Consider the following 72,089-nt stretch of genomic DNA (forward strand, 5'->3'; position numbering starts at 1 on the left):
GTTTTGATTTTCTAACTTGATGAGAACAAACCATAATCTCATTAATTCAAATGGATTTGACTTCACGATTTTCCAAACTGGCGGCGCTCTGTCTTGGGATGAATGCTATTTAAGTTTGTTTTCACCGACTTACAAAATCAAAATTAAATTTCACTGGTAGTAAAATATGTATTTTATTGATGGACATTAGGATTTTACATGACATTGCTTATGACATAACGACTTCTTCCACGGAAGCGAGGTCGAAGTGACATTAATATTGCAAGTAATATCATAATACACCAGCGTGAACGTTCCCGGCGAAGGTGAAGGCTATACTGGTTAACTGTCTGAAAGTGTAATAGTAAACACGTATGACTCACATCGCGCATACGACATGTGCTGTCAGTTTAAACTTGGATCGTCCGGATCAGCGCACCTAGCGGATTAGTGAAGGGAAGATAAATTCAAAAAGATCGTCCGATAAAGGAGTTATCCCCCTTTGTTTATGTTCAACAGATGTCGCTGTGCGTCTGTTCACTTGGCCTCCTAAGTCTCTTCTTTATTAATTAGGTATGTAAGACGTTTTCTGTAACCATTTTTAATTTATCTCGAGATTATTTATTCTTAACAATGGCTATTACTTCTGTTCTTACACATTTTGGTTACAATAGAGTTTCTTCTAAAGCAAACATATACTGTCTGTGACATTTTGGTTGATTCACATAATCAGCGAATGACTCATTCCGTCTCCGACTGTCTGCTGTGATAAAGACTGCAACGGCCCTTTTCGTGTATTATTTCACTGAGCATTTGCAGAAACTGAACGTTTAGGGTCTTTGTTTTTATAACTCATAAAATGCAAGATCGAAAGTGAATTTTAGAAGTACGAAATCTTTATTTCTTAACTGGAATCAGGGGGATTCGGGAAGTGCCGCTTCAGTTTGGGGTTAGATTAACTTAGAATCTCACTCACAATCGTGCGATTCCTTCCGTGTTGATGTTGTTCTGTTGATTTGTTGTTATATTCAGACTATTAAGTGTGGCCTTAATTCTGTAGTTCCCCTATCTCTACATTATTTGGTTTGATACCAAGGGAGTTTTAATTTCTTTAGTCATAAAATGTCACCACACCACCCCCAACCCCCACCCCAACCCCCAAAATCCACTCACACACCTTTTAGAGCCACAAGGCCCATGAAGCTCAATGTTTAAAGGGGCACTGATGCGGAGCAAATAATGTTTCTAGCCAGCGGTCTAATTACGAAACCAAGCTGCAAATTGGGCAGCACCCACTCCCTCAACAGTGAGGGACAAAGGGGCTGGGCTCCTGTCCACATTAGCAGAATCTGTTCACCCTAAACAGTCAGGAGGCCAGATGCCCATCATATTCCATTAGTTGAAAATATCCATGGTATTCCTTGTCTGATTGTACAAAATATCCCAGCAGCATATTTTTTTTGTATGCCTGGATGGTATAGTGACTGAGACAATTTGATCCTATTTCCATGTTTTTTACCTTGATATGTCATGTGAAAATATGATGTTTAGAGGCACATAGCAAGCCATTTGTTTCATATAAATCCGAAAGATTACAAAGCTTTAAATACAGATAGTTTTGAGGGTTGGTCCAGCTGTCAATCCCAAAAATCATATGTAAATTTTCGTAGCTATGGTAGCTACCCTGGTTTATTATCTGTGATAATATAAACACACAGTTGGTTTATTTGAATTTGTAAACTAAAAACAATGGCTTTGCCACTGGTAGAGAAATCTGAAAAATTTCTTACGTAAGAAAAAACTGATTACATATATTTACCCAAGCACACAGCAAATGCCTGTATCCTCAGGTATAATTTGTGTATAATTAGTGGTAACACCACTCAGATTACTCAACAAAGGTTCCCATTTGGCATTTCTCCTGTCTGGAGTAAATACTCAACATTATAAATTAAGATCTGTAGTTGCAAATGTATTGTACGTTATGTAATATGTGCATGCAAGTGATGCAAGAGGGTTTGTCAGCTGAGTTACAAAAACCAACATTGATGAAAGGATTAACCGATAACACACTGATTGATTAATTACTTTTATCTTTGACGACGGATTTGTCAGAAGGCAGTGTGTGTAGATGTACTAATCTATACGGTTTGTTCCCACTTTGCCGGACAGCTAATGTGATGATAACGGATTAAAAGTAACAGTCCGTTACCTTGCCGACTAAAGTCTGTTTTCAATGAGTAGTTCTCACCTGTAGTTTCATTTGGGGGACATCAGAGTTTGACAGCTGAATTCGAACTCATTATTACAAAGCATCAATTTGAATTTGTTTCGAGTGAACTCGATTTCAGTGATTTTGAGAAAGGTGCTCAGAATGCAGCAAAGGAAGTGTTCCAGTGTGAGCTTAAGGACTGTATGTTTCACTACAGACAGGCCCTTGTGAAACATGCAAGAAACTGTGGACTGCAATGAGCTTACAAGAATGATGACAACGTACGTACATTTGTCAGGCGTGCATTAGCACTTCCTTTGGTTAGGGTGTGTGATGTGGAGAACTTTTGGTTTCGTGCACTAGAGAGTGTTGATCTGAATGACCAGGGTGTGCAACGGTTTGCCGATTACGTCACCGAGCAGTGGGTTGAGGGTGGCAAGCTGCTGCTCTGGAACCACTTTGATACAGATGGGCCCAGAATGACTAATCATGTAGAAGGCTGGCACTCTCATTTAAATACCCTGTCAGCTTGTCATCCAAACTTGTTCAAGTTTGTGGATCTTCTTAAACAACAGCAGTCAAGAGTGGAAATAACAATTTCTCAGCTGCAGAAAGGCGGGTCGAGGAAGAAGCTGTATCAAGCCCTGGATGATCGCCTTGCAGTACTGAATATGCGTCTAGTGAATGGGACCTGCACCCCAGAGGCATATGGGGATCTTGTCTCAGACCTGGTTGGTGTCCCTGTTTTGGAATGATTATGTATATTTCTGTATATTTGTATATTTTTTTATGTTTCTGCTTGGTGTCCCTGTGTTTGAATGATTATGTATATGTCTGTATATTTTATTTATGAAAGCAAATCAATTTTTGAAATTGTACCAAATTTATATATACCAAACTGAATTGCTGTCGCTGAAATAAAAAAAAAATCAAAATGTAGTGTGTTAAATCGTTTATTAGATCAAAACAGACTATAAGTTAATCCCCTATTGTTATAGGGATTATCGCGCATCAGTGATTTTTTATTCTGAACAAAAATGTCCGGCAAAGTGGGAACCCCCTATCTATACTGACTACACTCTGTCGTAAAGTGCGAGTTTAAAAATAGCATCCTCCCTTCAAAGAATTAACCACCATTGTGTTGATTGATTGATTACTCATTATTGGTTAACTAAATTACTTAGAATGGTGGAAGTCATACAGTTAGCTGCCAGGTGTGCTATCTTGGGATACCAATGAGAGGTTTATCAGGTTTTCACCAATGTGAAAGAAGTGAAACGATGTTTTACTTTTTCGCAAATTAGACTGTTGTAAGACACGACACAGAGCAGGATTATTTACCAGCTGCAGATGAATGGAATACAATTTCTTTTATGTGGATATTGATGGATACATTCCTGAACAAGGTAGTAGCCTGACATTGTTGCTATAAAAGTAGTCTGTTTTACATTCATTATTTGCATTTTGTTTCAATTTATTTGTTGTAGCAGAATCTATTTGACAGAAAACACGTACTAGATCACGTATTTGTGTGAAATAGGATCCACATTGGAAATCTATACAACGTTTAAATGTTGCTGTCATGTTAGAAATTTACTATAAGTATAAGCAGACAGTGTGTGTTCTTTTAATTTTCAAAATCATAAAAATATGACAATAAACTAATTACGATTATGAGAGAAAATATGAAGACGTACATTGGCTTCGTTATTTTTCCGTTTTTTACCATTTCTACCAGTGGCAGATGATTAACCTTCAAAGTGTTTCATTTGTTTTCATAATACATTTGTAATGAAGTAAAAATGACTTCACCTTAGTTGATCTGTCTATAATTAAACTATCAATTGCGCATACGGACTGCGTAGCAGAGGTCACGAACCAGGCACGAATTCTGGGATAGCATCCGGGTACTCACAGGAGAAAAACAATAACAAAAGGAACAACCAGTTCACGGAAATTGCTCCGCATCAGTGCCTTTTAAGTTGCTACTGTTTTGTAACTGTTTCCATTGTTTCCATTGTGATGAGTCACAAGGTTCAGTAAGTTATTAAATATTTATTTGAGTTTAATGTCTCACCTATAGTTCATGTGATTCAACAGACCAATTCAGTCTGTTCCTCAAAACTTGTGCATGCATCTACTTCAGTTGATCAGAATGCTGAGCACTATTTGTGGATTTGTCAGACTTACTTCTGAGGTCAAATGATACTCTGAAGTATGATGTGCATATAAGTCTACCATTCTCACTTGTCATATCCATTCTTTATTGTTAGAATTTGATGTATACCTTAACATGACCCATATGGTCAAGGTTTAAGGCAGACCAAGGAGCACAAATAGGCCTCAAGTCAGTTAAATAATAAATGTCAGCACCATTTTTCAACAAACCCAGGGGCATAGCTACTGTTATAAAAAATGCCAATGCTTACACATGATGTTTGCTAAAAAACAAATTTTCTTCTTATTCTCACAAAAAACCCCAACTACAATCATGTTATCAGGACAATTTAAAAAGTGGAAATTATTCTATGAATCATGTTGACTACAATATCCTTTGATGACATGACAGTACCAGTACAGTCTTTCTTTCAGTCATGATTGTTTTGCCATTCACGTGTATGTGAATGTTTCTTTGCAGTCATGATTACCGTGAATCATGACTCCAAGAGCAGGTATTTACAGTCGGCCTTCTTTGTTCCTTTTTCATTTGTTTATCATTTCAATTAGCAAAACACCCAACAACTACTCAATGTCTGGTACAGTGTCAGAGTGCTAAATTTTCGTTAAGCAATATCAAAACATATTTGCATATTAGCAAGTCATATGTAAAAGTCAAATGATTATTCTGTGTGGATGAATGGTAGACTACTTCCAGTTCTCCATATGATTTCCAAATATTGATAAATAACAACATTTTGAAGCTACTGAAATCATGAAAAGGTGAACAATGTGGCTTATGAGACTTTCAAGTCTCACAAGAAATGAATGGTGGGTAGGTCTTCAATGTTGCCTAAATTTAAAGCTTTGCAATCTATCGGGGTATCACGGAAGAATTGGCTTGCTATGTGCCTGAAACCCATTTCTGCTCAAAGTTGCACTCAAACATATTCATGACAGTAACCACAGAAACAAGAGTAACGTGAAGATAGGAATACTTATTATTTATGTGCCTTTAGATTGTTGAACTTGAGCCAGAGGCGTGAATGGATAATCTGACAAAATCTTAATCCAAAATTAAATTTTAAGTAGTTTTGAATATTAACATATGACACATTAATTTGTTTCTTGAAACTACCCAAAGTAATCACTTCTCTGTGATTAGTAGGCAAAGAATTCCACAATTCTTGGCAATGACTTGGCATAATTTGTACTTTTACAATCGATAATTTGAAGTTTCAGACAGTAGTTTACCTAAGGAGGGTTGAGATTACTCAAACATGTGAATATGTTATTGCAAAAATATTAGTTTTTGAACATAGCGGTTGGAAATTCTGTCTCATAAATTATTTATGACTTCTACTGCAAACAGCAATGCAAAATAGTTCAGAGTTCATCAAGATTAAGTGTTTTCAAGTGTTAGTGCTTGTAGTTGTCCAATATGTACAATTGTCCCATATGTGACAACAATAATATAAATTAGGAAAAAAAGTAAATTCTTTGTTTATTGTTTGTGGGGTTTTACGTGAGGGACAACATGTAAAGCCTCTAAGACAGTTTGCCATTGGTGCAACCTTTTTAGCGATGCAACTTAAACTGTTTCCCTGTGTCCAAACACCATTACTTCACTGTTTTAGTTCTCTTATGGACGAGGCGAGAAAGGGATGTTGGGGGTGCAAGGATCAACTTCTTGTACAGAAAATGATTTTGGAAGTTTCCTGCTCAATAGGGAGGAAGGTTACCATCCCGGGCCTCCTCAGCACAGGTCCCCAACACCTCTTACTCATCTCCTCTACATGGATGACATCGAGCTCCTTGCCAAAGGAGATACCAATTTGAAAGAACAGGTTCTCCTTGTCGAGTCCTTTTCTAATGATATTGGCATGACTTTTGGACTCGACAAATGTAATACTCTTCATTTGAAACGTGGCAAGGTAACAAATGATGGATCGGTCCAGTTACAAGGGGGAGGAGTTATTGAGCATCTTGTGGAAGATCAGGCCTACACCTATCTTGGAAAGCAAGTTCGAGACAAGCACCAGAATGCCCAGATTCAAGATAAACTTCGGGCCGAGTATAAATCTCGTTTAAAGAAAATCTGGAGTTCCGAGCTAAATGCTCGAAACAAGGTCAAAGCCACCAATACCTTTGCTGTGCCAGTCCTTTCCTATTCCTTTGGAGTAGTCGATTGGACAAAACAAGACATCCAGGGCTTGACCGCCTGACCAGGTGGATCATGTCTGAGCACACCACCCTCGTTCCTCTCTTAATCGTTTATACATGCCAATCAATTCTGGAGGTCGGGGTTTGATTAATGTGGAGGCTCTTCATGACAGAATTCTATTGTGCACTTTTGCACATATTTGTTTATTGGACGATCTTCTGGTGATGCATGTCAAGACTCACGATGAAAGCAAGGAATTCCACAGCTACTTTAAGCGTACCAAGGTTGTTGGACAGAATTTGAAATTTGAAGTAGATTTTGTTGATGGCGATGTACTGCTGGACGGTACAGTGATGGGAGTAAACCAGGTGAAGTCTTTCACCAACTCAGCCCAGAGTCGGTCCTTTGTGGAGAAGCTGTCGGAGAAGCCACTGCACCGAGTGTACATGCAGTGTGTGGAACAGAACAGCAATCCAACCGACTCCTTCACCTGGATGAAGTCGGCTGGTCTCAAATGTGAAACTGAGGGCTTCCTTTTTGCTGCTCAGGACCAGTCACTTCCCACTCGCAATTGCCAGAATATTATTCTTAAAGAAAATATCAATATGAAATGTCGTCTTTGCAATCAATTTACAGAGACTATCCAACACCTTGTCAGTGGACATGATGGCAGGGCTCGCTGCTTTTATTATCGTCTCCGCCATGCCTGTGGCTTTGACTCCGAGGTCCATCCATGGTATGACCCTGAACATGTCCAGGGCATCCGGGAAAATGATGCTTTTAAAATTCTCTGTAATAGGCCAATATACAGCCTGAGACGAATTCTAGCCAACAAACCTGATCTTGTCCTTTTTGATAAAGCCAATGAAATTATTTATATCATAGAATTTTCTGTCCCTTTTGACAGCAATGTGATTGGCAAGATTCAGGAAAAGCATGATAAATATTCGGACCTCGCCTTTGAAATGTCTCAATTGCATCCCAAGTACACTGTCGTCAGGTTCTCGGTGCTCTTGGTTTGGTACCTCCTGATCTCTTTGACGCAGATCAGGAGAGTGCCCAGGTTCTCCACGGGGAGCACAGCCCTTCTGACAATCTGGATAATGCAGAAGGCTGCAGTGTTGGGGAGCCTCCATATTCTCCGGAAAGTTCTTGGTGGGTTCGACTAGGCAGTGTTTCCTGGGAGAAGTCCCATTCGCTGTCTGGGCTGCGTGTAGAAGGGGCGAGGGCCCTGAGCTGATGATGAGCTTGACCAGCCTGACTGTGCCAGGATCACCCAAACCCTTTCTGCTGCATTTCAATTTTAAATCTGTGAAACATAATAATTAATTTATAAAGCGCCTAGTTTCCAGGCATAGCCTGCTCAACGGCGCTGAGAATAGCTGCATAATAAAGTTGTTGGAGGAAGATATTGAGGGTTAGTAACTGAAAAGGTCTTGAGGAGTCGTTTGAATGACGAGATGGAGTCAGCAGACTTTATGTTGATTGGCAGGATATTCCATAGTTTCGGAGCGAACACAGAGAACGCATTTTCTAGTTCTTGTGGATGGCACGTGAAGCAGACACTGGTTGGATGAACGAAGAGTTCGTTGAGGCTGGTATGTGGTGAGGAGATCCTTCAGTTAGTGGGGAGAGGTCTGGACAAAGAGTACAGAGTACGTGAGGTACTGTTTGATGACTGGAGTGATATGATCAGTTGGTTTGGTGAGGGAGATAACTCTGGCGGCCTTGTTCTGAATGCGCTGGAGATTGGTGATGACAGTAGTACCGGATAACAAGGCATTGCAATAATCCAATCGAGAAGTAACAAAGGAGTTTTTGTTGTATCAGAGTCGATGTATTTACGGATTCTTCCTATGCTGCGAGGTGATAGTTCGCAGAGCGGGTCATGTTGAGAGATTGCTTCTTGCTAGACATAACATGGTCGAAGATAACACTAAGTTTCTTGACTTGGGCAGACGGTTCTATCGTGACTTTGTCAACCTCTAAGTTGATGGATGGTAGTTTGGACAGCTGCTGTTTAGTCCCAATCACAATGAAATCTGTCTTGTCGCCATTCAGCTTGAGTGAGTTACACAGCATCCATTCCTGTATCTCTGTGATACAACGTTCCAGTCTGGTTACACCAGTGGACAGGCTGGCTGGTTTTATGGAGAGGTAGAGCTGTCGATCATCAGTGTACCCATGGAACAATAGCAGGTGCTTTCTTACAATGGATCCCAGAGGTTGAATATACATTGAAAATAGAGCCGGTCCAAGCACGGATCCCTGAGGTACAGCATGTAGGATAGGTTTAAATGACTAGGATGATCCATCAACATTTACACACAAGGTAACTCCTCAGCCATGAGAGAGCAAGGTTGTCGACACCGAACGTGTAACCTAGAAAGAAGAATGTTGTGGTTTATAGAGTCAAATGTTGCCGACAGATCAAGCAGCACAAGTAGAACAAGTTCCTGTCTGTCTAGCGATCGGAGAATATCATTTTGCACATATATTAGTGCTGTTTCTGTGGAATGGCTCTTCTTGTACGCCGATTGGTAGACCTCAGACAAGTCATGTTCGATGTTGTGTTTGGAGAGTTGAGATAGGATAACCTTCTCTAGGATTTTTGAAACGAAGGATAGGTTTGACACAGGGTGGAAGTTTTTGAAATCATAAGGACTGATGTGGCAATGGCCTTTTTGAAATCATCAGGAACTGAGCCAAACTTTAAAGACGAATTAACTAGAATACAAGTTGCAGAAATGACTGATTGCAGACAGTCTTTGAAGAGCCAAGTTGGAACTGGATTGAGTGAACAGGATTTGGGAGCGGCTGCCTGGATAACTTTACTAAGCTCGTCTTCAGTCACAGAATTGAAGTTGACCAGATTTTGTCCAATGAAACCTGTGTCGTGTTCCAGAGGCTTTTTGTCTGGGCATCGTGATTAGTCCAGGAACAATCATACTGTAAAGCAAGTCCCAAATGTTTATGACTGTTGACGTCATTAATATTACTATCCTTCATTGTCAAAAGTGGCTTTGGGTTGGGCTGTCTTTAGTAGAATCAGTTTTATTAGGATTATATGTACCTTGCCATTTGTGATCCTTTAGCTTTTTATCCGTTCAGGTGTGTTCACTGGGAAGGTGAGCATACCAATCACAACTCACCAACTTTATAATTGAAAAGTAAGGTGATGAAAAACGCCCTGCGAAATCAGAGTTTAAACGATTCACTATTTTCATCCCAGTGCCGTGCTGTGGCTTGAACTAGAAAGATGAATTGTAAAACCACAGCAAGTGATGTGTGCAAGGATTATTGCTATGGTCGAAGTTGGAGGAAAAAAAATGTTTCTTGTGATTAAAAGCATCTTTGTGTTTGCAGTAAGAAAAATACACTACTCTTGTGTTGGGAAATTGGTTAATATCTCATAATTGATAATTGTTTCATTGCATCCAATCAGTCATCGAAAATAATTGGTTAGTATCTTTTATGGGGGCCTCATGAGTGAGCTGGCCAAAGCACCAGGCAAGTGATCCAGCAAGGTTGAGGTGTCAGGATCAAGCTCACTTTTGATCAGGTGTAAAAACCATGGAGTTAACTTTGTGTGCAGACGATTTCTGTGTTGTCAAAATGCCTAGTGTACAGTACTCAACTCTGTGCACTTAAAAGAACCCACAAATCCATTGGTATATGACCTGATGGTGGCCACATGAATACCTGCAAATAGCCAGTTCCAGGTACAGCAACGTGCAGTACTATGACTATATGTCCCAGTCCACCCAGCTGTGAATTGGGTACCTTGTTAGGATGAGAGAGCCACAACATACTTGGTGCACCTGGTGGCAGCAAGAGTTGTATGCTCTCCAGGGATTAAAATTGATAATGCAATGTGACGTTGAGGTTGACATTCAATGATCGAGGGAAACAAATACAAGTGCCTTGATCAAGCACCATTTGCATGGATATGTGAGCTATATGAATATCCCAGAATAATAATAATGGATGATGTTGGTTGGTGTCAAGTGTGAAACTGAGGGCTTTATTTTTGCTGCTCAGGACTTCCTACTCGAAATTGCCAGAATGTTATTCTTAAGAAAATATCAATATGAATTATATGTAGATATATGTGACAGACTCCAACGTGGTGCCTTTTGCTATGTACAGATTTTTGTGATTTATAATTTTCTGGGTTTCCAAATAAACTTTTCGGACATAGTGAGAGGTGTGTTTCGTTTCTGGAGCAGAACTCAGATACTGTTTTATATTTTTCTGCAAAACATGGTAGATATATCAATCAGAACCTGAAGTGGGGCCTTTTTATCCCCCAAGCATGTAATGCGGGGGATGTAGTCGACTCCTCGTCCGTCCGTCCGTAATCATGTTGTTTCCGGAGCATAACTCATAAACCGTTCAATATTTTTAGACCAAACTTGATAGATACAATGATCTCAACCTATGATTGTGCCTTTTGCTATTTACAGATTTTTGTCATTTATTTTTTTTTTGTTTTTCCATGGAACATTTTGGTGTTAGTCTTATAGTGGGGTGGGCTTCATTTCCAGAGCAGAACTCAAAAACTGTTGAATATTTTTCTGCAAAACTTGGTAGATATATCAATCAGAACCTGAAGTGGTGCCTTTTGCTCTGTGCAGGTTTTTATGATTTATTATTATTCTCAGTTTCCATGGAAGCGTTTCAGACATAGTCTCAAAATGGAGGGATGGGCTTCGTTTCTGGAGCAGAACTCAAAAACCATTCAATGTTTTTCTGTAAAACTTGGTAGATATATGGTGCCTTTTGGTATTTATAGGTTTTTGTGATTTATTATTTTATTGGTTTCCGTGGAAGTGTTTCAGACATAGTCTCAAAAGTGAGAGGTGTGTTTTGTTTTCGGAGCAGAACTCAAAAACCGTTCAATATTTTTCTGCAAAACTTGGTAGATCAGTCAGAAGCTGAACTGGTGCCTTTTGCTATGTACAGGATCTTGTGATGTATTGTTTTCTCACTTTCCATGGAAGCATTTCGTACTTAGTCTCAAAAGTGAGAGGTGTGTTTCGTTTCCGGAGCAGAACTCAAAAACTTCTTAATATCTGTCAGTGTTACTTGGTAGGTATGTGTGGCAGACCCCAAAGTGGTGCCCTTTGCTATTTACATGTTTTTCTGATGTCTTATTTTCTCTGTTTCTATGGAAACGTTTCGGACTTAGTCTCAAAATGGAAGGCTTGGGCTTCGTTTCCGGAGCAGAACTCAATAACCATTCAATATTTTTGTGCAAAACTTGGTAGATTTATCAGTCGGAACCTAAAGTGGTGTCTTTTGCTACTTACAGGTTTTTGTGATCTCTTAGTTTCTCTGTTTCTATGGAAGCGTTTAGTACTGTCTCAAAAGTGAGAGGTGTGTTTCGTTTCTGGAGCAGAAATCAAAAACTTCTTAATATCTGTCAGTGTTACTGGGTAGATATGTGTAGATATGTGTGCTATTTACAGGTTTTTATAACGTATTATTTTCTCGGTTCCATGAACACAACTGCTTTGTTTCCGGAGCACAACTCGAAAACCATTTCATATCTTTCAAAAGACCTGGGCAGATATACGAGACAGATCTTGAAATGGTGACTTTTTGGTGATTACAGATATATGGCATTTATATTTTTCATGAATTCCATGGAAACAATTCAGACTTGGTCTAAAAGCACAGTAAGTAACTGTCAGATGATTTGCCCTTTCAGAAATGTGGGGGCCGGGGGAATATGTCATCTTCTGATGACTCTTGTTGATAGTTTAATCAATATTTTAAACAAACAAGTCCACATGCATCGTGATGCCGAAGAAAATGTGCCATCCTTTTGATATATCCAACTATTTTGTCCGGAATTAATTACATGGTGTGAATAGGTAAATGTTATTGTTTCTGCACAGAAATTACCATATTCAGCGAGTTTATTTTGATTTTGTTTGATAAACCTTCCAACATTCACAATGTTGACAGCCGGAGGTGACCTGAAAGGGCGTGGCCTACATTGCGTTTTTTCTAAGTGACAAGACTCGAACGATGTTTGAAAATACGCGGAATCAGCAGAATCTGAACTCAAATACATTGAAAGAATACAACTCAATACCTATATAATGCAGATCATGAAACAATATCACAATATTTGTAATTGTACCCACCCTTTATGAAACCGGAAGCGCATACACAGCATGGCACTCGTAGAGGTAAAATATGAACGAGTTGGAAAACGACCATTGATACATTTTCTAAATTGCTTCAAATTCCAGTAAGATCCATACTATACACCGGAATTACCCCACAGTCATCTTCAATTATTTACTGTTAGTTGTGTTCAATAGCAGTCGTCATTTGTTGCATGTGTTGTAGTATTTTTCCTCAAGTTAGCCGCCAATGTGTTGATCTTTAGTTTAGCAATTCCGAAGTCGATAATTTTCGCGGTCTATTTTTTTTTCAAAGAATGTTCTGACACGGGGAGACTTATAAATTGTCAGTGTGTCGTAACAATATCATTTTATTGTTCTGTGTATATCGTCTCATGAAGTACAATTTTGATAATTGAAGATGTCATGAATGAAATCATTTTTCCTTTTCGCAGAAATGAACGAAACCAGAGCTAGTGTGAGAATGTAACGTAAATGGATTTCATAAAAAGTAATGACTGCTTAGAAAATAACTGTCATCGTCATTGTGAATCAGTATTTATTTTAGACATTAAAACAGCTAAACATCACATCTTTTGTTCACGAATTTGGAGCAAAATTGAAATTATTTTGTTACTCGAAACAGCATAGCTTTCAGGGTTAATTCTACCTAGTATAATGCAGGTAATGTTTTGGATCAAATTGTTTGACGTGTGTGCACATTTGTATAAATAAAATCATGTCATGTGGCTCAGTCCGTGGCTTCAACAATTATTCCAAAAGGCCATTGCCCTCAGACTTGAGTTCAGGTCCATCTTTGTACCACTTATCTCTCAGTTGCAGACTTGGTAAGTAGAACTGGATAAACTTCATCCAAAAGTGATCAGCCACAGTCTGACAGTGTCGCTAGCGACTCTTTCCTAGCCTCTGTTCAGCAGGGTAGACCACTTGAGGAAGGGACGCATCAGGTCTCCCAATCAGCAGTGAGAATGGAGTAACAGGGTCGACATCGGCGACCTGACTGGATGCTTAGCCAAGGGGTTTAGAGTTCAGTATTGCCTCAACTTCTATCAACACAGTCCGTAAAGTGTTCTTGAGCACTGCTTCCAGACCTAGAACAGTACGTAGCCCATGTTTCACAGATCTGATTTTGTTTTCCCAGGTACCACCAAAATGAGGAGCATATGGTGGATTTAATTTGAATTTGAGCTGTTGTTTAGACAGAGACTCAGTTGGGACTGGATTCATGGATTGGAACGCTACAGACAGTTCCTTTTCGCCACCCTTAAAGTTCATTCCACAGTCAGACAGGATTTCATGTTTTGGATCTCTGCCACTCTAGTGCCCACAAATACTTTGTACCTGCAGGAATCTGACTTGAGCCAGGACGTAACAGTTGTTGAGTCACTCCACAGAGTAACATTAGTGATGGATAGAGTCAGCTCATTCATCAGAGTTTCACTCAGCTGAGCTAGTAATGCAGCAGAGAGTTCAAGGTGCGTAATGGAGAAACACTTTTTTGGAGCAACTCTGCTCCGAGCTGACACGAAGGTGACATTGCTCTTGCCAGCTTTGTCCTCAATTCTCAGATAAGCCACAGCTCCATACACCTTCTCAGAAGCATCACAAAAGATTTGCAACTGCAGAATGTCAGCCTTATTAGCTTGAGTATGATAGCATCTTGGGAGATGAATCATGGACATTTCACAGAGTTCTGATTCCCAAGTGCTCCATTCTTGCAGAATCTGACCATGTTCTATTGGTTCGTCCCAATGACACTTCTTGATCCAAAAGTCACGAACCAGCACTTTCGCCCTAGATAGATAGGGGGAGAGATAACCAAGTGGATCATACTGGCTCGCAAGGATCCTGTAGACAACTTTCATTGTCAACTGAGGATATGAGATTGGCTGGTGCTTGTAAGAGATGTCATCTTCTACACAATTCCAACAAAGGCCGAGCGTGGACTCCTTCGCATCCTCATTCTCCTGTGCAAGCCACAGCTCACAGCTTTCAGACTTAGCATCAGCTGGAAGATCTCTGATGACCTCTTCTCTGTTACTGGCCCACTGACGATTGTTGAATCCTCCACTGGCAAGGAGTTTTCTCATTTTGACAATAAGTTCTTTGGCTTCCGCAATGTTGTAAACACTCTCTAGGCAGTTGTCTACATGAAAAGATCGGAGAATCATTTGAGCAACTTCTGGAAATCTTGTTTGGTTTCCTCAGGGCAAAGTTTGTGTAGCATGGACTGCAGGTCGTACCAAATGGTAACACTTGCCATTCGTAAATGTCTGGTTCACGGTCCCTCTGGAGGTTGCGCCATAGGAAACGCAACAAACACCTGTAGTAATCTTATCTGATGAAACATTGCGTGGATATCTCCAGATATGGCAACTGGCTTCTGGCGAAATCGAAGGAAGACTCCGAGTAACGAGGAACAGAGGTTTGGCTCAAGAATCAGGTGATTGTTCAGGGCCTGTCCACAATACTCATATGAGCAGTTAAAGACCAGGCGGTACTTTTCATGCTGTCGGATGACATGATGAGGGATAAAGCATGATTCAGTGGTTGAAGCAGCCTCACTTTCACTGATGATCTGCACATAATCTTTGTCTACAAGTTCTTGGATGTTCTGGTTGTGGATATCAGCCAGAACTGTATCACGGGAGAGACGTTTCTCCACACAGCAAAGATTTCCCATCACAGATTCTTTCCCAGCATGAAGAGGGCCACAATCTGGCTTCCTTCTTCACTGCAAAATTGTCCTGCCTGGATCGGGTGACAGCTTTGGATGTGAAGGGAATCACATCAGCTTTTCACAGTTTCTCAATGTCATCCATGACTTGAGTAGAGGGGTTTGAAACCAAAGTTAACAGACAGCATTTACGGTTTGCTGAGGTCATGCCTTCGACCAATCGCTGGAGAGTCCATCCAAGCTTAGTACAAACAGCTACAGGTGCATTTGATGGGCCAAAACTGATCGGCATTTGCGGTAATATCAGATCTGTATGATCGGAACCAATCAGGATCAAGGGCTTTGCTTCATTAATGTCATGCAGAACAGCATCTTGCAGATGAGCATACTCACTCTGGAGGGATTTAACTGGGTAGGTATACTTCAATCTGATCAGAAGCGAAGGCTTTACTAATTGAGTACTTGTGATGAGGATCATTTCGAGGGGAGATGGTAAGATTTGCAGAATGTCCAACACAATTGAATGGCTCATTTGGGATCGTAGTCAGTAGAGTATCATCTCATTCAGTCTTAAGATCAAGCTCTCTGACAGCGGGCATCATGATCATTGTCCTCATTGATCCATCATCCAACACTGCATAGGTTTCAAGAGTTTTCCCAGTAGGTTCATTCAAGATGACTGGCACTCGGAAGAATGCAGAAGGCTGATCAAGGTAGAGAGGGAAATGGTTCACAGAATATAACTGAGTTGAAGTTTGTTGGACGGTGTCATGTAAGATGGTTAGATGTATCTTTTGCAAATGTTGCAGATTACAGACATCAGGAGAATGAGATCTCCCACACTTCCAACACCTTTTCTTGTCCCTTATCCATGCAGTCACTTCAATCATTTCAATCTCTGTTGCAGAAACTGATGTGATGATGTTCACTGTTACAGAATGCACAGTAAGATTTATAACTTGTTTTTCCACCTGCCGGAACTACAGATTCAGATCTTGCTTGTCTGGACATGGTTACAGTGTTGAGAGAGACAGGACGGTTTGTTCGTTGTGATTTCGTAAGTCTGAATCCGATGTCAAAATTCATCTGTGATCCAGATTCAGACTTCACAGAGCCGACTGCCTGCTGGGCAATCCGACTAGCTCTAGACTTGGCCTGGAGCCAGTCATTCAGATGGATCAAAGTATAAGCAGAGTGTGTCGCATGAGTAAGAATGCCATGACTCAGGCAGTACTCATCAAAGTTAGTTTGGAAATGAGAGGGCAATTTCGTCAATAATTTGCCAACATGAGATCCACATCTTAACTCCACACTCGATTCACCTTCAATCGATGTTAACATGCCTACTAGAGATTGCATGGAGAGTTCAAAGTTGTCTAGAGCAGCATGATCACCTGGTTTCACTAAAGGCAAGGACATGATAGAGTTCAATTCTCCCAAAACCAGCTGTCGAGGACGATCATATTTCTCATTTAAGCCCTTCAGTGCGATGGTTATTGGGTGTAGCATGACTCAGATAGGCACAGGCAAGTTTCTTGGCATTACTACCACGGTGATCCATCAGTATTTGATACTTTGATAGGATGACGGTCAATGAGGTTTTCAAATGACATCTTCAATAGTCTGTAATCCTTCTCATTATCAGTATCAAATGTTGGTAAAGTTGGTCTCGGTAGACCAAATGATGAGGAAATGAGAAGCTCCATGAGCAGTTGTTTGCTGTGGAAAGGTACTCTGAAGAGAAAGTCCCTGTGTGGATTGGACCTGGCCTCTTGGTGGTAAGAGTGAAAGAGTTGATGCTGAGGGAGGCATGCTTTCTTGAACCGTAGGTCAGGTATGTGTGCTAGACGTAGTGAGAGATGTACTGGTCATAATTAGTAAGGAATTTTCATATGAATTATCATTTCATGACACTAGAATTATATTTAAAATGTATAGAATAAAAACACTTATCTTTTGTCCAACTCAATTTTAGATGTCAGAAACTTGTTTTGTCACTTTATGAAAATGTAGATTGTTTTAATGATAAACTAAGATGAAATCAATGATACGATTGTGACTGAAAAAGATATGTGGAGCTCATTCATGTCACAACATCAAATACATTGGCCATAGCAGACTCTACTACTTGTGAAAGTGGGTCCTGGCTTTACATTTGGGTTAGGATGAGTGCCAACTCAGGGTCTCTTAAAGATTTCAGAGAGATGAAGAGTTTAAAAACAACATCTACAAAACAAGTTGTTTTTCTAGTACAACGTAGTTATTCTACAGCTAGTTTACCCACAATGATAAGTCTTATCCTTTGTGTTATCAAAGCCAAGATGATGCTTCCATTTTTAGATATTATCTTAGAGAGCTCAACATCACTACAAGACATGATTTTCAGAGGGAGATTGACACAACATCTACCCAGAAATGGATTAGTATTCATAAAATTTAGACACCTCCATAAATAATACATTGTACCATTAGATCTGATACATATAAGTATTTAATCACTTACTGAACTTTGTGATTCATCACAATGGAAACAGTTACAAAACAGTAGCAACTTAAAGAGGCACTGATGCGGAGCAATTTGCATGGACTGGTTGTTCCTTTTGTCATTGTTTTTCTTTTGTGAGTACCCAGATGATATCCCATAATTTGTGACTGGTTCGTGACCTCTGCTGCGCAGCCCATATGCGCAAATGAATGTTTAATTATAGACAGATCAACTAAGGTGAAGTCATTTTTACTTCATTACAAATGTATTTTGATAACAAATGAAACACTTTGAAGGTTAATCATCTGCCACTGGTAGAAATGGAAAAAAAACTCTATTAGGATGGAAAAATAACGAAGCCCATGTAAGTCTTCATATTTTGTCTCATAATCGTAATTAGTTTATTGTCATATTTTTATGATTTTGAAAATTAATAAAAGAACACTCGGTCTGCTTATACTTACAGTAAATTTCTAACATGACTAAGATTTAAACATTGTATAGACTGCCAATGTGAATCCTATTTCACACATACCCCATGCACGATCTATTGTTTATTTTCTGTCATATAGATTCTGCTGAATGCTACAACCAATGAATTAGAACAAAATGCAAATAATGAATTTAAAACAGACAAATGTTATAGCAACAATGTCAGGCTATTGCCTCGTTCAGGAATGTATGTATCAGTATCCACATAAAAGAATGATATTCTATTCATCTGCAGCTGGTAAATAATCCTGCTCTATGTCGTGTCTACAGTCTAATTTGTGAAAAAGTGACAAATCGTTTGATGTCTTTCACATTGGTGAAAACCTGATAAACCTCTCATTGGTCACCCAAGATAGCACACCTGGCAACTAATTGTATGATGTCTGCCATTCTAAGTAATTTAGTTAACCAATCATGAGCAATCAATCAATCAATCTGATTGTAATCTGAGTTGTGTACCACTAATTATACCTTTTATAAATTCATTAACTGACCATCAAGTGAATGATGACAAATAACATTTGTAGGTGTATACCATCAAACGCGAATTTCAGCAACGGAGATGTAAAACACTTGTCTGCCAAAACTGTTTTGAGTGAGTTTACTTTGACGCCGCTTTTTAGCAATATTCCAGCAATATCACAGCGGGGGACAACAGAAAATGGGCTTCACACATTGTACCCATGTGGGGAATCTAACCTGGGTCTTCGGCGTGACGAGCGAATGCTTTAACCACTAGGCTACCCCACCGCCCTGTTTTGAGGATACCAACGGAACTTACATAGAAATACATAGTGGGCATTTGCTGTGTGCTTGGCTAAATATATGTAATCAGTTTTTTTGAACGTTACAAAATGTTCAGATTTCTCTACCAATGGCAAAGTCTTTGTTTTTAGTTTAGGAATTCAGTTGTGTGTTTTTATTATCATAGATAATAAACCAGGGTAGCTACCATAGCTACCAAAAGTTACGTATGATTTTTGCAATGACAGCTGGGCCAACCCTCAAAATTATCTAAATATGAAACTTTGCGATCTTTCTTTCTTATATGAAACAAATGGCTTGCTATGTGCCTCTAAACATCATATTTTCAAATGACATGATTAAATAATGAGGTAAGAAACACGGAAATAGGATCAAATTGTCTCAGTCACTATACCATCCAGGCATCAGAAAAAAACTACACTGCTGGGATATTTTGTTACAATCAGACAAGGAATACCATGGATATTTTTAAAAATGGCATATGATGGGCATCTGGCTTCTTGACTGTTTAGGGTGAAGAGATTCTGCTAATGTGGACAGGAGCCCAGTCCCTTTGTCTGTCACGGTCGAGGGAGTGGGTGCTGCCCAATTTGCAGCTTGGTTTTGCAATTAGACTGTTGGTGAGAAACATTTTTTACTCTGCATCAGTGCTCCTTTAAGTACTTCTTCAGTGGCATGGTGAGACGGCAGTATGGAAACTCTTTGAAAAATTGGCAGCACAGGCCTATTAATAGGTAGTTTGCAAAGGCAATGCAGTAAACTCAGCAGTGGCAGAAGGGAAGGCAGAGAGAAGATAGAAGTACATGTACAATGCAGAAGGAAGGCAGATCCATTGCCATGGTCACTCATAGGATGCCAAAGATGGTGCAAAGAAGGCAGCGACATTGGCCTGATTGACAGAGCTATCACATGGCATCAACTGTTGACATTCATTCTACATCAACAGTGATGCTTCTGCCTCCTTTCTGTCTTGTTAAGCATCCTTTGTGCGGTCCATAGTAGTGTCTGTGCCTTTTTTGTACACCTTATCAAATCATTCTGCCTTCTTTGACAATTGGAAGGAAAAAGTAATTTGAAGTGATGTCAGAGCCAGTGGTGTCATGTCATTTAAGAGAAAGTGAATTATGATAAACCAGGCTTTCTAAATATATATTTTAGAATGCACAAAGAAAGCAGAAAGGTCATCGTCCTGTGTAAAAGGGGCACTAACAGTTAAGCTGCAAGGACCACCTCACGACACCTTCTCTGTTACAAAACAATGTAATAAATTTCTGGGCATTTACATCCCCTTCCATGAATATTAATGTCCCTAGTAATTAATTGGAAAATAATGACATGAAATGAATTGATGCAAGAGAGCCAGAAATGACAGTTGGAAGGAAAATGTAACGGGAAGTGGTGTCATGTCATTTGAGAGAAAGTGAATGATGATGAGCCAGAAATGATGTCACACTGATTATTATTTGAGAGATAATTATTGATTTCTTAAGAGATCTACAGCACAAATATCGAATTTTCTTGTTCATTTAAAGAGTCAGCTTTGTATGTGTTGTTTTTTCAATGAAGCATAGGAAGAATCCATAAGATTTATTGTTGTCAGCTACTTCACTAGAAACCACCTGTTTTCCTTTGGAGGTCTCTGGTAATGATGTAATACAGGTAGAGGATTCATAAGAATTATCAATCAGTAGTTATCATTATTCGCATCATTCATATGTGTGTGGAGATTTGGGAATCTATTATTTAGAGTGTGGATTGAAGACCCCTAATCCCCATATGGCTTTTTACACACCACACCCCCCGGCATGTAATGCAAGGGGAAATATAGTTGACGCTTCATCTGTCCGTCCGACTGACCGACCATTCGTAATCATTTTGTTTCCAGAGCATAACTCCGGAATATTTCAATATTCTTGTGCAAAACTTGGTAGATATATCAATCTGAACCTGAAGTGGTGCCTTTTGGCATTTACTGGTTTTCATGATTTACTATTCTCTCGGTTTCCATGGAAACGTTTCGGACTTAGTCTCAAAAGTGAGAGGTGTGTTTCGTTTCCGGAGCAGAACTCAAAACTTCTTAATATCTGTCAGTAAAACTTGGTAGATATGTGTTGCAGACCCCAAAGTGGTGCCTTTTGGTATACACAGCTTTTTTTTATTTATGATTTTCTCTGTTTCCATGGAACCGTTTCGGGCTTAGTCTCAAAATGGAAGGATGGTCTTCGTTTCCGGAGCAAACCTCTAAAACTATTCAATATTTTTCTGCAAAACATGGCAGATATATCAATCAGAACCTAAAGTGCTGCCTTTTGGTATGTACAGGTTTTTGTGATTTATTATTTTCTGATTTTCCGTGGAAGCATTTTGGGCTTCGTCTCAAATGGAGAGATGGACTTCGTTTCCGTAGCAGAACTCAAAAACTGTTCAATATTTTTGTGCAAAACTTGGTAGATATATCAATCAGAACCTGAAGTGGTGTCTCTTGCTATGTACAGGTTTTTCTGATTTATGATTTTCTCGGTTTCCATGGAAACATTTCGGACTTTGTCTCAAAATTGAAGGATGGTCTTCATTTCCAGAACAGAACTCAAAAACTGTTCAATGTTTTACTGTAAAACTTGGCAGATATGTGAGGCAGACTTCAAAGTCTGATAATGATAAAGTTTTAGCAGTTTAATGGAAACAATGTGGACTTAGTCTCGAAGTGGACGGAAGGGCTTTTTAAAAAGTTGGAGCACAACTCGAAAAGCATTTCGTATCTTTCAACAGATCTTTGCAGATTTATGAGACAGATCTGAAAGTGGTGCCTTTTGCTGTTTACAGATATGTGGCATTTATATTTTTCATAAATTTCATGGAAACGATTCAGACTTAGTCTAAGAAAACATCAAGTAACTGTCAGATGATTTGTTCTTTGAAATATGTTGGGGCTGAGGGGATATGTCATCTTCTGATGACTTTTGTCATAATATCTCAGTGAATTCATTGACAGGGTCTGTAAGGAAAATGCAGCCGTTGTGCCAAACTGACACCTGGCCCTGAAACATCAGTTTTCAGAGAATGTCAGGAAGGGTTGGTTTGTCAGTCACCAAAGCTTACCTTCCTCCAGCTTTGGGAAGAGACTTTGAAGCTGAGTGAGGACAATTCTGGTAAAATTGAGTAATTCTGCAGGCCAGGAGCAGCAGAGGTGAGCAAGAAAAAGGAACTCCATGATCTGAGAGAGGAAGTACAGAATTCCATCATTGAACTTATGAGGCAGATAGATCAACTCTCTTGAATGTTCCACCAGACCTTGGAACAGCTACAGCATTCTCAGCAACCTTCACCTCAAATACAAGGCTGCTATGTCTGTAATGGCAAAAGGCATTTTGCTTGTGATTTCCTGCACAAACCAAGGCAACAAGGAACCAGAAGCAGAAGGCGTGCCAAAGGCCGCTATTTCCAGCAGAGGAGGGGAGCTAATGGGAACCAGCACAAGGCACCATGCATGGTAACCAGTGACTAGCATCTCATTTGCCGAAAAACTGAATCCTTCTAGTACCATGAGTTGGGTAGTAGAAGGGTTTGGAATAGGCTCATCTATATCTGGCAGTTGGCAACTCCAAGATTTTTCCCATGCAGTGTCTGATTGTCCAGTAGTTAGGGTGTCCATGGCTGGAATGGTAACCAGTTGTCTGTTGAATACAGGGTTGATGGTAACCACAATTACAGAAGAGTCTTTCTTTAAAGCATGTGGTATTGATCTGCTTAAAAAGCAGGGGTGACTCATGCTTTAGGCAACCAATGGTTTGGAGATACCATATATTGGTTATATAGAACTAGACATTGAGGCGCTGGAAAAAACAATTCGGAAAAGAGAAATCTTGGTTGGTGACAACAGTTCTGATATGACAACCAGGCCGCGAAGGGAGCAGGTACCATGCATACTACCGGTGAATGTGATTCGGCTGTGCAGAGATCTGCTGCTTAAAGACCTTGGACAGAACTTCCAGAGCAAAATTTAGGAAATGTCTGTTCATGGGTTGTTGATCTACTATATTCCAGAGGCTTATGCAGCAATGTTTCAGGGAGCAGATTTTCAAAATTCTGCTGGTTTACAAAAGTAAGGATGACATCATTGTATTTGCCATGTCTTTCGAGAACACCTTGATCGGTTGGACGATGTATTCTGAATCTGGAGAAGTCATGGTTTAAAGCTAAAACTGAACAAATGTCACTTCTTGCAGCAAGAGGTGGAATATCTTGAACATGTCATATCTGCTGAAAGTGTTGCAACTGATCAAGAGAAAGTGAAAGCTGTAGCAGAGTGGGAAGTACCCAAGACGTTGAAGGATTTACAATCAATTCTGAGGTTTGCAAGCTACTACAGGCAATATGTAGAGTGTTTCTTCGTTGAAGGGAGTCAGCTTCAAACAGACAAACTGGGAACAGAGATGGGTGTCCCAGTTTGCAGCTTTTGATTTCGAGGTTAAGTACCGAGCAGCACAGCATAATAGGAATGCTGATGCGCTGTTGAGAAAGAAATCAGCTAGCACATTGACGTCCAGGACAGAAACAAAATTCAAGATCACTGGAATAGTACCCTTTATGAAGTGGTAAAAGAACTACACTTTGAGTGAGTGGAGAGTGTAAAAGGTGACACCTGTAGATATCGATGGACCAGACAAAAACGTTAACAGGACAGAAATGAAGGCATGTCAGGTATTACAAAAGTGTCATGGGCAGTGGTAAGTGAATTAGAGGATGAGGGAGAACAGGTTAAGAATTGGTCAGCTGTCAGAACATCAGAATCCTCTGATGAAGACATGTTTTTGGTGGTCAACCTGAGTTCGAGACTCATGAAAGTTGCAATACAAGAGGTAAGTAATGCACTTAAAGAACAACTAAACTCAATTTTTGGGTACTCTTTTTATCGCTGCATATGAAAGACTTCTGGTTAGTCATAAACGGAACACCATTTTTTTAAAAAAAGCACCCTCGTGGTTTAATAATACCAAACGCTGAAAAGTTACTAAAACCATCTGCTTCTCTCTCACCCTCAAATGACACCATAGACAGGATACATAACTCTGTCGCCAGAGCCCTACAGTGACGTCATAGAAGGAAAGATTTTCAGTTAAATATATAGAAAATGTGTAGCCGCTCGTCATTTTGTTGATTTCTTGCCGTCACCAAAGAAATGCCGAATTGTTGTGTTGCCGTCAATTGTTCCTTGGGATTGAAATTTCAACCAATCAGAGCGGCATGTCTCCGTGACGTAATTGTAGGTATAAAAATGAGGGTCTGTGCAGTATTCATGTACATTTCAGGGGGTAAACTATTTCGTTTACAGGTTTGTACAAACCTGAAATCGCGACAGCTGTTGTGAAAACTGAAAGCTCTATGTTCTCACAATCTATCAAGTAGTTTTGTCTCCTGCTTTGCCTAGTTTTTGAGTTACAACCCTTGTTTTCATAGATGATTTTGTCAACATCACTTGGTGTCGCTAGGTTGGAATCAGTGTTAGGTGGTATAAATTTACACGTTATTTGTCATTCACTTGATGCTCGGTTAATGAATTTATAACAGGTATAATTAGTGATAATGCCACTTAGATTACCCGACAACCCAAGGTCCCCATTTGGCATTTCTTGTGTCTGGATCGATCAAAGGATTAACCGATAACACGCTGATTGATTAATTACTTTTATACGGATTTCAATGTTGATTTGTCAAAAGGTGTTGTTTATGTATGTACATTTACAAATCTAAACTGAATGTACTCTGTTGTGTATGTGTCTATGTAAAAACAACACCCTTCTTTCAAAGGATTAACCGAAAATACATTGATTGATTGCTCATTACTGGCTAACTAAATTACTTTTTATCCTCCAGGCATGTTATGCGGGGGGATATAGTCAACGTCTCGTTTGTCCGTCCGTCCGTCCGTCCGTCCGTCCGTCCGTCCGTCCGTCCGTCCGTAATCATTTTGTTTCCGGAGCAAAACTCAGAAACCGTTCAATATTTTTACACCAAACTTGATAGATGTAATGATCTCAACCTATAGTTGTGCCTTTTGCTGTTTACAGACTTTGGGCATTTTTATTTTTTTGTTTTTCCATTGAACATTTTGGTGTTAGTGGAATGGTGGGGCGGGCTTCGTTTCCGGAGCAGAACTCAAAAACCGTTCAGTATTTTTCTGCAAAACTTGGTAGATATATGTGGCAGACCCCAGAGTGGTGCCTTTTGCTCTGTACAGGTTTTTGTGATTTATTATTTTCTCAGTTTCCATGGAAACATTTCGGACTGGAGGGATTGGGCTTCATTTCCGGAACAGAACTCAAAAACTGTTTAATATTTTTGTGCAAAACTTGTGGTAAATTTATCAGTCGGAACCTAAAGTGGTGCCTTTTGCTACTTACAGGTTTTAGTGATTGATCATTTTCTCAGTTTCCATGGAAACATTTTTTACTTACTCTAAAAAGTGAGAGGTGTGTTTCATTTCCGAAGCAGAACTCCAAAACTTCTCAATATCTGTCAGTAAAACTTGGTAGATATGTGTGGCAGACCCCAAAGTGGTGCCTTTTGCTATTTACAGGTTTTTATGATGTATTGTTACTATTCCATGAACATGTTGCTGACTTCGTTTCTGGAGCACTACTCGAAAACCATTTCATATCTTTCAAAAGACCTTGGCAGATATACGAGACAGATCTTGAAATGGTGACTTTTTCTGATTACAGATATTTGGCATTTATATTTTTCATGAATCCCATGGAAACAATTCAGACTTGGTCTAAAAACACAAGTAATTGTCGGATCATTTGTCCTTTCAAATATGTGGGGGCCGGGGGGATATGTCATCTTCTGATGACTCTTGGTTAAAAGAATGACGCACATTATGCAATTAGTTGCCAGGTGTGCTATCTTGGGTGACCAATGAGACTATACAGCAATGTGAAAAACCTGAAAGGATACATTTCGTATATTAGATTGTTAACAGACACATCACTTGGGAAATCTGCAGATGAATTATATATCACTTGTTTTTGTGGATATTGATGGATACATTCCTCGAACAAGGTAATAGCCTGACATTGCTCCTATAACTTTAATTTGTTTTAATTTTAATATATCTATTAAAAGTTTTGTTTTTATTAAGTTGTACCTTTCAACAGAATCATTGTTATCGTTGTGAAGTTGTAATGATGCAGACGACATACACTAGGGCATGCGTGCAATTTATGATTCATATAGGCAAACTATAACATGTCTAGATATTACCTTCCTATTATACATTCGCAGATGGCTTCTTTTTATTAAGTATCAAAATGCATACAAGTATGACAATAAAGTAATTAGGATTATGAGACCAAGTATAAAGACGTATATTGACAAGTGTCTACATACTGATGAATGAACGTTACAAACCAAGTAAATTTAGCAAGTGTAGAAATTCATTGCACAGTATTTTCACTTCAACCCCGACCTCGCTTATGTTACGTTACTGGTTGAGTCATGCAAACGCCTTTTGGTCATGATTCAAATACATATTTATGTAGTTTTGATTTTCTAACTTGATGAAAACAAACCATAATCTCATTAATTCAAATGGACTTAGTCTGTGACTTCACGATTTTCAAAAATGGCGCTGCACTGTATGAGAATGAATGCTATTTAAGTTTGTTTTCACCGACTTACAAAATCAAAATTACTTTCTACTGGTAGTAAAATATGTACTATATTGATGGACAATAGGATTCTGCATGACATTGCTTATAACATAACAATTTCACTCTTGGAATCTAGGCAGGGGTCGATCTAATATTACTTACGATAATATTGCCACTTCGACCACAACTTCACGTCTGAGGAAGAAAGCGTTTTATTCATGGAAAATCCTTTTGGTCAGCAATGTCTAGTAAGCAGTCTTCATTATATAAACTCGATGAAACTTGAACTCCATTTTCTATCCTGGAAGCGTGGTAGGGGCCGAACCATCCGATTTATTATAGACCACAGGCTTCCACAACACTTGCTTCACACACACAAACAACCAATTTAAGCACAAACTGTGGGGTCCGGTGGAAATCTGTGCATAGTGACACCATCACCCGACCCCAAGGAACAATTGACAGCAACACAACAATTTGGCATGTCTTTGACGTCGAGAAATCAGCAAAATGATGAGCTTCCTGCACATTTTCTATACAACTATCTGAAAATCTTTCCTTCTATGACATCACTGTAGGGCTCTTGCAACAGAGCTACGTAACCTGTCTGTGGTTTCGTTTGCGGGTGAGACAGAAGCAGACGTCTTTTTAGCAACTTTTATGTGCTTGGTTTTAATTAACCACAAGTTTTTTCTAAAAAAGAATGGTGTTCCGTTTATGACTAACCAGAAGTCTTTCATATACAGTGGTAAAAAGAGTACCAAAAAATTGAATTTAGTTGATCTTTAAGGCACTCAGGACAAGGGTCGCCCCAGCATTGGTCCAGAGTGAAAGATCAACTGTTGAGAGAAAGGGAGCGAGCGTGAGAGTTTAAGACAAAGAGTGTGGGTGTGAGCACAGACGGAGAGGGAAGCTAAACTGTGAGGCTGCTCCATGTGTTTTATTATATAGAAACTCACAGAATACAAAAATGAACTGGATGCCCCCTTGTGTGATATGTAAGCACCCAGCATGGTCACACTAACATGAAGTTAACATGGGTGTCAAGATTCTTAAAGATATAAAAATGTTAGACCAATGCTAACATTATTAGGTAAATTGGAAATCAATTAAATTTCCAATGCACCCAATGATCACAGGTAAACATTGAGATATAATATCTTCTAGCTGTGTCATTGTCCAAAATGGACATATTTCTTAGCACAAAATTCTCTTGGCAATGACAACAAATTGGCTAATAGTACATCAATGTTTTTATCTTTGTTTCAGAAATGTAAAGAAAAGAGTCATAAACTGGCTGCAGTTTTCGCTGAAAGACACAATGGAATCTATGAGTTATGAAAATGATGCTCATCATGGTTCTGTCCTTGAAGAGTTGAAAAGTATGTTTGATGACAGACAGCTTATAGATGTAGTAATATGTGTTCAAGATGCACGCATCCCAGCTCACAGAAATGTTCTTGCTGCAACAAGCCCTTACTTCAAAGCTATGTTTACTACCAACTTGACTGAAAGCCGACAAAGACAGATACTCCTTCATGAAGTTGACCCAAAGTCTGTGTCACAAATCATCAACTATGCATATACTGGTAATCTTGAAATTACACGTGGAAATGCACAAAATCTTCTTGCCACTGCATCTCTCTTTCAGATTTTGCCAGTACAAAAAGCATGTGCCAAATTTATGGAACTTCAGTTAGATGTGAATAACTGTGTTGGAATATACTACTTTGCCCACATTCATAGCTGTGAGGAGCTTAGAGTTAAGGCTAGAGAGTTTATTGAGAAGAATTTCTGTGATGTGTATAAAACTGAAGAATTCCTATCACTGTCCCATGAAAAAGTCTCAGAAATCATATCATCCGATGAACTGAATGTAGAGAAGGAAGAAATTGTTTATGAAGCTCTGATTTTGTGGATCTATCATGAAATAGAAAGTAGAAAAGAATACCTCGGAGACATGTTGCCCTTAGTCAGGTTAGGGCTTCTTACAGTGAAATATATCCAAGAAAACATTGCCTCAAATATATTGGTGAAACAGTCAAAAAAATGTGCAGAACTGTTGGATGACCTCAAAGACTTTGAACAATGCCCTGAAACATATGATGGTGAATACAACTTTGGGTTGTGCCTGAGATCAGGAATGATTCAACCGGAACACTGCATTCTCTTTATTGGTGGTATTGATCAAAGTAAACCATCCATTAACTGTTACAATCCATTAACTCGTGAAGCATTCCTGATGGAAACATTCCCAGAGACAGATGACCGCAGTGGTTATTACTGCGTTGAAGACCCAGCTGTTTGTGTGACGGAAGACAACATCAACTATGCTGCAGGTGGCAATTATATTTATCATGAAAACTATGGAGAAACACCTTCAGATGACTCCTTTGATGATTTTGATGATGAAGAATCAGTAAGAAAAGACTTCTATCAGTATGATAATGACCATAACAAATGGATTGCTAAAGCACCAATGCTTTTTCCCAAATCAAACTTTTCTCTTGTATATCTTGATGGAAAGATTTATAGCTTTGGTGGGCTTACAGTCAACCAACACCCAACTGAAATAGTGGAATGTTACGATATTGTGAAAAATAGATGGAACTATGTTGGAATGATGCCAACAACTCTTGTAGATTTGTGTGCTGTTGCATACAGAGGTGAAATCTTCTTGTTGGGTGGAAGAACTGGTGTAGGAGCTCACAATGTGGTCATGAAATTTGACCCGAGACGTTTCGACTGGACTTCACTTGCAGGCATGCCAACTCCAAGGTTCAATTTTGGAGCACATGTAGTCGATGATGACATTTTTGTAGCAGGAGGTCAAGTATACTCCCATCTGACTCTTACAATAAATAGGGAAGCATTGAAGTCAGTAGAAATATACAACATTCCAGAAAATAAATGGAGACAAGGACCAGATCTGCCTGAGGAAATGTACAATGTGTCCTTAATGCAAGTAAATGGATCTCTCTATGCTTGTGGTACAACGGAATACCAAAGATCTCCTTTTCGCATATATCGTTACAATGTTGTGTGTAAACTTGACATGTGTAGAAATGAGTGGCAACAAATTGAATCCGACTTATGTGACATCCGCAGCTATGCATGTGTTTCAGCCAAACTTCACACAAGAAAATTATCACAAGTCTTCCGACCTGAAGTGGATACATAAATGAAAGAAATGAAATCATGGAAGTCTGTTCCATGTGTTATTATTTTATATTTCTGCATTATTTATTGGCTGTCTTGCCATCGAGCACATATTTGCTTGAAAAACATTTTATACCTATGATTCCTTTTTTATATTAAATTTGTTTTGAATGATGCTGCAGAAGCACCTATGAATGACTTATGTATTAAATATTTAAAGCCACTTGAGATATTTGGTTTGACAATTTTGTAACACTCTCTATTGTTTGAATATGGGATTCTTGTACTTCCTCTTTCATCTGCAAAATAATAAAATTGTGTTCAACATTTTTTTATCAAGTACAGTGGTTAGCGGTGTAAAATTGTTGTGGACAATAACTACCTTGTATTTCTTTCAGTTTTCAACAAAGGAAAATACTGGACTGAAAATAAGTTTTAACAACTGCTTACAGCCTTTATTTTGGTCCATGTCTTCCTTGTTCATATATCCATCACATATTTCTTAAATATTGGAATACTGTCACAATAATGCAACATTATTATAGCAGTAGCTTAATTTTTCCAGTTGGTGAGATTGTGCTGCCAGCACCTTATTAGGCTCTTTCATTCTGAAGGCACAGTCAAGATTCTAACCACCTGAGCATTTGTACTGTTGGTTATGAATGTATTTTTCACTGTGTAATAGTATAATATGATATTGGAATATGATTCAGAGTAATTTAAAATTACTTGATTTGAGTTGTGCAATATTTGACCATCAAATTATGAAACATGTAGTTTGAGTTGGCTTTTATTTACATTCATTCTAATTTGTGCAAATTTGGATAATCATTGGTTAAGATGGATGATAACTGTCCTTGGAATTAATATAAGACATTTTCCAAATTCTTGCTTCTTTGTGTATTCATACATTTCAGCATTGGGAGCCATGTGAATTTATTCTTTTTGGAGGGGTACTCGAAGTGTTCGATCTAGACCTCCAGTTGAATGATGACAATTTTTATGGATCTGCAACTTATGTAAAGGCAAGAATTCGCTATAGATTCCCTCAAAGAAGTAGAAGACTTAATATTTTATGGAAGCCACAGTGGCTGAGTGGGTGAGATGGGTGACTTTAAGTGTAGGTAATTAGCAGAGATGCCAACCATGATTTTATCGTAGTCACTAGGAATTTTAACTTCGAACTATGTCAATACTATTCCACTAGAAATCCTACGAAATTTGAATAAAATTCATTAAAATTTGGATATATTGACAAAAACATAGGTTTTCAACGATGAAATACATTTTCAGAGTTCGCGTACCTTCCATTCATCAAATATAGTGACATACTTGAACTGCAATGATTGCAAGTAACAAACATAAGCTGATTTAAATACCTTTGCGGTTTGACACATTTAGTTTTGGCGCAAATAATTTCACCACATGACTGTAATATCATTAATTTTTTTCTCAGAATCCATCATGATTTTGTTGGCTACTAATTTTATGGCCAAACTACTAATTTTAAACGTTGAAACTACTATTTGCAACACTTTGGGTTTGGCATCTCTGAATTAGGTGTCTGACTGAGAATGTGGGTTCAAATCCCAGATGGGACTCTAAAAAAGGAAAAAGTAGTTACTAGTTCTAGAATCTGTACTTAACTGAGAAAGTGTAGTACCAAATATAGCATATGTTACATGTGATGTTTTTCTGAATGGCATTGTGTATTCATAGCTTTCGGTCATATGGCAAGGTATTTTCACATTTATTAAGAAATTTTAGAATGTGTCTTCTATTTAATGAAATCAGTGATGTTTTAAGATATTTCGTAATATCTCCAAATGTGTTTAAGATATCAATAAAACAATTGCGATCATAGTGTGCATAATTGGTTTAGAAATTAATTCAAAATATCTTCAATTCTTGTATAGAAATCCTCAATTCTGGTAATTACTGACATGTAAAATTTATAAAATGAAAACTGATACAGATACCAGTAGGGAAGGAAAATATTATCTCTTTTGGAAATATATAATTCATTTCAGAATACCTCCAGTTCAGTTCAAGATATCATCAAATGGAATAATAGATGTGTTTTAAACAATTACAGAAGCAAACCACACATGCACACACCCACCCAAAGGATGATTAGAAGTTGTTTTTCCTTTAAATGTGCACTGAAGAGGTAGCACACGACTAACCTGACTTCCATTGAATGGAGCATATAACAGTTAACTTTAGAAGATCTGTGACAAAAGTTGTATAAGCGAGATCAAAATTGTGTCCCCTTCTCCCTTCCCACAATGTCAAAGTAATTCCATATCGCCATCTGAAGGCATCTATTTGAATCCCCATACTGAGGTTGAATAAACCACAGGCAAACAAGCGCAAATTTTCATAGTCTCTTGAATTCACCGCTGGAGATCAGAAATACAAACTATAAGTAGATAGATTCTTAAACTAAGATTGTTAAGAGATGACAAGGAAAACGTTCTGCACGTGCAACTCCATTTCCCTCCCTACCATCTGAATCTTGAAAATCAAGTTTCACACACTTGGTTACATCGGTCTGTTGTGAGATTCTCCTTTCACTTAAGAGTTAGAAAATCAGTCATGGTGAGGAGAAAGTTAACTACCACTGAGACATGGCAGATGATAGGCATGAAAAGTGCTGGCATGTCATGCAGGGCCATTGCAAGGCAAATGGGTCGTCATCACAGCGTCATCACCTGTTTAGTTGCCAAACATAATCAAACCAGTGATGTCAATGGCAGGCACCGATCTCGGTATAATAGTTACCTTTGGGTATCTGAAGTAGCAGATCACAAAAATAGTGGGTGGCGCTTAACTTTTGTGCGTGAATGAATGAATGAATCAATCAATGAATCTCTTTATTTCCTCCAGACTGCAGTTCAAAGATCATTGTAAACATATGCATAAATATCTACAGCAACATTATCACCACAATATATCTACAATACATTCATATAGTCATATATAGTTATATCATATGTACAAAGAAAAAAACAGAAAGGTCTCAAATTCAAAGTTTAGAGAGGGAAGCAAGGAATATAAGTATTTACAGAAGAGGACAACCATGCATCTCCATGACATTTCATTAATATCATTAGTTATTGGTAGTTCACCCCCAGAAAACTGTGACAACATTTCATCTTCAGACAGTAATTCTATTTGTAAATAAATATCCACATCAAGGCGATCTATGAGTTTTCAAAAGAAGTTATTTCTGTTGTCCATATAGTGTTCACACTGCAGAATTATATGGCAGTCATAATCATTACAATATCTTTTGCAGAGTTTGCAGTATTTTCAGAATTTTCCCCTTGAGCTGATTTGTACACAAAACACTAATATATCTCTAAATTTTGGGTAAAAATACATCAAACAATACAATCTATGTACACCAAAAAATTGTGGGTCAGGTGATATCTATTCATGTCTTGTCTTACACACACTTGAGAAACCCATCCTTCAGTTTCAGATTCATTTATACAAATAATAATTACATTTTATTCTTCGCCATGACGATTTACATGGAAACCTTCCAAAATGTGAATGTCACTGAGATAACTGAAGAGGTATTTGAAACTAGTTTAAATAAGTGTATCACATATACTATGTGAGGCAGCTGTTCTATTTTGAAAGGTGGCTAGATGTACACAGAAAATATCTTTGAATGAAGAATCACACTTGCTGTTACACAGCTTGCCAAGAAATAATAGTCCACTTTTATCTATCTATCCATCCATGCAAGGTTACCTAGGACTGAAGCAGAGGAAAAACGCTTACTAAAACCCTGAATGCATCTGGCAAAATATCTGTGTACTATCTACCAAATCATAATCTTTACCTGAATGGGTAAAATGGGAATGGGTAAAAGTTCACAACAGTAAAAGCTTGTCCAAAGTATCATTCTTTTCCATACTTTAACAAGAAGTAGGGTTAAGATTTTTACTGTTTAAACCGAGACTTTTTGATGCGTCTTGATGCGTCGTTTCAGTATGGATTCATATACTGTTATGAATAATCATATACAGTAAAAGAAGTCATTATCCATGAAGAATGTATATAGAGATGTTGTCTTTGGAAAATACATGTTCTCTGAATTTGCGCTCAATCCAGTAAAAATCATGTCAGTAGAGATGGTAAACTACTGCGTGGCTGGAATCTGTCATTCGTCCAAGTACAAAGCAGGACTTGAAACGGACAAGAGTTTGCACCAGTTTCTGTCAGATCCAGTCATCCAAAAAAATGAATGTAGTTTGTTTGCAACCCACAGATATAAAAACATGTCATGTGTATCACACGTGCCTAATTACATAATGTGGCAGACACGGGACTCGGATGCACGAGTCATAAATCAATTTATTTTCTTTATGTCGTATAGTCTGATAGGTGTTAAGTTCAAATTGCACGCTTCAATGATTGAAGCTGTAAATTGCATGTTGTCTTTAGCAGACAGGCAGACAGACATATAGGTATGAATAAACCAGACACTGAGCTCTCTCTGTGACAGAGACTGCTTACCACAATCAACAAGTTGTTTTACGTAACGAGTAGATTATTTATTTGTTTGTGTACACAACCAAGATTAGACTACTGCTCACGACCTCAGGCGCTGGGTATGCATACTGTTTCAAGCTCCGTGAACCTATTCACTGCGCATGCGTCATGGGGGTTTAGTGAAACATTTGAACTCCGATTTCGCGGGCTTTTTTTCATCGCGTTTTTTACAACTTTATAGGTTGAATTGGCATTTTTTATGATTTGTTTCGGTAAGTGCATACCGAAAGGTACCAGAATCTGCAAAGTTGTGTTTTACGTTGCATGTGACCTTTAATAAAAACAAGGAAAAACCCAACACCTGGCTCGATAAAATATTCGTTTGATCTGAGACCACAAAATTGCACAAAAGCAGTGCTTGATGTATAGCTTTGATATAGGAGCTGCCACATTTTGCCTTTAATACCCATTTGATATAAGTTGCTGTCAAATAATGGAGAGTAATAAGGTTTGGCTAAATCTGCAAAGTAGTCACCCCACATTTCACAAATGTCTTCGGGTGTATTTGCACATTTATCACCAAACATTGAGATTTATCAATTACAACTGGACTCTAATGCCTCATTTTGCGAACTGATTTGAAGAAAGTACTTATGTCAGCATCGGATCGCCTTTCTAATTCGCGACTTAAATCAGATCCCCGTTTCTTTTTTATTTGGGCTGTAATTGTCTAAATTCCCGCTTAGCTGATTTCAGAATACAAAGGCGAGTTACCTGTCCTTGGTTTACCATCAGCCAAAAACTCGCGTCTAGCTATAAGCATATTGTAATGCAAATTATTTAGTCCATCTGATTTCCAATATGTCTTTAGGTGTGCTTTAAAAGCACCCGAAGGAATACACCAGGAACTAGCGGATTGTAGGGCATATATATACAAAGTGGAGTTATGTCTCTCTTGCCATCATGCAGACATGACTTCTCAGAAAGGGGGATAATTGAATGTAAAGTACCTGTCAGTCTCTGATTTTCGAACTGAAAGAGTCTTGTTTGAAATAAAAATGAAAGGGTGGTAAGATACGAATCTCTTGTTCAAACCCGCAAACGTGTCTACATGAGGCTTGATTTGCTGTAAACGTGTCCAGATTAAAACTCTGAGGTATATGTATCACATGGCATTTCAGCTGATTGAGGTGTCTTCCAAACCTTACTTCGTCTATATAAATTCAACCTCTGGTCCAACATTCAATTTCAAGATTTTACATGACGACATTGTATTATCTTCGGTTTGTGGAAACATTACATTCAAAAACTATGAGATAGAAATGGGGTTATGTCTCTCTTCGCATGATGCAGCCATAACTTCTCAGAAAAATGGATATTTCGCTGTGAGGCACATGACAGTACATTAGGGTTGATCTGCTCTAATCGTGTCCCAACTAGAACTCTCAGGGATATGTATCACATGGCATTTCAGCTGACTGAGGTGTCTTCCAAACCTTCATGATCTTTATTAATTCAACATCTGTTCCAACATTCAATTTCAAGATTGTAGATGATGACATTGTATTATCTTCGGTTTGTGGGAACATTACATTACAAAACTAAGAGATAGAAATGGAACTATGTTAATCTTGGCATCCTGCAGGCAGGAAGCATTGGACCTCTCAGATTTGAAGGCGGTTCAACATGAACCACCTGACACTCTTCGACTTTCAAACTGAAAGAGTGATCTTTAAAATAAAAAATAAAAGGGAGATAAGACACCAATTCCTTGTTCAAATCCGCAAACGTGTCTCCATTAGGGTTGATTTGCTGTAAACGTGTCCAGCAAAAAACTCTGAGGTATATGTATCACATGGTATTTCTGCTGACTGACTCAGAGTTATATTTGTGACACATTTACGGCAAAGGAATTCCAATGTAGACACGTTTGCGGACTTGAACGAGGGTTTGTTTCTTACCACTCTTTCATATTTCTTTCAAAGGAGACGCTTTCAGTTTGAAAATCACAAACTGTCAGGTGCTTCACATTGAATTATCTCCCCTTCTAAAAGGTCAAATGTTACATGTGCGCAGGATGTCAAGAATGACATGGCTCCATTTGTATCTCTTAGTTTTTGAATGTAATGTTTCCACAAAGCGAAGATAATACAATGTCATCATCTAAAATTTTGAAATTGAATGTTGGAGCAGAGGTTGAATTAATACAGGCGAAGTAAGGTTTGGAAGACACCTTAGTCAGCTGAAATACCATGTGATACATATACCTCAGAGTTATATTTGAGACACATTTACGGCAAACGAATTCCAATGTAGACACGTTTGCGGACTTGAACAAGGGTTCGTTTCTTACCACTCTTTTATATTTCTTTCAAAGGAGATGGTTTCCGTTTAAAAATCGGAAACTGTCAGGTGCTTCACATTGAATGATCTTCCCTTCTAAATGGTCGAATGTTACATGTCTTCAGGATGTCAAGATTGACATAGCTCCATTTGTATCTCTTAGTTTTTGAATGTAATGTTTCCACAAAGCGAAGATAATACAATGTCATCATCTAAAATTTTGAAATTGAATGTTGGAGCAGAGGTTGAATTAATACAGGCGAAGTAAGGTTTGGAAGACACCTTAGCTGAAATACCATGTGATACATATACCTCAGAGTTATATTTGGGACACATTTACGGCAAAGGAATTCCAATGTAGACACGTTTGAGGATTTTAAGAAGGGTTCGTTTCTTATCACGCATTCATTTTTATTTCAAAGGAGACGCTTTCAGTTTGAAAATCACAAACTGTCAGGTGCTTCACATTGAATTGTCTCCCCTTCTGACAGGTCGAATGCTACATGTGTGCAGGATGTCAAGATTGACATGGCTCCATTTGTATCTCTTAGTTTTTGAATGTAATGTTTCCACAAAGCGAAGATAATACAATGTCATCATCTAAAATTTTGAAATTGAATGTTGGAGCAGAGGTTGAATTAATACAGGCGAAGTAAGGTTTGGAAGACACCTTAGTCAGCTGAAATACCATGTGATACATATACCTCAGAGTTATATTTGGGACACATTTACGGCAAAGGAATTCCAATGTAGACACGTTTGAGGATTTGAACAAGGGTTCGTTTCTTATCACTCATTCATTTTTATTTCAAAGGAGACGCTTTCAGTTTGAAAATCACAAACTGTCAGGTGCTTCACATTGAATTGTCTCCCCTTCTGACAGGTCGAATGCTACATGTGTGCAGGATGTCAAGATTGACATGGCTCCATTTGTATCTCTTAGTTTTTGAATGTAATGTTTCCACAAAGCGAAGATAATACAATGTCATCATCTAAAATTTTGAAATTGAATGTTGGAGCAGAGGTTGAATTAATACAGGCGAAGTAAGGTTTGGAAGACAATTTAGTCAGCTGAAATACCATGTGATACATATACCTCAGAGTTATATTTGGGACACATTTACGGCAAAGGAATTCCAATGTAGACACGTTTGAGGATTTTAAGAAGGGTTCGTTTCTAATCACTCATTCATTTTTATTTCAAAGGAGACGCTTTCAGTTTGAAAATCACAAACTGTCAGGTGCTTCACATTGATTTGTCTCCCCTTCTGACAGGTCGAATGCTACATGTGTGCAGGATGTCAAGAATAGCATAGCTCCATTTGTATCTCTTAGTTTTTGAATGTAATGTTTCCACAAAGCGAAGATAATACAATGTCATCATCTAAAATTTTGAAATTGAATGTTGGAGCAGAGGTTGAATTAATACAGGCGAAGTAAGGTTTGGAAGACACCTTAGTCAGCTGAAATACCATGTGATACATATACCTCAGAGTTATATTTGGGACACATTTACGGCAAAGGAATTCCAATGTAGACACGTTTGAGGATTTTAAGAAGGGTTCGTTTCTTATCACGCATTCATTTTTATTTCAAAGGAGACGCTTTCAGTTTGAAAATCACAAACTGTCAGGTGCATCACATTGAATTGTCTCCCATTCTAAAAGGTCGAATGTTACATGTCTTCAGGATGTCAAGAATGACATAGCTCCATTTGTATCTCTTAGTTTTTGAATGTAATGTTTCCACAAAGCGAAGATAATACAATGTCATCATCTAAAATTTTGAAATTGAATGTTGGAGCAGAGGTTGAATTAATACAGGCGAAGTAAGGTTTGGAAGACAATTTAGTCAGCTGAAATACCATGTGATACATATACCTCAGAGTTATATTTGGGACACATTTACGGCAAAGGAATTCCAATGTAGACACGTTTGAGGATTTTAAGAAGGGTTCGTTTCTAATCACTCATTCATTTTTATTTCAAAGGAGACGCTTTCAGTTTGAAAATCACAAACTGTCAGGTGCTTCACATTGATTTGTCTCCCCTTCTGACAGGTCGAATGCTACATGTGTGCAGGATGTCAAGAATAGCATAGCTCCATTTGTATCTCCTAGTTTTTGAATGTAATGTTTCCACAAAGCGAAGATAATACAATGTCATCATCTAAAATTTTGAAATTGAATGTTGGAGCAGAGGTTGAATTAATACAGGCGAAGTAAGGTTTGGAAGACACCTTAGTCAGCTGAAATACCATGTGATACATATACCTCAGAGTTATATTTGGGACACATTTACGGCAAAGGAATTCCAATGTAGACACGTTTGAGGATTTTAAGAAGGGTTCGTTTCTAATCACTCATGCATTTTTATTTCAAAGGAGACGCTTTCAGTTTGAAAATCACAAACTGTCAGGTGCATCACATTGAATTGTCTCCCATTCTAAAAGGTCGAATGCTACATGTGTGCAGGATGTCAAGATTGACATGGCTCCATTTGTATCTCTTAGTTTTTGAATGTAATGTTTCCACAAAGCGAAGATAATACAATGTCATCATCTAAAATTTTGAAATTGAATGTTGGAGCAGAGGTTGAATTAATACAGGCGAAGTAAGGTTTGGAAGACAATTTAGTCAGCTGAAATACCATGTGATACATATACCTCAGAGTTATATTTGGGACACATTTACGGCAAAAGAATTCCAATGTAGACACGTTTGAGGATTTTAAGAAGGGTTCGTTTCTAATCACTCATTCATTTTTATTTCAAAGGAGACGCTTTCAGTTTGAAAATCACAAACTGTCAGGTGCTTCACATTGATTTGTCTCCCCTTCTGACAGGTCGAATGCTACATGTGTGCAGGATGTCAAGAATAGCATAGCTCCATTTGTATCTCCTAGTTTTTGAATGTAATGTTTCCACAAACCGAAGATAATACAATGTCATCATCTAAAATTTTGAAATTGAATGTTGGAGCAGAGGTTGAATTAATACAGGCGAAGTAAGGTTTGGAAGACACCTTAGTCAGCTGAAATACCATGTGATACATATACCTCAGAGTTATATTTGGGACACATTTACGGCAAAGGAATTCCAATGTAGACACGTTTGAGGATTTTAAGAAGGGTTCGTTTCTAATCACTCATGCATTTTTATTTCAAAGGAGACGCTTTCAGTTTGAAAATCACAAACTGTCAGGTGCTTCACATTGATTTGTCTCCCCTTCTGACAGGTCGAATGCTACATGTGTGCAGGATGTCAAGATTGACATGGCTCCATTTGTATCTCTTAGTTTTTGAATGTAATGTTTCCACAAAGCGAAGATAATACAATGTCATCATCTAAAATTTTGAAATTGAATGTTGGAGCAGAGGTTGAATTAATACAGGCGAAGTAAGGTTTGGAAGACACCTTAGTCAGCTGAAATACCATGTGATACATATACCTCAGAGTTATATTTGAGACACATTTACGGCAAAGGAATTCCAATGTAGACACGTTTGAGGATTTTAAGAAGGGTTCGTTTCTAATCACTCATTCATTTTTATTTCAAAGGAGACGCTTTCAGTTTGAAAATCACAAACTGTCAGGTGCTTCACATTGATTTGTCTCCCCTTCTGAATGGTCGAATGCTACATGTGTGCAGGATGTCAAGAATAGCATAGCTCCATTTGTATCTCCTAGTTTTTGAATGTAATGTTTCCACAAAGCGAAGATAATACAATGTCATCATCTAAAATTTTGAAATTGAATGTTGGACCAGAGGTTGAATTAATACAGGCGAAGTAAGGTTTGGAAGACACCTTAGTCAGCTGAAATACCATGTGATACATATACCTCAGAGTTATATTTGGGACACATTTACGGCAAAGGAATTCCAATGTAGACACGTTTGCGGACTTGAACAAGGGTTCGTTTCTTACCACTCTTTTATATTTCTTTCAAAGGAGATGGTTTCCGTTTAAAAATCGGAAACTGTCAGGTGCTTCACATTGAATGATCTTCCCTTCTAAATGGTCGAATGTTACATGTCTTCAGGATGTCAAGATTGACATAGCTCCATTTGTATCTCTTAGTTTTTGAATGTAATGTTTCCACAAAGCGAAGATAATACAATGTCATCATCTAAAATTTTGAAATTGAATGTTGGAGCAGAGGTTGAATTAATACAGGCGAAGTAAGGTTTGGAAGACACCTTAGTCAGCTGAAATACCATGTGATACATATACCTCAGAGTTATATTTGGGACACATTTACGGCAAAGGAATTCCAATGTAGACACGTTTGAGGATTTTAAGAAGGGTTCGTTTCTTATCACTCATTCATTTTTATTTCAAAGGAGACGCTTTCAGTTTGAAAATCACAAACTGTCAGGTGCTTCACATTGAATTGTCTCCCCTTCTGACAGGTCGAATGCTACATGTGTGCAGGATGTCAAGATTGACATGGCTCCATTTGTATCTCTTAGTTTTTGAATGTAATGTTTCCACAAAGCGAAGATAATACAATGTCATCATCTAAAATTTTGAAATTGAATGTTGGAGCAGAGGTTGAATTAATACAGGCGAAGTAAGGTTTGGAAGACACCTTAGTCAGCTGAAATACCATGTGATACATATACCTCAGAGTTATATTTGGGACACATTTACGGCAAAGGAATTCCAATGTAGACACGTTTGAGGATTTGAACAAGGGTTCGTTTCTAATCACTCATGCATTTTTATTTCAAAGGAGACGCTTTCAGTTTGAAAATCACAAACTGTCAGGTGCTTCACATTGAATTGTCTCCCCTTCTGACAGGTCGAATGCTACATGTGTGCAGGATGTCAAGATTGACATGGCTCCATTTGTATCTCTTAGTTTTTGAATGTAATGTTTCCACAAAGCGAAGATAATACAATGTCATCATCTAAAATTTTGAAATTGAATGTTGGAGCAGAGGTTGGATTAATACAGGCGAAGTAAGGTTTGGAAGACAATTTAGTCAGCTGAAATACCATGTGATACATATACCTCAGAGTTATATTTGAGACACATTTACGGCAAAGGAATTCCAATGTAGACACGTTTGAGGATTTTAAGAAGGGTTCGTTTCTTATCACTCATTCATTTTTATTTCAAAAGAGACGCTTTCAGTTTGAAAATCACAAACTGTCAGGTGCATCACATTGAATTGTCTCCCATTGTAAAAGGTCGAATGTTACATGTGTGCAGGATGTCAAGAATGACATAGCTCCATTTGTATCTGTTAGTTTTTGAATGTAATGTTTCCACAAAGCGAAGATAATACAATGTCATCATCTAAAATTTTGAAATTGAATGTTGGAGCAGAGGTTGAATTAATACAGGCGAAGTAAGGTTTGGAAGACACCTTAGTCAGCTGAAATACCATGTGATACATATACCTCAGAGTTATATTTGGGACACATTTACGGCAAAGGAATTCCAATGTAGACACCTTTGAGGATTTTAAGAAGGGTTCGTTTCTTATCACGCATTCATTTTTATTTCAAAGGAGACGCTTTCAGTTTGAAAATCACAAACTGTCAGGTGCTTCACATTGATTTGTCTCCCCTTCTGACAGGTCGAATGCTACATGTGTGCAGGATGTCAAGATTGACATGGCTCCATTTGTATCTCCTAGTTTTTGAATGTAATGTTTCCACAAAGCGAAGATAATACAATGTCATCATCTAAAATTTTGAAATTGAATGTTGGAGCAGAGGTTGAATTAATACAGGCGAAGTAAGGTTTGGAAGACACCTTAGTCAGCTGAAATACCATGTGATACATATACCTCAGAGTTATATTTGGGACACATTTACGGCAAAGGAATTCCAATGTAGACACGTTTGAGGATTTTAAGAAGGGTTCGTTTCTTATCACGCATTCATTTTTATTTCAAAGGAGACGCTTTCAGTTTGAAAATCACAAACTGTCAGGTGCTTCACATTGAATTGTCTCCCCTTCTGACAGGTCGAATGCTACATGTGTGCAGGATGTCAAGATTGACATGGCTCCATTTGTATCTCTTAGTTTTTGAATGTAATGTTTCCACAAAGCGAAGATAATACAATGTCATCATCTAAAATTTTGAAATTGAATGTTGGAGCAGAGGTTGAATTAATACAGGCGAAGTAAGGTTTGGAAGACACCTTAGTCAGCTGAAATACCATGTGATACATATACCTCAGAGTTATATTTGGGACACATTTACGGCAAAAGAATTCCAATGTAGACACGTTTGAGGATTTTAAGAAGGGTTCGTTTCTAATCACTCATGCATTTTTATTTCAAAGGAGACGCTTTCAGTTTGAAAATCACAAACTGTCATGTGCTTCACATTGAATTGTCTCCCCTTCTGACAGGTCGAATGCTACATGTGTGCAGGATGTCAAGATTGACATGGCTCCATTTGTATCTCTTAGTTTTTGAATGTAATGTTTCCACAAAGCGAAGATAATACAATGTCATCATCTAAAATTTTGAAATTGAATGTTGGAGCAGAGGTTGAATTAATACAGGCGAAGTAAGGTTTGGAAGACAATTTAGTCAGCTGAAATACCATGTGATACATATACCTCAGAGTTATATTTGGGACACATTTACGGCAAAGGAATTCCAATGTAGACACGTTTGCTGACTTGAACGAGGGTTCGTTTCTTACCACTCTTTCATATTTCTTTCAAAGGAGATGGTTTCCGTTTAAAAATCGGAAACTGTCAGGTGCTTCACATTGAATGATCTTCCCTTCTAAATGGTCGAATGTTACATGTCTTCAGGATGTCAAGAATGACATAGCTCCATTTGTATCTCTTAGTTTTTGAATGTAATGTTTCCACAAAGCGAAGATGATACAATGTCATCATCTAAAATTTTGAAATTGAATGTTGGAGCAGAGGTTGAATTAATACAGGCGAAGTAAGGTTTGGAAGACACCTTAGTCAGCTGAAATACCATGTCATACATATACCTCAGAGTTATATTTGGGACACATTTACGGCAAAGGAATTCCAATGTAGACACGTTTGCGGACTTGAACAAGGGTTCGTTTCTTACCACTCTTTTATATTTCTTTCAAAGGAGATGGTTTCCGTTTGAAAATCGGAAACTGTCAGGTGCTTCACATTGAATGATCTTCCCTTCTAAATGGTCGAATGTTACATGTCTTCAGGATGTCAAGATTGACATAGCTCCATTTGTATCTCTTAGTTTTTGAATGTAATGTTTCCACAAAGCGAAGATAATACAATGTCATCATCTAAAATTTTGAAATTGAATGTTGGAGCAGAGGTTGAATTAATACAGGCGAAGTAAGGTTTGGAAGACACCTTAGTCAGCTGAAATACCATGTGATACATATACCTCAGAGTTATATTTGGGACACATTTACGGCAAAGGAACTCCAATGTAGACACGTTTGCGGACTTGAACGAGGGTTCGTTTCTTACCACTCTTTTATATTTCTTTCAAAGGAGATGGTTTCCGTGTAAAAATCGGAAACTGTCAGGTGCTTCACATTGAATGATCTTCCCTTCTAAATGGTCGAATGTTACATGTCTTCAGGATGTCAAGAATGACATAGCTCCATTTGTATCTCTTAGTTTTTGAATGTAATGTTTCCACAAAGCGAAGATAATACAATGTCATCATCTAAAATTTTGAAATTGAATGTTGGAGCAGAGGTTGAATTAATACAGGCGAAGTAAGGTTTGGAAGACACCTTAGTCAGCTGAAATACCATGTGATACATATACCTCAGAGTTATATTTGGGACACATTTACGGCAAAGGAATTCCAATGTAGACACGTTTGAGGATTTTAAGAAGGGTTCGTTTCTTATCACGCATTCATTTTTATTTCAAAGGAGACGCTTTCAGTTTGAAAATCACAAACTGTCAGGTGCATCACATTGAATTGTCTCCCATTCTAAAAGGTCGAATGCTACATGTGTGCAGGATGTCAAGAGTGACATAGCTCCATTTGTATCTCTTAGTTTTTGAATGTAATGTTTCCACAAAGCGAAGATAATACAATGTCATCATCTAAAATTTTGAAATTGAATGTTGGAGCAGAGGTTGAATCAATACAGGCGAAGTAAGGTTTGGAAGACACCTTAGTCAGCTGAAATACCATGTGATACATATACCTCAGAGTTATATTTGGGACACATTTACGGCAAAGGAATTCCAATGTAGACACGTTTGAGGATTTGAACAAGGGTTCGTTTCTTATCACTCATTCATTTTTATTTCAAAGGAGACGCTTTCAGTTTGAAAATCACAAACTGTCAGGTGCTTCACATTGAATTGTCTCCCCTTCTGACAGGTCGAATGCTACATGTGTGCAGGATGTCAAGATTGACATGGCTCCATTTGTATCTCTTAGTTTTTGAATGTAATGTTTCCACAAAGCGAAGATAATACAATGTCATCATCTAAAATTTTGAAATTGAATGTTGGAGCAGAGGTTGAATCAATACAGGCGAAGTAAGGTTTGGAAGACACCTTAGTCAGCTGAAATACCATGTGATACATATACCTCAGAGTTATATTTGAGACACATTTACGGCAAAGGAATTCCAATGTAGACACGTTTGAGGATTTTAAGAAGGGTTCGTTTCTAATCACTCATTCATTTTTATTTCAAAGGAGACGCTTTCAGTTTGAAAATCACAAACTGTCAGGTGCTTCACATTGATTTGTCTCCCCTTCTGACAGGTCGAATGCTACATGTGTGCAGGATGTCAAGAACAGCATAGCTCCATTTGTATCTCCTAGTTTTTGAATGTAATGTTTCCACAAAGCGAAGATAATACAATGTCATCATCTAAAATTTTGAAATTGAATGTTGGAGCAGAGGTTGAATTAATACAGGCGAAGTAAGGTTTGGAAGACACCTTAGTCATCTGAAATGCCATGTAATACATATACCTCAGAGTTATATTTGGGACACATTTACGGCAAAGGAATTCCAATGTAGACACGTTTGAGGATTTGAACAAGGGTTCATTTCTTACCGCGCATTCATTTTTATTTCAAAGGAGACGCTTTCAGTTTGAAAATCACAATCTGTCAGGTGCTTCACATTGAATTGTCTCCCCTTCTGACAGGTCGAATGTTACATGTGTGCAGGATGTCAAGAATGACATAGTTCCATTTGTATCTCCTAGTTTTTGAATGTAATGTTTCCACAAAGCGAAGATAATACAATGTCATCATCTAAAATTTTGAAATTGAATGTTGGACCAGAGGTTGAATTAATACAGGCGAAGTAAGGTTTGGAAGACACCTTAGTCAGCTGAAATACCATGTGATACATATACCTCAGAGTTATATTTGGGACACATTTACGGCAAAGGAATTCCAATGTAGACACGTTTGAGGATTTTAAGAAGGGTTCGTTTCTTATCACTCACTCATTTTTATTTCAAAGGAGACGCTTTCAGTTTGAAAATCACAAACTGTCATGTGCTTCACATTGAATTGTCTCCCCTTCTGACAGGTCGAATGCTACATGTGTGCAGGATGTCAAGATTGACATGGCTCCATTTGTATCTCTTAGTTTTTGAATGTAATGTTTCCACAAAGCGAAGATAATACAATGTCATCATCTAAAATTTTGAAATTGAATGTTGGAGCAGAGGTTGAATTAATACAGGCGAAGTAAGGTTTGGAAGACACCTTAGTCAGCTGAAATACCATGTGATACATATACCTCAGAGTTATATTTGGGACACATTTACGGCAAAGGAATTCCAATGTAGACACGTTTGAGGATTTGAACAAGGGTTCGTTTCTTATCACTCATGCATTTTTATTTCAATGGAGACGCTTTCAGTTTCAAAATCACAAACTGTCAGGTGCTTCACATTGAAGTGCCTCCCCTTCTGACAGGTCGAATGCTACATGTGTGCAGGATGTCAAGATTGACATGGCTCCATTTGTATCTCTTAGTTTTTGAATGTAATGTTTCCACAAAGCGAAGATAATACAATGTCATCATCTAAAATTTTGAAATTGAATGTTGGAGCAGAGGTTGAATTAATACAGGCGAAGTAAGGTTTGGAAGACACCTTAGTCAGCTGAAATACCATGTGATACATATACCTCAGAGTTATATTTGGGACACATTTACGGCAAAGGAATTCCAATGTAGACACGTTTGAGGATTTGAACAAGGGTTCGTTTCTTATCACTCATGCATTTTTATTTCAATGGAGACGCTTTCAGTTTGAAAATCACAAACTGTCAGGTGCTTCACATTGAAGTGCCTCCCCTTCTGACAGGTCGAATGCTACATGTGTGCAGGATGTCAAGATTGACATGGCTCCATTTGTATCTCTTAGTTTTTGAATGTAATGTTTCCACAAAGCGAAGATAATACAATGTCATCATCTAAAATTTTGAAATTGAATGTTGGAGCAGAGGTTGAATTAATACAGGCGAAGTAAGGTTTGGAAGACACCTTAGTCAGCTGAAATACCATGTGATACATATACCTCAGAGTTATATTTGGGACACATTTACGGCAAAGGAATTCCAATGTAGACACGTTTGAGGATTTTAAGAAGGGTTCGTTTCTTATCACGCATTCATTTTTATTTCAAAGGAGACGCTTTCAGTTTGAAAATCACAAACTGTCAGGTGCATCACATTGAATTGTCTCCCATTCTAAAAGGTCGAATGCTACATGTGTGCAGGATGTCAAGAGTGACATAGCTCCATTTGTATCTCTTAGTTTTTGAATGTAATGTTTCCACAAAGCGAAGATAATACAATGTCATCATCTAAAATTTTGAAATTGAATGTTGGAGCAGAGGTTGAATCAATACAGGCGAAGTAAGGTTTGGAAGACACCTTAGTCAGCTGAAATACCATGTGATACATATACCTCAGAGTTATATTTGGGACACATTTACGGCAAAGGAATTCCAATGTAGACACGTTTGAGGATTTGAACAAGGGTTCGTTTCTTATCACTCATTCATTTTTATTTCAAAGGAGACGCTTTCAGTTTGAAAATCACAAACTGTCAGGTGCTTCACATTGAATTGTCTCCCCTTCTGACAGGTCGAATGCTACATGTGTGCAGGATGTCAAGATTGACATGGCTCCATTTGTATCTCTTAGTTTTTGAATGTAATGTTTCCACAAAGCGAAGATAATACAATGTCATCATCTAAAATTTTGAAATTGAATGTTGGAGCAGAGGTTGAATTAATACAGGCGAAGTAAGGTTTGGAAGACACCTTAGTCAGCTGAAATACCATGTGATACATATACCTCAGAGTTATATTTGAGACACATTTACGGCAAAGGAATTCCAATGTAGACACGTTTGCGGACTTGAACGAGGGTTTGTTTCTTACCACTCTTTCATATTTCTTTCAAAGGAGACGCTTTCAGTTTGAAAATCACAAACTGTCAGGTGCTTCACATTGATTTGTCTCCCCTTCTGACAGGTCGAATGCTACATGTGTGCAGGATGTCAAGAACAGCATAGCTCCATTTGTATCTCCTAGTTTTTGAATGTAATGTTTCCACAAAGCGAAGATAATACAATGTCATCATCTAAAATTTTGAAATTGAATGTTGGAGCAGAGGTTGAATTAATACAGGCGAAGTAAGGTTTGGAAGACACCTTAGTCATCTGAAATGCCATGTAATACATATACCTCAGAGTTATATTTGGGACACATTTACGGCAAAGGAATTCCAATGTAGACACGTTTGAGGATTTGAACAAGGGTTCATTTCTTACCGCGCATTCATTTTTATTTCAAAGGAGACGCTTTCAGTTTGAAAATCACAATCTGTCAGGTGCTTCACATTGAATTGTCTCCCCTTCTGACAGGTCGAATGTTACATGTGTGCAGGATGTCAAGAATGACATAGTTCCATTTGTATCTCCTAGTTTTTGAATGTAATGTTTCCACAAAGCGAAGATAATACAATGTCATCATCTAAAATTTTGAAATTGAATGTTGGACCAGAGGTTGAATTAATACAGGCGAAGTAAGGTTTGGAAGACACCTTAGTCAGCTGAAATACCATGTGATACATATACCTCAGAGTTATATTTGGGACACATTTACGGCAAAGGAATTCCAATGTAGACACGTTTGAGGATTTTAAGAAGGGTTCGTTTCTTATCACTCACTCATTTTTATTTCAAAGGAGACGCTTTCAGTTTGAAAATCACAAACTGTCATGTGCTTCACATTGAATTGTCTCCCCTTCTGACAGGTCGAATGCTACATGTGTGCAGGATGTCAAGATTGACATGGCTCCATTTGTATCTCTTAGTTTTTGAATGTAATGTTTCCACAAAGCGAAGATAATACAATGTCATCATCTAAAATTTTGAAATTGAATGTTGGAGCAGAGGTTGAATTAATACAGGCGAAGTAAGGTTTGGAAGACACCGTAGTCAGCTGAAATACCATGTGATACATATACCTCAGAGTTATATTTGAGACACATTTACGGCAAAGGAATTCCAATGTAGACACGTTTGAGGATTTTAAGAAGGGTTCGTTTCTAATCACTCATTCATTTTTATTTCAAAGGAGACGCTTTCAGTTTGAAAATCACAAACTGTCAGGTGCTTCACATTGATTTGTCTCCCCTTCTGACAGGTCGAATGCTACATGTGTGCAGGATGTCAAGAATAACATAGTTCCATTTGTATCTCCTAGTTTTTGAATGTAATGTTTCCACAAAGCGAAGATAATACAATGTCATCATCTAAAATTTTGAAATTGAATGTTGGAGCAGAGGTTGAATTAATACAGGCGAAGTAAGGTTTGGAAGACACCTTAGTCAGCTGAAATACCATGTGATACATATACCTCAGAGTTATATTTGAGACACATTTACGGCAAAGGAATTCCAATGTAGACACCTTTGAGGATTTTAAGAAGGGTTCGTTTCTTATCACTCATTCATTTTTATTTCAAAGGAGACGCTTTCAGTTTGAAAATCACAAACTGTCAGGTGCATGACTTTGAATTATCACCCCTTCTGACAGGTCGAATGTTACATGTGTGCAGGATGTCAAGATTGACATAGCTCCATTTGTATCTCCTAGTTTTTGAATGTAATGTTTCCACAAAGCGAAGATAATACAATGTCATCATCTAAAATTTTGAAATTGAATGTTGGAGCAGAGGTTGAATTAATACAGGCGAAGTAAGGTTTGGAAGACACCTTAGTCAGCTGAAATACCATGTGATACATACACCTCAGAGTTATATTTGGGACACATTTACGGCAAAGGAATTCCAATGTAGACACGTTTGAGGATTTGAACAAGGGTTCGTTTCTTATCACTCATGCATTTTTATTTCAAAGGAGACGCTTTCAGTTTGAAAATCACAAACTGTCATGTGCTTCACATTGAATTGTCTCCCCTTCTGACAGGTCGAATGCTACATGTGTGCAGGATGTCAAGAATAACATAGCTCCATTTGTATCTCCTAGTTTTTGAATGTAATGTTTCCACAAAGCGAAGATAATACAATGTCATCATCTAAAATTTTGAAATTGAATGTTGGAGCAGAGGTTGAATTAATACAGGCGAAGTAAGGTTTGGAAGACACCTTAGTCAGCTGAAATACCATGTGATACATATACCTCAGAGTTATATTTGGGACACATTTACGGCAAAGGAATTCCAATGTAGACACGTTTGAGGATTTTAAGAAGGGTTCGTTTCTAATCATGCATTCATTTTTATTTCAAAGGAGACGCTTTCAGTTTGAAAATCACAAACTTTCAGGTGCTTCACATTGAATTGTCTCCCCTTCTGAATGGTCGAATGCTACATGTGTGCAGGATGTCAAAAATGACATAGCTCCATTTGTATCTCCTAGTTTTTGAATGTAATGTTTCCACAAAGCGAAGATAATACAATGTCATCATCTAAAATTTTGAAATTGAATGTTGGAGCAGAGGTTGAATTAATACAGGCGAAGTAAGGTTTGGAAGACACCTTAGTCAGCTGAAATACCATGTGATACATATACCTCAGAGTTATATTTGAGACACATTTACGGCAAAGGAATTCCAATGTAGACACCTTTGAGGATTTGAACAAGGGTTCGTTTCTAATCACTCATTCATTTTTATTTCAAAGGAGACGCTTTCAGTTTGAAAATCACAAACTGTCAGGTGCTTCACATTGAAGTGCCTCCCCTTCTGACAGGTCGAATGCTACATGTGTGCAGGATGTCAAGATTGACATGGCTCCATTTGTATCTCTTAGTTTTTGAATGTAATGTTTCCACAAAGCGAAGATAATACAATGTCATCATCTAAAATTTTGAAATTGAATGTTGGAGCAGAGGTTGAATTAATACAGGCGAAGTAAGGTTTGGAAGACACCTTAGTCAGCTGAAATACCATGTGATACATATACCTCAGAGTTATATTTGGGACACATTTACGGCAAAGGAATTCCAATGTAGACACGTTTGAGGATTTGAACAAGGGTTCGTTTCTTATCACTCATGCATTTTTATTTCAATGGAGACGCTTTCAGTTTCAAAATCACAAACTGTCAGGTGCTTCACATTGAAGTGCCTCCCCTTCTGACAGGTCGAATGCTACATGTGTGCAGGATGTCAAGATTGACATGGCTCCATTTGTATCTCTTAGTTTTTGAATGTAATGTTTCCACAAAGCGAAGATAATACAATGTCATCATCTAAAATTTTGAAATTGAATGTTGGAGCAGAGGTTGAATTAATACAGGCGAAGTAAGGTTTGGAAGACACCTTAGTCAGCTGAAATACCATGTGATACATATACCTCAGAGTTATATTTGGGACACATTTACGGCAAAGGAATTCCAATGTAGACACGTTTGAGGATTTGAACAAGGGTTCGTTTCTTATCACTCATGCATTTTTATTTCAATGGAGACGCTTTCAGTTTGAAAATCACAAACTGTCAGGTGCTTCACATTGAAGTGCCTCCCCTTCTGACAGGTCGAATGCTACATGTGTGCAGGATGTCAAGATTGACATGGCTCCATTTGTATCTCTTAGTTTTTGAATGTAATGTTTCCACAAAGCGAAGATAATACAATGTCATCATCTAAAATTTTGAAATTGAATGTTGGAGCAGAGGTTGAATTAATACAGGCGAAGTAAGGTTTGGAAGACACCTTAGTCAGCTGAAATACCATGTGATACATATACCTCAGAGTTATATTTGGGACACATTTACGGCAAAGGAATTCCAATGTAGACACGTTTGAGGATTTTAAGAAGGGTTCGTTTCTTATCACGCATTCATTTTTATTTCAAAGGAGACGCTTTCAGTTTGAAAATCACAAACTGTCAGGTGCATCACATTGAATTGTCTCCCATTCTAAAAGGTCGAATGCTACATGTGTGCAGGATGTCAAGAGTGACATAGCTCCATTTGTATCTCTTAGTTTTTGAATGTAATGTTTCCACAAAGCGAAGATAATACAATGTCATCATCTAAAATTTTGAAATTGAATGTTGGAGCAGAGGTTGAATCAATACAGGCGAAGTAAGGTTTGGAAGACACCTTAGTCAGCTGAAATACCATGTGATACATATACCTCAGAGTTATATTTGAGACACATTTACGGCAAAGGAATTCCAATGTAGACACGTTTGAGGATTTTAAGAAGGGTTCGTTTCTAATCACTCATTCATTTTTATTTCAAAGGAGACGCTTTCAGTTTGAAAATCACAAACTGTCAGGTGCTTCACATTGATTTGTCTCCCCTTCTGACAGGTCGAATGCTACATGTGTGCAGGATGTCAAGAACAGCATAGCTCCATTTGTATCTCCTAGTTTTTGAATGTAATGTTTCCACAAAGCGAAGATAATACAATGTCATCATCTAAAATTTTGAAATTGAATGTTGGAGCAGAGGTTGAATTAATACAGGCGAAGTAAGGTTTGGAAGACACCTTAGTCATCTGAAATGCCATGTAATACATATACCTCAGAGTTATATTTGGGACACATTTACGGCAAAGGAATTCCAATGTAGACACGTTTGAGGATTTGAACAAGGGTTCATTTCTTACCGCGCATTCATTTTTATTTCAAAGGAGACGCTTTCAGTTTGAAAATCACAATCTGTCAGGTGCTTCACATTGAATTGTCTCCCCTTCTGACAGGTCGAATGTTACATGTGTGCAGGATGTCAAGAATGACATAGTTCCATTTGTATCTCCTAGTTTTTGAATGTAATGTTTCCACAAAGCGAAGATAATACAATGTCATCATCTAAAATTTTGAAATTGAATGTTGGAGCAGAGGTTGAATTAATACAGGCGAAGTAAGGTTTGGAAGACACCTTAGTCAGCTGAAATACCATGTGATACATATACCTCAGAGTTATATTTGGGACACATTTACGGCAAAGGAATTCCAATGTAGACACGTTTGAGGATTTTAAGAAGGGTTCGTTTCTTATCACTCACTCATTTTTATTTCAAAGGAGACGCTTTCAGTTTGAAAATCACAAACTGTCATGTGCTTCACATTGAATTGTCTCCCCTTCTGACAGGTCGAATGCTACATGTGTGCAGGATGTCAAGATTGACATGGCTCCATTTGTATCTCTTAGTTTTTGAATGTAATGTTTCCACAAAGCGAAGATAATACAATGTCATCATCTAAAATTTTGAAATTGAATGTTGGAGCAGAGGTTGAATTAATACAGGCGAAGTAAGGTTTGGAAGACACCTTAGTCAGCTGAAATACCATGTGATACATATACCTCAGAGTTATATTTGGGACACATTTACGGCAAAGGAATTCCAATGTAGACACGTTTGAGGATTTGAACAAGGGTTCGTTTCTTATCACTCATTCATTTTTATTTCAATGGAGACGCTTTCAGTTTCAAAATCACAAACTGTCAGGTGCTTCACATTGAAGTGCCTCCCCTTCTGACAGGTCGAATGCTACATGTGTGCAGGATGTCAAGATTGACATGGCTCCATTTGTATCTCTTAGTTTTTGAATGTAATGTTTCCACAAAGCGAAGATAATACAATGTCATCATCTAAAATTTTGAAATTGAATGTTGGAGCAGAGGTTGAATTAATACAGGCGAAGTAAGGTTTGGAAGACACCGTAGTCAGCTGAAATACCATGTGATACATATACCTCAGAGTTATATTTGAGACACATTTACGGCAAAGGAATTCCAATGTAGACACGTTTGAGGATTTTAAGAAGGGTTCGTTTCTAATCACTCATTCATTTTTATTTCAAAGGAGACGCTTTCAGTTTGAAAATCACAAACTGTCAGGTGCTTCACATTGATTTGTCTCCCCTTCTGACAGGTCGAATGCTACATGTGTGCAGGATGTCAAGAATAACATAGCTCCATTTGTATCTCCTAGTTTTTGAATGTAATGTTTCCACAAAGCGAAGATAATACAATGTCATCATCTAAAATTTTGAAATTGAATGTTGGAGCAGAGGTTGAATTAATACAGGCGAAGTAAGGTTTGGAAGACACCTTAGTCAGCTGAAATACCATGTGATACATATACCTCAGAGTTATATTTGAGACACATTTACGGCAAAGGAATTCCAATGTAGACACCTTTGAGGATTTTAAGAAGGGTTCGTTTCTTATCACTCATTCATTTTTATTTCAAAGGAGACGCTTTCAGTTTGAAAATCACAAACTGTCAGGTGCATGACTTTGAATTATCACCCCTTCTGACAGGTCGAATGTTACATGTGTGCAGGATGTCAAGATTGACATAGCTCCATTTGTATCTCCTAGTTTTTGAATGTAATGTTTCCACAAAGCGAAGATAATACAATGTCATCATCTAAAATTTTGAAATTGAATGTTGGAGCAGAGGTTGAATTAATACAGGCGAAGTAAGGTTTGGAAGACACCTTAGTCAGCTGAAATACCATGTGATACATATACCTCAGAGTTATATTTGGGACACATTTACGGCAAAGGAATTCCAATGTAGACACGTTTGAGGATTTGAACAAGGTTTCGTTTCTTATCACTCATGCATTTTTATTTCAAAGGAGACGCTTTCAGTTTGAAAATCACAAACTGTCATGTGCTTCACATTGAATTGTCTCCCCTTCTGACAGGTCGAATGCTACATGTGTGCAGGATGTCAAGAATAACATAGCTCCATTTGTATCTCCTAGTTTTTGAATGTAATGTTTCCACAAAGCGAAGATAATACAATGTCATCATCTAAAATTTTGAAATTGAATGTTGGAGCAGAGGTTGAATTAATACAGGCGAAGTAAGGTTTGGAAGACACCTTAGTCAGCTGAAATACCATGTGATACATATACCTCAGAGTTATATTTGGGACACATTTACGGCAAAGGAATTCCAATGTAGACACGTTTGAGGATTTTAAGAAGGGTTCATTTCTTATCACGCATTCATTTTTATTTCAAAGGAGACGCTTTCAGTTTGAAAATCACAAACTGTCAGGTGCTTCACATTGAATTGTCTCCCCTTCTGAATGGTCGAATGCTACATGTGTGCAGGATGTCAAAAATGACATAGCTCCATTTGTATCTCCTAGTTTTTGAATGTAATGTTTCCACAAAGCGAAGATAATACAATGTCATCATCTAAAATTTTGAAATTGAATGTTGGAGCAGAGGTTGAATTAATACAGGCGAAGTAAGGTTTGGAAGACACCTTAGTCAGCTGAAATACCATGTGATACATATACCTCAGAGTTATATTTGAGACACATTTACGGCAAAGGAATTCCAATGTAGACACCTTTGAGGATTTGAACAAGGGTTCGTTTCTAATCACTCATTCATTTTTATTTCAAAGGAGACGCTTTCAGTTTGAAAATCACAAACTGTCAGGTGCTTCACATTGAAGTGCCTCCCCTTCTGACAGGTCGAATGCTACATGTGTGCAGGATGTCAAGATTGACATGGCTCCATTTGTATCTCTTAGTTTTTGAATGTAATGTTTCCACAAAGCGAAGATAATACAATGTCATCATCTAAAATTTTGAAATTGAATGTTGGAGCAGAGGTTGAATTAATACAGGCGAAGTAAGGTTTGGAAGACACCTTAGTCAGCTGAAATACCATGTGATACATATACCTCAGAGTTATATTTGAGACACATTTACGGCAAAGGAATTCCAATGTAGACACGTTTGAGGATTTTAAGAAGGGTTCGTTTCTAATCACTCATTCATTTTTATTTCAAAGGAGACGCTTTCAGTTTGAAAATCACAAACTGTCATGTGCTTCACATTGATTTGTCTCCCCTTCTGACAGGTCGAATGCTACATGTGTGCAGGATGTCAAGAATAACATAGCTCCATTTGTATCTCTTAGTTTTTGAATGTAATGTTTCCACAAAGCGAAGATAATACAATGTCATCATCTAAAATTTTGAAATTGAATGTTGGAGCAGAGGTTGAATTAATACAGGCGAAGTAAGGTTTGGAAGACACCTTAGTCAGCTGAAATACCATGTGATACATACACCTCAGAGTTATATTTGGGACACATTTACGGCAAAGGAATTCCAATGTAGACACGTTTGAGGATTTGAACAAGGTTTCGTTTCTTATCACTCATGCATTTTTATTTCAAAGGAGACGCTTTCAGTTTGAAAATCACAAACTGTCATGTGCTTCACATTGAATTGTCTCCCCTTCTGACAGGTCGAATGCTACATGTGTGCAGGATGTCAAGAATAACATAGCTCCATTTGTATCTCCTAGTTTTTGAATGTAATGTTTCCACAAAGCGAAGATAATACAATGTCATCATCTAAAATTTTGAAATTGAATGTTGGAGCAGAGGTTGAATTAATACAGGCGAAGTAAGGTTTGGAAGACACCTTAGTCAGCTGAAATACCATGTGATACATATACCTCAGAGTTATATTTGGGACACATTTACGGCAAAGGAATTCCAATGTAGACACGTTTGAGGATTTTAAGAAGGGTTCATTTCTTATCACGCATTCATTTTTATTTCAAAGGAGACGCTTTCAGTTTGAAAATCACAAACTGTCAGGTGCTTCACATTGAATTGTCTCCCCTTCTGAATGGTCGAATGCTACATGTGTGCAGGATGTCAAAAATGACATAGCTCCATTTGTATCTCCTAGTTTTTGAATGTAATGTTTCCACAAAGCGAAGATAATACAATGTCATCATCTAAAATTTTGAAATTGAATGTTGGAGCAGAGGTTGAATTAATACAGGCGAAGTAAGGTTTGGAAGACACCTTAGTCAGCTGAAATACCATGTGATACATATACCTCAGAGTTATATTTGAGACACATTTACGGCAAAGGAATTCCAATGTAGACACCTTTGAGGATTTGAACAAGGGTTCGTTTCTAATCACTCATTCATTTTTATTTCAAAGGAGACGCTTTCAGTTTGAAAATCACAAACTGTCAGGTGCTTCACATTGAAGTGCCTCCCCTTCTGACAGGTCGAATGCTACATGTGTGCAGGATGTCAAGATTGACATGGCTCCATTTGTATCTCTTAGTTTTTGAATGTAATGTTTCCACAAAGCGAAGATAATACAATGTCATCATCTAAAATTTTGAAATTGAATGTTGGAGCAGAGGTTGAATTAATACAGGCGAAGTAAGGTTTGGAAGACACCTTAGTCAGCTGAAATACCATGTGATACATATACCTCAGAGTTATATTTGAGACACATTTACGGCAAAGGAATTCCAATGTAGACACGTTTGAGGATTTTAAGAAGGGTTCGTTTCTAATCACTCATTCATTTTTATTTCAAAGGAGACGCTTTCAGTTTGAAAATCACAAACTGTCATGTGCTTCACATTGATTTGTCTCCCCTTCTGACAGGTCGAATGCTACATGTGTGCAGGATGTCAAGAATAACATAGCTCCATTTGTATCTCTTAGTTTTTGAATGTAATGTTTCCACAAAGCGAAGATAATACAATGTCATCATCTAAAATTTTGAAATTGAATGTTGGAGCAGAGGTTGAATTAATACAGGCGAAGTAAGGTTTGGAAGACACCTTAGTCATCTGAAATACCATGTGATACATATACCTCAGAGTTATATTTGGGACACATTTACGGCAAAGGAATTCCAATGTAGACACGTTTGAGGATTTGAACAAGGGTTCGTTTCTTATCACTCATGCATTTTTATTTCAAAGGAGACGCTTTCAGTTTGAAAATCACAAACTGTCATGTGCTTCACATTGAAGTGCCTCCCCTTCTGACAGGTCGAATGTTACATGTGTGCAGGATGTCAAGATTGACATGGCTCCATTTGTATCTCTTAGTTTTTGAATGTAATGTTTCCACAAAGCGAAGATAATACAATGTCATCATCTAAAATTTTGAAATTGAATGTTGGAGCAGAGGTTGAATTAATACAGGCGAAGTAAGGTTTGGAAGACACCTTAGTCAGCTGAAATACCATGTGATACATATACCTCAGAGTTATATTTGAGACACATTTGCGGCAAAGGAATTCCAATGTAGACACGTTTGAGGATTTTAAGAAGGGTTCGTTTCTAATCACTCATTCATTTTTATTTCAAAGGAGACGCTTTCAGTTTGAAAATCACAAACTGTCAGGTGCTTCACATTGATTTGTCTCCCCTTCTGACAGGTCGAATGCTACATGTGTGCAGGATGTCAAGAATAACATAGCTCCATTTGTATCTCCTAGTTTTTGAATGTAATGTTTCCACAAAGCGAAGATAATACAATGTCATCATCTAAAATTTTGAAATTGAATGTTGGAGCAGAGGTTGAATTAATACAGGCGAAGTAAGGTTTGGAAGACACCTTAGTCAGCTGAAATACCATGTGATACATATACCTCAGAGTTATATTTGGGACACATTTACGGCAAAGGAATTCCAATGTAGACACGTTTGCGGACTTGAACGAGGGTTCGTTTCTTACCACTCTTTCATATTTCTTTCAAAGGAGATGGTTTCCGTTTAAAAATCGGAAACTGTCAGGTGCTTCACATTGAATGATCTTCCCTTCTGACAGGTCGAATGTTACATGTCTTCAGGATGTCAAGAATGACATAGCTCCATTTGTATCTCTTAGGTTTTGAATGTAATGTTTCCACAAAGCGAAGATAATACAATGTCATCATCTAAAATTTTGAAATTGAATGTTGGAGCAGAGGTTGAATTAATACAGGCGAAGTAAGGTTTGGAAGACACCTTAGTCAGCTGAAATACCATGTGATACATATACCTCAGAGTTATATTTGGGACACATTTACGGCAAAGGAATTCCAATGTAGACACGTTTGAGGATTTTAAGAAGGGTTCGTTTCTTATCACGCATTCATTTTTATTTCAAAGGAGACGCTTTCAGTTTGAAAATCACAAACTGTCAGGTGCATCACATTGAATTGTCTCCCATTCTGAAAGGTCGAATGCTACATGTGTGCAGGATGTCAAGAATGACATAGCTCCATTTGTATCTCTTAGTTTTTGAATGTAATGTTTCCACAAAGCGAAGATAATACAATGTCATCATCTAAAATTTTGAAATTGAATGTTGGAGCAGAGGTTGAATTAATACAGGCGAAGTAAGGTTTGGAAGACACCTTAGTCAGCTGAAATACCATGTGATACATATACCTCAGAGTTATATTTGGGACACATTTACGGCAAAGGAATTCCAATGTAGACACGTTTGAGGATTTGAACAAGGGTTCGTTTCTAATCACTCATTCATTTTTATTTCAAAGGAGACGCTTTCAGTTTGAAAATCACAAACTGTCAGGTGCTTCACATTGAATTGTCTCCCCTTCTGACAGGTCGAATGCTACATGTGTGCAGGATGTCAAGATTGACATGGCTCCATTTGTATCTCTTAGTTTTTGAATGTAATGTTTCCACAAAGTGAAGATAATACAATGTCATCATCTCAAATTTTGAAATTGAATGTTGGAGCAGAGGTTGAATCAATACAGGCGAAGTAAGGTTTGGAAGACACCTTAGTCAGCTGAAATACCATGTGATACATATACCTCAGAGTTATATTTGGGACACATTTACGGCAAAGGAATTCCAATGTAGACACGTTTGAGGATTTTAAGAAGGGTTCGTTTCTTATCACTCATGCATTTTTATTTCAAAGGAGACGCTTTCAGTTTGAAAATCACAAACTGTCAGGTGCTTCACATTGAATTGTCTCCCCTTCTGACAGGTCGAATGCTACATGTGTGCAGGATGTCAAGATTGACATGGCTCCATTTGTATCTCTTAGTTTTTGAATGTAATGTTTCCACAAAGCGAAGATAATACAATGTCATCATCTAAAATTTTGAAATTGAATGTTGGAGCAGAGGTTGAATTAATACAGGCGAAGTAAGGTTTGGAAGACACCTTAGTCAGCTGAAATACCATGTGATACATATACCTCAGAGTTATATTTGAGACACATTTACGGCAAAGGAATTCCAATGTAGACACGTTTGAGGATTTTAAGAAGGGTTCGTTTCTAATCACTCATTCATTTTTATTTCAAAGGAGACGCTTTCAGTTTGAAAATCACAAACTGTCAGGTGCTTCACATTGAATTGTCTCCCCTTCTGACAGGTCGAATGCTACATGTGTGCAGGATGTCAAGAATAGCATAGCTCCATTTGTATCTCCTAGTTTTTGAATGTAATGTTTCCACAAAGCGAAGATAATACAATGTCATCATCTAAAATTTTGAAATTGAATGTTGGAGCAGAGGTTGAATTAATACAGGCGAAGTAAGGTTTGGAAGACACCTTAGTCATCTGAAATACCATGTAATACATATACCTCAGAGTTATATTTGGGACACATTTACGGCAAAGAAATTCCAATGTAGACACGTTTGAGGATTTGAACAAGGGTTCATTTCTTACCGCGCATTCATTTTTATTTCAAAGGAGACGCTTTCAGTTTGAAAATCACAAACTGTCAGGTGCTTCACATTGAATTGTCTCCCCTTCTGACAGGTCGAATGTTACATGTGTGCAGGATGTCAAGAATGACATAGTTCCATTTGTATCTCTTAGTTTTTGAATGTAATGTTTCCACAAAGCGAAGATAATACAATGTCATCATCTAAAATTTTGAAATTGAATGTTGGAGCAGAGGTTGAATTAATACAGGCGAAGTAAGGTTTGGAAGACACCTTAGTCAGCTGAAATACCATGTGATACATATACCTCAGAGTTATATTTGAGACACATTTACGGCAAAGGAATTCCAATGTAGACACGTTTGAGGATTTTAAGAAGGGTTCGTTTCTAATCACTCATTCATTTTTATTTCAAAGGAGACGCTTTCAGTTTGAAAATCACAAACTGTCAGGTGCTTCACATTGAATTGTCTCCCCTTCTGACAGGTCGAATGCTACATGTGTGCAGGATGTCAAGAATAGCATAGCTCCATTTGTATCTCCTAGTTTTTGAATGTAATGTTTCCACAAAGCGAAGATAATACAATGTCATCATCTAAAATTTTGAAATTGAATGTTGGAGCAGAGGTTGAATTAATACAGGCGAAGTAAGGTTTGGAAGACACCTTAGTCATCTGAAATACCATGTAATACATATACCTCAGAGTTATATTTGGGACACATTTACGGCAAAGGAATTCCAATGTAGACACGTTTGAGGATTTGAACAAGGGTTCATTTCTTACCGCGCATTCATTTTTATTTCAAAGGAGACGCTTTCAGTTTGAAAATCACAAACTGTCAGGTGCTTCACATTGAATTGTCTCCCCTTCTGACAGGTCGAATGTTACATGTGTGCAGGATGTCAAGAATGACATAGTTCCATTTGTATCTCTTAGTTTTTGAATGTAATGTTTCCACAAAGCGAAGATAATACAATGTCATCATCTAAAATTTTGAAATTGAATGTTGGAGCAGAGGTTGAATTAATACAGGCGAAGTAAGGTTTGGAAGACACCTTAGTCAGCTGAAATACCATGTGATACATATACCTCAGAGTTATATTTGAGACACATTTACGGCAAAGGAATTCCAATGTAGACACGTTTGAGGATTTTAAGAAGGGTTCGTTTCTAATCACTCATTCATTTTTATTTCAAAGGAGACGCTTTCAGTTTGAAAATCACAAACTGTCATGTGCTTCACATTGATTTGTCTCCCCTTCTGACAGGTCGAATGCTACATGTGTGCAGGATGTCAAGAATAACATAGCTCCATTTGTATCTCTTAGTTTTTGAATGTAATGTTTCCACAAAGCGAAGATAATACAATGTCATCATCTAAAATTTTGAAATTGAATGTTGGAGCAGAGGTTGAATTAATACAGGCGAAGTAAGGTTTGGAAGACACCTTAGTCATCTGAAATACCATGTGATACATATACCTCAGAGTTATATTTGGGACACATTTACGGCAAAGGAATTCCAATGTAGACACGTTTGAGGATTTGAACAAGGGTTCGTTTCTTATCACTCATGCATTTTTATTTCAAAGGAGACGCTTTCAGTTTGAAAATCACAAACTGTCATGTGCTTCACATTGAAGTGCCTCCCCTTCTGACAGGTCGAATGTTACATGTGTGCAGGATGTCAAGATTGACATGGCTCCATTTGTATCTCTTAGTTTTTGAATGTAATGTTTCCACAAAGCGAAGATAATACAATGTCATCATCTAAAATTTTGAAATTGAATGTTGGAGCAGAGGTTGAATTAATACAGGCGAAGTAAGGTTTGGAAGACACCTTAGTCAGCTGAAATACCATGTGATACATATACCTCAGAGTTATATTTGAGACACATTTACGGCAAAGGAATTCCAATGTAGACACGTTTGAGGATTTTAAGAAGGGTTCGTTTCTAATCACTCATTCATTTTTATTTCAAAGGAGACGCTTTCAGTTTGAAAATCACAAACTGTCAGGTGCTTCACATTGATTTGTCTCCCCTTCTGACAGGTCGAATGCTACATGTGTGCAGGATGTCAAGAATAACATAGCTCCATTTGTATCTCCTAGTTTTTGAATGTAATGTTTCCACAAAGCGAAGATAATACAATGTCATCATCTAAAATTTTGAAATTGAATGTTGGAGCAGAGGTTGAATTAATACAGGCGAAGTAAGGTTTGGAAGACACCTTAGTCAGCTGAAATACCATGTGATACATATACCTCAGAGTTATATTTGGGACACATTTACGGCAAAGGAATTCCAATGTAGACACGTTTGCGGACTTGAACGAGGGTTCGTTTCTTACCACTCTTTCATATTTCTTTCAAAGGAGATGGTTTCCGTTTAAAAATCGGAAACTGTCAGGTGCTTCACATTGAATGATCTTCCCTTCTGACAGGTCGAATGTTACATGTCTTCAGGATGTCAAGAATGACATAGCTCCATTTGTATCTCTTAGGTTTTGAATGTAATGTTTCCACAAAGCGAAGATAATACAATGTCATCATCTAAAATTTTGAAATTGAATGTTGGAGCAGAGGTTGAATTAATACAGGCGAAGTAAGGTTTGGAAGACACCTTAGTCAGCTGAAATACCATGTGATACATATACCTCAGAGTTATATTTGGGACACATTTACGGCAAAGGAATTCCAATGTAGACACGTTTGAGGATTTTAAGAAGGGTTCGTTTCTTATCACGCATTCATTTTTATTTCAAAGGAGACGCTTTCAGTTTGAAAATCACAAACTGTCAGGTGCATCACATTGAATTGTCTCCCATTCTGAAAGGTCGAATGCTACATGTGTGCAGGATGTCAAGAATGACATAGCTCCATTTGTATCTCTTAGTTTTTGAATGTAATGTTTCCACAAAGCGAAGATAATACAATGTCATCATCTAAAATTTTGAAATTGAATGTTGGAGCAGAGGTTGAATTAATACAGGCGAAGTAAGGTTTGGAAGACACCTTAGTCAGCTGAAATACCATGTGATACATATACCTCAGAGTTATATTTGGGACACATTTACGGCAAAGGAATTCCAATGTAGACACGTTTGAGGATTTGAACAAGGGTTCGTTTCTAATCACTCATTCATTTTTATTTCAAAGGAGACGCTTTCAGTTTGAAAATCACAAACTGTCAGGTGCTTCACATTGAATTGTCTCCCCTTCTGACAGGTCGAATGCTACATGTGTGCAGGATGTCAAGATTGACATGGCTCCATTTGTATCTCTTAGTTTTTGAATGTAATGTTTCCACAAAGTGAAGATAATACAATGTCATCATCTAAAATTTTGAAATTGAATGTTGGAGCAGAGGTTGAATCAATACAGGCGAAGTAAGGTTTGGAAGACACCTTAGTCAGCTGAAATACCATGTGATACATATACCTCAGAGTTATATTTGGGACACATTTACGGCAAAGGAATTCCAATGTAGACACGTTTGAGGATTTTAAGAAGGGTTCGTTTCTTATCACTCATGCATTTTTATTTCAAAGGAGACGCTTTCAGTTTGAAAATCACAAACTGTCAGGTGCTTCACATTGAATTGTCTCCCCTTCTGACAGGTCGAATGCTACATGTGTGCAGGATGTCAAGATTGACATGGCTCCATTTGTATCTCTTAGTTTTTGAATGTAATGTTTCCACAAAGCGAAGATAATACAATGTCATCATCTAAAATTTTGAAATTGAATGTTGGAGCAGAGGTTGAACTAATACAGGCGAAGTAAGGTTTGGAAGACACCTTAGTCAGCTGAAATACCATGTGATACATATACCTCAGAGTTATATTTGAGACACATTTACGGCAAAGGAATTCCAATGTAGACACGTTTGAGGATTTTAAGAAGGGTTCGTTTCTAATCACTCATTCATTTTTATTTCAAAGGAGACGCTTTCAGTTTGAAAATCACAAACTGTCAGGTGCTTCACATTGAATTGTCTCCCCTTCTGACAGGTCGAATGCTACATGTGTGCAGGATGTCAAGAATAGCATAGCTCCATTTGTATCTCCTAGTTTTTGAATGTAATGTTTCCACAAAGCGAAGATAATACAATGTCATCATCTAAAATTTTGAAATTGAATGTTGGAGCAGAGGTTGAATTAATACAGGCGAAGTAAGGTTTGGAAGACACCTTAGTCATCTGAAATACCATGTAATACATATACCTCAGAGTTATATTTGGGACACATTTACGGCAAAGGAATTCCAATGTAGACACGTTTGAGGATTTGAACAAGGGTTCATTTCTTACCGCGCATTCATTTTTATTTCAAAGGAGACGCTTTCAGTTTGAAAATCACAAACTGTCAGGTGCTTCACATTGAATTGTCTCCCCTTCTGACAGGTCGAATGTTACATGTGTGCAGGATGTCAAGAATGACATAGTTCCATTTGTATCTCTTAGTTTTTGAATGTAATGTTTCCACAAAGCGAAGATAATACAATGTCATCATCTAAAATTTTGAAATTGAATGTTGGAGCAGAGGTTGAATTAATACAGGCGAAGTAAGGTTTGGAAGACACCTTAGTCAGCTGAAATACCATGTGATACATATACCTCAGAGTTATATTTGGGACACATTTACGGCAAAGGAATTCCAATGTAGACACGTTTGAGGATTTTAAGAAGGGTTCGTTTCTTATCACTCACTCATTTTTATTTCAAAGGAGACGCTTTCAGTTTGAAAATCACAAACTGTCATGTGCTTCACATTGAATTGTCTCCCCTTCTGACAGGTCGAATGCTACATGTGTGCAGGATGTCAAGATTGACATGGCTCCATTTGTATCTCCTAGTTTTTGAATGTAATGTTTCCACAAAGCGAAGATAATACAATGTCATCATCTAAAATTTTGAAATTGAATGTTGGAGCAGAGGTTGAATTAATACAGGCGAAGTAAGGTTTGGAAGACACCTTAGTCAGCTGAAATACCATGTGATACATATACCTCAGAGTTATATTTGAGACACATTTACGGCAAAGGAATTCCAATGTAGACACGTTTGAGGATTTTAAGAAGGGTTCGTTTGTAATCACTCATTCATTTTTATTTCAAAGGAGACGCTTTCAGTTTGAAAATCACAAACTGTCAGGTGCTTCACATTGATTTGTCTCCCCTTCTGACAGGTCGAATGCTACATGTGTGCAGGATGTCAAGAATAACATAGCTCCATTTGTATCTCCTAGTTTTTGAATGTAATGTTTCCACAAAGTGAAGATAATACAATGTCATCATCTAAAATTTTGAAATTGAATGTTGGAGCAGAGGTTGAATTAATACAGGCGAAGTAAGGTTTGGAAGACACCTTAGTCAGCTGAAATACCATGTGATACATATACCTCAGAGTTATATTTGGGACACATTTACGGCAAAGGAATTCCAATGTAGACACGTTTGAGGATTTGAACAAGGGTTCGTTTCTTATCACTCATTCATTTTTATTTCAAAGGAGACGCTTTCAGTTTGAAAATCACAAACTGTCAGGTGCTTCACATTGAATTGTCTCCCCTTCTGACAGGTCGAATGCTACATGTGTGCAGGATGTCAAGATTGACATGGCTCCATTTGTATCTCTTAGTTTTTGAATGTAATGTTTCCACAAAGCGAAGATAATACAATGTCATCATCTAAAATTTTGAAATTGAATGTTGGAGCAGAGGTTGAATTAATACAGGCGAAGTAAGGTTTGGAAGACACCTTAGTCAGCTGAAATACCATGTGATACATATACCTAAGAGTTATACTTGAGACACATTTACGGCAAAGGAATTCCAATGTAGACACCTTTGAGGATTTGAACAAGGGTTCGTTTCTTATCACTCATTCATTTTTATTTCAAAGGAGACGCTTTCAGTTTGAAAATCACAAACTGCCAGGTGCATGACTTTGAATTATCTCCCCTTCTGACAGGTCGAATGCTACATGTGTGCAGGATGTCAAGATTGACATGGCTCCATTTGTATCTCCTAGTTTTTGAATGTAATGTTTCCACAAAGCGAAGATAATACAATGTCATCATCTAAAATTTTGAAATTGAATGTTGGAGCAGAGGTTGAATTAATACAGGCGAAGTAAGGTTTGGAAGACACCTTAGTCAGCTGAAATACCATGTGATACATACACCTCAGAGTTATATTTGGGACACATTTACGGCAAAGGAATTCCAATGTAGACACGTTTGAGGATTTGAACAAGGGTTCGTTTCTAATCACTCATGCATTTTTATTTCAAAGGAGACGCTTTCAGTTTGAAAATCACAAACTGTCATGTGCTTCACATTGAATTGTCTCCCCTTCTGACAGGTCGAATGCTACATGTGTGCAGGATGTCAAGAATAACATAGCTCCATTTGTATCTCCTAGTTTTTGAATGTAATGTTTCCACAAAGCGAAGATAATACAATGTCATCATCTAAAATTTTGAAATTGAATGTTGGAGCAGAGGTTGAATTAATACAGGCGAAGTAAGGTTTGGAAGACACCTTAGTCAGCTGAAATACCATGTGATACATATACCTCAGAGTTATATTTGGGACACATTTACGGCAAAGGAATTCCAATGTAGACACGTTTGAGGATTTGAACAAGGGTTCGTTTCTTATCACGCATTCATTTTTATTTCAAAGGAGACGCTTTCAGTTTGAAAATCACAAACTGTCAGGTGCATCACATTGAATTGTCTCCCCTTCTGACAGGTCGAATGCTACATGTGTGCAGGATGTCAAAAATGACATAGCTCCATTTGTATCTCCTTGTTTTTGAATGTAATGTTTCCACAAAGCAAAGATAATACAATGTCATCATCTAAAATTTTGAAATTGAATGTTGGAGCAGAGGTTGAATTAATACAGGCGAAGTAAGGTTTGGAAGACACCTTAGTCAGCTGAAATACCATGTGATACATATACCTCAGAGTTATATTTGAGACACATTTACGGCAAAGGAATTCCAATGTAGACACGTTTGAGGATTTGAACAAGGGTTCGTTTCTAATCACTCATGCATTTTTATTTCAAAGGAGACGCTTTCAGTTTGAAAATCACAAACTGTCAGGTGCTTCACATTGATTTGTCTCCCTTTGTGACAGGTCGAATGCTACATGTGTGCAGGATGTCAAGATTGACATGGCTCCATTTGTATCTCTTAGTTTTTGAATGTAATGTTTCCACAAAGCGAAGATAATACAAGGTCATCATCTAAAATTTTGAAATTGAATGTTGGAGCAGAGGTTGAATTAATACAGGCGAAGTAAGGTTTGGAAGACACCTTAGTCAGCTGAAATACCATGTGATACATACACCTCAGAGTTATATTTGAGACACATTTACGGCAAAGGAATTCCAATGTAGACACGTTTGAGGATTTTAAGAAGGGTTCGTTTCTAATCACTCATTCATTTTTATTTCAAAGGAGACGCTTTCAGTTTGAAAATCACAAACTGTCAGGTGCTTCACATTGATTTGTCTCCCCTTCTGACAGGTCGAATGCTACATGTGTGCAGGATGTCAAGAATAACATAGTTCCATTTGTATCTCCTAGTTTTTGAATGTAATGTTTCCACAAACCGAAGATAATACAATGTCATCATCTAAAATTTTGAAATTGAATGTTGGAGCAGAGGTTGAATTAATACAGGCGAAGTAAGGTTTGGAAGACACCTTAGTCAGCTGAAATACCATGTGATACATATACCTCAGAGTTATATTTGAGACACATTTACGGCAAAGGAATTCCAATGTAGACACGTTTGAGGATTTGAACAAGGGTTCGTTTCTAATCACTCATGCATTTTTATTTCAAAGGAGACGCTTTCAGTTTGAAAATCACAAACTGTCAGGTGCTTCACATTGAAGTGCCTCCCCTTCTGACAGGTCGAATGCTACATGTGTGCAGGATGTCAAGATTGACATGGCTCCATTTGTATCTCTTAGTTTTTGAATGTAATGTTTCCACAAAGCGAAGATAATACAATGTCATCATCTAAAATTTTGAAATTGAATGTTGGAGCAGAGGTTGAATTAATACAGGCGAAGTAAGGTTTGGAAGACACCTTAGTCAGCTGAAATACCATGTGATACATATACCTCAGAGTTATATTTGAGACACATTTACGGCAAAGGAATTCCAATGTAGACACGTTTGAGGATTTTAAGAAGGGTTCGTTTCTAATCACTCATTCATTTTTATTTCAAAGGAGACGCTTTCAGTTTGAAAATCACAAACTGTCAGGTGCTTCACATTGAATTGTCTCCCCTTCTGACAGGTCGAATGCTACATGTGTGCAGGATGTCAAGAATAGCATAGCTCCATTTGTATCTCCTAGTTTTTGAATGTAATGTTTCCACAAAGCGAAGATAATACAATGTCATCATCTAAAATTTTGAAATTGAATGTTGGAGCAGAGGTTGAATTAATACAGGCGAAGTAAGGTTTGGAAGACACCTTAGTCATCTGAAATACCATGTAATACATATACCTCAGAGTTATATTTGGGACACATTTACGGCAAAGGAATTCCAATGTAGACACGTTTGAGGATTTGAACAAGGGTTCATTTCTTACCGCGCATTCATTTTTATTTCAAAGGAGACGCTTTCAGTTTGAAAATCACAAACTGTCAGGTGCTTCACATTGAATTGTCTCCCCTTCTGACAGGTCGAATGTTACATGTGTGCAGGATGTCAAGAATGACATAGTTCCATTTGTATCTCTTAGTTTTTGAATGTAATGTTTCCACAAAGCGAAGATAATACAATGTCATCATCTAAAATTTTGAAATTGAATGTTGGAGCAGAGGTTGAATTAATACAGGCGAAGTAAGGTTTGGAAGACACCTTAGTCAGCTGAAATACCATGTGATACATATACCTCAGAGTTATATTTGAGACACATTTACGGCAAAGGAATTCCAATGTAGACACGTTTGAGGATTTTAAGAAGGGTTCGTTTCTAATCACTCATTCATTTTTATTTCAAAGGAGACGCTTTCAGTTTGAAAATCACAAACTGTCAGGTGCTTCACATTGAATTGTCTCCCCTTCTGACAGGTCGAATGCTACATGTGTGCAGGATGTCAAGAATAGCATAGCTCCATTTGTATCTCCTAGTTTTTGAATGTAATGTTTCCACAAAGCGAAGATAATACAATGTCATCATCTAAAATTTTGAAATTGAATGTTGGAGCAGAGGTTGAATTAATACAGGCGAAGTAAGGTTTGGAAGACACCTTAGTCATCTGAAATACCATGTAATACATATACCTCAGAGTTATATTTGGGACACATTTACGGCAAAGGAATTCCAATGTAGACACGTTTGAGGATTTGAACAAGGGTTCATTTCTTACCGCGCATTCATTTTTATTTCAAAGGAGACGCTTTCAGTTTGAAAATCACAAACTGTCAGGTGCTTCACATTGAATTGTCTCCCCTTCTGACAGGTCGAATGTTACATGTGTGCAGGATGTCAAGAATGACATAGTTCCATTTGTATCTCTTAGTTTTTGAATGTAATGTTTCCACAAAGCGAAGATAATACAATGTCATCATCTAAAATTTTGAAATTGAATGTTGGAGCAGAGGTTGAATTAATACAGGCGAAGTAAGGTTTGGAAGACACCTTAGTCAGCTGAAATACCATGTGATACATATACCTCAGAGTTATATTTGAGACACATTTACGGCAAAGGAATTCCAATGTAGACACGTTTGAGGATTTTAAGAAGGGTTCGTTTCTAATCACTCATTCATTTTTATTTCAAAGGAGACGCTTTCAGTTTGAAAATCACAAACTGTCATGTGCTTCACATTGATTTGTCTCCCCTTCTGACAGGTCGAATGCTACATGTGTGCAGGATGTCAAGAATAACATAGCTCCATTTGTATCTCTTAGTTTTTGAATGTAATGTTTCCACAAAGCGAAGATAATACAATGTCATCATCTAAAATTTTGAAATTGAATGTTGGAGCAGAGGTTGAATTAATACAGGCGAAGTAAGGTTTGGAAGACACCTTAGTCATCTGAAATACCATGTGATACATATACCTCAGAGTTATATTTGGGACACATTTACGGCAAAGGAATTCCAATGTAGACACGTTTGAGGATTTGAACAAGGGTTCGTTTCTTATCACTCATGCATTTTTATTTCAAAGGAGACGCTTTCAGTTTGAAAATCACAAACTGTCATGTGCTTCACATTGAAGTGCCTCCCCTTCTGACAGGTCGAATGTTACATGTGTGCAGGATGTCAAGATTGACATGGCTCCATTTGTATCTCTTAGTTTTTGAATGTAATGTTTCCACAAAGCGAAGATAATACAATGTCATCATCTAAAATTTTGAAATTGAATGTTGGAGCAGAGGTTGAATTAATACAGGCGAAGTAAGGTTTGGAAGACACCTTAGTCAGCTGAAATACCATGTGATACATATACCTCAGAGTTATATTTGAGACACATTTACGGCAAAGGAATTCCAATGTAGACACGTTTGAGGATTTTACGAAGGGTTCGTTTCTAATCACTCATTCATTTTTATTTCAAAGGAGACGCTTTCAGTTTGAAAATCACAAACTGTCAGGTGCTTCACATTGAATTGTCTCCCCTTCTGACAGGTCGAATGCTACATGTGTGCAGGATGTCAAGAATAGCATAGCTCCATTTGTATCTCCTAGTTTTTGAATGTAATGTTTCCACAAAGCGAAGATAATACAATGTCATCATCTAAAATTTTGAAATTGAATGTTGGAGCAGAGGTTGAATTAATACAGGCGAAGTAAGGTTTGGAAGACACCTTAGTCATCTGAAATACCATGTAATACATATACCTCAGAGTTATATTTGGGACACATTTACGGCAAAGGAATTCCAATGTAGACACGTTTGAGGATTTGAACAAGGGTTCATTTCTTACCGCCCATTCATTTTTATTTCAAAGGAGACGCTTTCAGTTTGAAAATCACAAACTGTCAGGTGCTTCACATTGAATTGTCTCCCCTTCTGACAGGTCGAATGTTACATGTGTGCAGGATGTCAAGAATGACATAGTTCCATTTGTATCTCTTAGTTTTTGAATGTAATGTTTCCACAAAGCGAAGATAATACAATGTCATCATCTAAAATTTTGAAATTGAATGTTGGAGCAGAGGTTGAATTAATACAGGCGAAGTAAGGTTTGGAAGACACCTTAGTCAGCTGAAATACCATGTGATACATATACCTCAGAGTTATATTTGAGACACATTTACGGCAAAGGAATTCCAATGTAGACACGTTTGAGGATTTTAAGAAGGGTTCGTTTCTAATCACTCATTCATTTTTATTTCAAAGGAGACGCTTTCAGTTTGAAAATCACAA

The 72,089-nt window shown here is 37.8% G+C and overlaps 1 protein-coding gene across 1 annotated transcript; it reads left to right on the forward strand.

Moving 5' to 3' along the window:
- The first annotated feature begins 473 nt into the window (after positions 1 to 473).
- On the forward strand, positions 474 to 30,785 carry LOC137294173 (kelch repeat and BTB domain-containing protein 8-like). Its single transcript, XM_067825161.1, has 2 exons — positions 474 to 552; positions 28,011 to 30,785. The coding sequence occupies exon 2, from the start codon at positions 28,063 to 28,065 to the stop codon at positions 29,920 to 29,922; it is 1,860 nt and encodes a 619-aa protein (XP_067681262.1). The 5' UTR covers positions 474 to 552; positions 28,011 to 28,062; the 3' UTR covers positions 29,923 to 30,785.
- The last annotated feature ends 41,304 nt before the right edge of the window (positions 30,786 to 72,089 follow it).

The sequence above is a fragment of the Haliotis asinina genome, chromosome 8 (assembly GCF_037392515.1).
Source record: "Haliotis asinina isolate JCU_RB_2024 chromosome 8, JCU_Hal_asi_v2, whole genome shotgun sequence".
Lineage (NCBI taxonomy): Eukaryota > Metazoa > Mollusca > Gastropoda > Lepetellida > Haliotidae > Haliotis > Haliotis asinina.

What these genes read in the sequence shown, in the direction of transcription:
- LOC137294173 (XM_067825161.1), top strand. Translation starts at nt 28,063, where the DNA reads ATGGAATCTATGAGTTATGAAAATGATGCTCATCATGGTTCTGTCCTT.